We start from the raw sequence: 71,169 nt of genomic DNA, 5'->3' as shown, positions 1-71,169 counted from the left end.
TGACGCCACTAGGATTGTATGCTCCTGCCGGGGGTGTCAATTCTACGCGCGACAGACGCACCTGCCTGCTCAGGCACTATAGACGATACCTATCACTTGGTTGTTTGCTGTGTGGGGTCTGGACCTCGTCGGTCCCTTGCAGAAGGCACCCGGGGGCTTCACGCACCTGCTGGTCGCCATCGACAAATTCTCCAAGTGGATTGAGGTCCGACCCTTAACCAGCATCAGGTTTGAGCAGGCGGTGGCGTTCTTCACCAATATCATCCATCGCTTTGGAGTCCCAAATTCCATCATCACCGACAATGGCACGCAGTTCACCGGGAAAAAGTTTCTGGACTTTTGCGAGGGCCACCACATCCGTGTGGACTGGGCCGCCGTAGCCCACCCGATGACAAATGGGCAGGTGGAGCACGCCAACGGTATGATTTTGCAGGGACTAAAACCGAGGATCTACAATGACCTCAACAAGTTTGACAAGCGATGGATGAAGGAGCTACCCTCGGTGGTCTGGAGTCTGAGAACGACACCGAGCCGAGCCACGGGCTTCATGCCGTTTTTCTTAGTCTATGGGGCCGAAGCTATTTTACCCACGGACTTGGAATACGGTTCCCCGAGGACAAAGGCGTACGACGACCGAGGCAACCAGACTAGCCGAGAAGATTCCTTGGACCAGCTGGAAGAGGCTCGGGACGTGGCCTTACTACACTCGGCGCAGTATCAGCAGTCTCTACGACGCTACCACGCCCGAAGGGTTCGGCCCCGAGGCTTCCAAGTGGGAGACTTGGTGCTTCGGCTGCGACAAGACGCCCGAGGGCGCCACAAGCTTGATCCTCCCTGGGAGGGGCCGTTCATCATCGCCAAAGTTCTGAAGCCCGGGACATACAAGCTGGCCAATGATCAAGGCGAGGTCTACAGCAATGCTTGGAACATCTAACAGCTACGTCGCTTCTTCCCTTAAAATGTTTCAAGTCGTTCATGTTCCTCGTTTTTACATGCTTAAATAAAGTCTAACCTTCAAGGAAGGGTCAGCCTTGCCTCGGCCAAGCCCGACCCTCCCTCGGGGGCTAGAAGGGGGGAACCCCCTCTGCGTCAAAATTTTCTTCGGAAAAGTTTTCTACCGAAACAACTTTCGTGCTTTCAACTATATCGATAGCAGGGTCCTACGAACGGGTGAGAGAACACGTAAGCGGCAAGGCCGACCGAGCCGAGGGACTCCTACGCCTCTGGGATACGGATACCTCACTCATCACCTTCCACGAGAAGTAACTCTCGCTTGGATAAGCGATCCTGCTACCGAACAAGTCCTGACACTCGGGTAGAAAACGACTTTCGTGCCTTCTTGACTATATCGATAGCAGAATCCTACGAACGGGCGAGAGGGCATGTAAGCGGCAAGGCCGACCGAGCCGAGGGACTCCTACGCCTCCAGGATACGGATACCTCACTCGTCACCTTCCGCGAAAAGTAACTCTCGCTCGGATAATGCGATTCTGCTACCGACGAACAAGCCCTAACTGCTCGAAACAAGAGGAAAGAAAACACAGCTTTATAATCCGAACGCTAAATATGTTTAGGCCTCGGTGGCTGCAAAAAAACATACGCATACTTCAGACGAACTGTTCATGCAGGCTCAAACATCAGCAGGGGGAGGAGCGGCACCCTCGGTGTCGTTTCCACCCTCGGCGGAATCTGGCCCAGCCTCAGACGGCGATGCGAGCAGGCGCCTCGGCCAGCCGCTCCGAAGCCCCAGCCAGCTGTCCCCCGAGGATCTCAGCCCGGCTCATGGCTTCGACGGCTTGGCTCCGGGATTGGTCCTGCTCGCGAGTGATCTGGCCAAACCCCAGCTGCCGCTGCTGCACCTCCTCGGCCTGGGAAGCCACCTGCTCCCATGCCGAGAAAGCCTCTGTTCGAGCCGACATCGCCTCTGTCCACGCCACCGCTGCCTTCAGCTTCGGCTCATCGTAGAGCAGCCGAAGGTTCTAAAATCAAGCAAGAGAGGCTTTAAGTGGCAAGGCCGACCGAGCCGAGGGACTCCTACGCCTCCGGGATACGGATACCTCACTCGTCACCTTCCGCGCAAGGCAGCTCACGCTCGGTTAAGTGGTTTGGCCACCGATAGGCAAGTCCTAGTGCTCGAAATGAGGAAGAAACACATGTTCATACTCGAATACCCAAATGTTCAGGCCTCAACAGCCACAAAGAACAAATACATATGCTTGGGGTAACTATGCTACATAGACTTAGACGTCGGCAGGACCCTCGGCTGTTCTCCCGGCCTACGACAATTGTCTAAGTCCTTGAAGCAGCTACATTTTGCTCAGGCAAAGACCCAGTATATTCCCTTACAAACAGGACTCCGGTTCCATTCCCGCGGGTATGAACAACCTCCACACCAGGGGCCCGCGGGATAACAAACTCCAAGCAGCTCACCGACGACCTCTGCAGCAGCAGCGACAACGATCTCTGCCTCGGGCGGCTAAACAGCAGCAGCGATGACCTTAGGACAGACGCTGTTGTGAAAAGGCCCTCGCCCACATCCCCACACGAGGGGCGAGGACAAGCCGTTAAGGCCGAAGAGTCGGAGGTCCAGCCGCAGGTGGCACCGACGGTCTCGTCGGCAGACACAACCGCTGGTGCAAGAGGAAGCCTCACCTATGGCGATCACCACCTCAGCACCGATGACAGCGGCCACCTGCACGCCAACACCGCGCCAGCGAACGGCGGCCGCCCCAGCCTGCGCCGACAGATCCCCACTCAAGTCCTCGCAGATGGGCCGAGCGGTAGGAGGAAGCGTCGGAGGCGGCGCTCGAGCCAGCGAGCCGGGCACGCTGCAGATGACGACGCCTACGACCGACTGGACCCACGTTGTCGAAGTCCGCCCCTCCACAAGGGCGGTGATAGTAGCCACCAGCGCGCGGCACGACCGCCGCCTAGGAGGAGGACGGAAAGCTGCACCCTGGCCAGAGAACAGCAGTTTGCCTTCCCCGCATGGTTGGAGGATGCCTCCGTAGGGCTGGAGGATGCCCTTCTCCCCCGAACGCTGGGGGAAGAAAAGGGTCACCGACCCACGCGGAGGCGCCCCCCACTCGGTGCGCTCCTCCGCCTCAGCCCGGATGACGAAGATCTTTGAAGCTGAGGGTGGGGCGGAGGCCGTAGCCCGGCTTGCTTCTCACCACCAAACTGACCATTGGTGAGGGAATGCAGCCGGGCTGCATGACGAAAATCCTTGAAGCCGAGCGATGGCTGAAGAGCACCAATCTCCACGAGGCCACGCTCCTCTAACGATAGCAGGAGCAAGGCGACACCGGTGCGCCCCATTTTGAGGCTCGAAAGGTGGAAGGGCGCAATGCATGAGGGGAGAACGAAGGCATGGCCACTGCCCAGGGAATCGATCCCCTTTTTATAGGCAGATCTCCTCACTTGCGCCCTCAAGCATCACGGGCAAAGTCTCCACTGACGTGCTCCAGGGTTCCCCCCCTACGACACGGGGGTTGGGTCCCACACATCATCAGAACTGACCCAAGACGCGAAAGAGGCAAACCGCCGCACGCAAAGCATGAAACCGCCCTGCGGTTATAAGCGTTCCCTCATCCTCGCCGGAACCAGCGGACGAAAGAGCGAGCCGCCACGCAGGGAGCATGCAACCGCACTGCGGTTATACACCCTTTCAGCTTCGTCACTTCCGGTGGACCAGCATGAAGGCCCGGTCCCACATACCATGCAACCGGCGCGATGGTCACTACGTGCAGGGAAACCACACCGCCACCTGCGCCAATGTTGCATCTTCTCGACTGCGGAACCAGTGCCGCGACTCGAGGCAGCCCCAACAGTGCCAATTGAGTGCAGCGGTCACGGGTCAGCCACTCGCGGGGGTAGGCACGACAGTTGATGTGGCCAAAAGCGGACCGGCAATAACTGCTGCAATAGATGGGCGGAAGCAGTGGTCAAATCACCCCCAGGCTCGCGTCCTTTCCTGAAGCAGCAGGGGAGCCCTCTCCCACGGCGTGAGAACGACGCGCCCGTGCCTCGTTCCTCGAATGGCCCGCGCACGCGCAACAGACGCCCCGCGAATCGCCCGTCCCGTCGCATTAACTCCTTGGCAGAGCAAGCGACACCGTTGGCAGGCGAAGCAGGCGACGTTACACCTCTATCATGATGACCGCATCAAAAAAGGTGCGCCGCGCTATTTAAATTCATATCCTTTTCCGTTTCCTCTCTCTCTCTTGCCACAAGGACCGAGAAAGGGGATATTTTGAAAGGGATCCTTCTCCGCGAAGGGAATGGGCACCGAGCCCTCCTACTGATCAGGGGTTCGAATGCTGGCCCCTCGGAAGGGTTCGACAGCCGCCCCAGAGCACCCGGGCTCCACGCCCATTACTGATCAGGGGTTCGAAGGCTGGCCCCTCAGAAGGGTTCGACAGCCGCTCCAAAGCACTCGAGCTCCACGCCCATTACTGATCAGGGGTTCGAAGGCTGGCCCCTCGAAAGGGTTCGACAGCCGCCCCTGTTGGGGGCCTTCGTCCTCCGAAGGTCCTCAAAAACGTGATCTGACAATGTTTTCCAAGTGGATTATGTGAACAGGTACCTTCGGACTCAGAATTACGAACATGAAGTGCGGTCAGGACGAAGCCTGAACCAGACGAAGGACGGGCTGATTACCAAGCTCCACGAAGGATGGTGCACAGCCGAAGCTGTGCGCAGGGAAGCTTCGTCGCGATAGCAGAGAGGGGAACCGACTTAAAGATGAAAAGACTACGTGGGCCTTGTCAGATTTCCATAAGTCATTGACAAATGTAATGGACATAAATGTAATTTTACGTGGGCTGCGTCCCGCGTCTATAAATAGATGAACAGTACTCCCGTACTGTTCACGCTGACTTGGCATTTGCTTTTGCGTCACGCTTGTACTTTTTATCTTCTCTCAGGACCGAAGGTACATTTGTAATTTGAAATCATTTCTATTTTTCCATGTTAATAAAATAGAAATGATTCTATGATAATGCTTATATTATATTTCATGCTTTATATGAATCCTTCGTCATTACTTGTTATGTTCACGAAGGTATGTCTCTTATGACCTTCGTCCGAAGCTCATTATTTCCCGAAGGGACATAACACTTCGAAGGACGAAGGACTTTAACACTTAACACTTTTTATGTTGCCTTGTTCTTAACTCTTAGCATTTGAGAACAAGTCCCCAACATTGGCGCCCACCTCCGGTGAACTCACTTCCATTTCCTGAGCTTTTCGACACCTTCGGCAAGCATCAGCTTCGTCATGCCGCCGAAGAAGGCTTCAGCACCAGTGGCTGGCACGCTGCAGCCGCTGGACCCCAATCAAGACGTCCTTTCTCTCAGAGAGGCACGAAGCCAGAAGAGGAAGGCTACCAGTCCAACACATCCGGAGGATGATCTAGATCAGGAGATTCAGAATCTGGAAATCCTTCAGCAGCAGGTTCAACGCAGGAAGGAGAAGATGGCCAGGCTAGCTGAACTGCAGAGGCAGATAGATGAAGCCTCTGAAGAAGTTCGTCATCTTGCTCAGGATGAGCAACACCGAAGGCCTCAGCATCAAGACCTTCATCAGGAGGACTTTCACAACGAAGACGACTGGTATGACAATTTCCATCGTGGGAATTTTGTTTTTGATGATACTTCTCCCCTGTCCGCTGAGTTACAGGCTACACCTTGGCCTCCGTCCTACAAGCCGCCTCAGCTCCCCGTATTTGATGGCCATTTAGACCCGAAGCAGTTCTTGATGAGCTACGAAGCAACAGTGTCTTCGTACGGTGGCAATGCTTCAGTCATGGCCAAATCTTTCGTTATGGCTGTCAGAAGTGTTGCTCAAACCTGGTATTCCTCCCTTCGACCAGGAACGATCACTTCATGGCAGAAGCTGAAGGATTTGTTGTTAACCAGTTTTCAAGGATTTCAGACGAAGCCGGTCACTGCTCAGGCTCTGTTCCAGTGCACTCAGGACCACGAAGAATACCTTCAGGCATATGTCCGAAGGTTTCTGCGTCTAAGGGCACAGGCGCCGACAGTGCCCAATGAGATTGTCATTGAGGCCATGATCAAGGGGCTTCGGCCAGGGCCATCAGCGCAGTATTTTGCCAGGAAGCCACCACAAACGCTGGAGAAGCTGCTCCAGAAGATGGATGAATATATTCGAGCTGACAATGATTTTCGCCAAAGAAGGGAGGAGGCCTTCAGATTTTCTGAGATGACCAGGGGCTTCGGAGGAAGATTCTATACGAAGCATGTCAGATCAATTCATAATTCCAATCAAAATGATGATAAGGGGAGCCAGCAGCAAAGGCCACAGTACTCCCCACAGACTTCGGGGCAACAGCAAAGCTCCTTTCGACCACCAGCTCCAAGAGGCAGAGGCGCCAGGGGCTTCGGCGGAAGATTCGGGGATCAACCCAGAAGAATATTTTGCTTATTCTGTGGTGAAAACAAAGGTCATACTACCAGGATGTGTCATGTTACCATTCAGAAGCAAAAAGAGATAGCCGAAGCTGCCGCGCAACAGGCTCAGCCGAAGCAGGTCATGCACACTGCTTCGTATCATTCGCCCTACATCCCAGAATATGTGGGCAACCATCCTGTAGTCTCTGCTGCTTCGGCAAGTCAGCCTTCAGCCTCCTGGCAACAGCCCCCGCCTCCACCCCCGTTGCAACAAGGCCAGCAGCCAGAAGGGAGCCAATATGCTCCACATCAAAGGGACTTCAGAGAACAGTCCGAAGCTCGCACGGTCAACAGCACCGTGCCAGAGTCAAAACACATCTATTGACAAATATCCTACCTTAATAGCAATCTTTTTCATTCAGTTTTATTTTTTCTAATAAAGGACATTGTTTAGGTTTCATGTAATTAGTTTCGTTGATTCCTACAAGAAAAATATGTTTTCTTCACAGGTTTGTGATAATAAAAAGGACCTTCGGACTATCGAAAATCCTTCGAAGCAACAAAAAGTCGTTCTAAGGAACGCAGAGTAAGTCTGACGAAGTCACAAAAAGTCGTTCCGAAGGGAGCGCAGTGTAAGTTTTCTGCTCCAAAGTCGTTCCAAAAGGAATGCAGAGCATACAGCGAAAAGTCAACGCTGATACCGCCTAAGTAAAAGGCGAAGAAGCTCCAAAGACGTTCCTAAGGGAATGCAGAGCTTATACCGCCTAAGTAAAAGGCGAAGAAGTTCCAAAGACGTTCCTAAGGGGATGCAGAACTTACAGCGAAAAATAAACGCTGATTCCGCTGAAGTAAAAGGCGAAGAAGCTCCTAAGGGAGGCTTATAATGAAAAAGTTAGTATTGATACAAAAGATTGTGCCCCATTGCAGGAATGTGTGTATCTTCGGCACAAAATATCATTTTGCATAACATAACATCATCACATCATTTTGCATAGCATAATCATCATACATCATGCTGCATGTGGCACAAGAAGGGGGCATGTTATCGATCTTCGGAAAATGCTTTGAAAAGGGGCAAATCATGCCAAGTTACAGGGAGAAACAATATTGATTTTCGAGGTATAGCTTCGGAGATTATTTTTACGAAGCTTGGATATTTCTTATCAGAACACTATGGATATTGTCGTGATAAATGATAAATTCTTCTTCACGAAGCATGAAAAGAAGGGAAGGTGTTTTTTTTTCGTCGAAGACTCAAAAATGGTACGTGTTTAAAGTTTCATGCATCGTAAAGAATTGAATCATAAAACAAGTATATTACATACAGGATTACAGAATATTACACAAATCATATATCAAATGTTTTTTGCAATAGCACTTAGTCTTCCCTAAGTACTATCTCTGCAGCTTCGTTCAGCAGTCGATCGACAACCTGATCCATGATAGCTTCGGCCATCTTTTTAATTTCGTCGTCATCTTTAGCCTGAGGGCCCGAAGATGCTTGAGTAGGATCTGAGTGAGGACGGGACACGACTACATTACTATTACAAATCGCAAACAGGTCTTAAAAGCCTAAAGATTACAACACGGTAAAAACTATTATTTAGTACCTAATTGACCTTCGGGCTCTGTGCTCTTTTTAGCAGCCTTAGCCACTTCTCTAGCATCATGGATGCCCTTTTCACTTCTCTGAATAATTTCTCTTGCCATTTCTCGGCCACCGTTATCCCAGATATCAGTAAAAAACTTTCCACCAATTATGCTAGCTTCGGCCGAAGGATCTTTTGTATCTTCAAAGGACAAAGCAGCTTCGGACTGTGCTAAAATTTTCACATGCTCACAGCCCTTCTTCTCTAAAATGGTGGCAATCCCTCTGGCGCCAGAGAAGGCACATATATCTCCTCGGCTATTTAAAATTTCTTCGAAGGCTTCAGCTTCGTGGTCAATCCATTCAATGACACTTTCGGGATTGCCCCTCAAAAAATTTTCTTCACTTGAGAATGCGCCGACTTTGGCGAAGCTAGCCTTTAATTTTTTAACACAATCTACAGATTTATTGTAGCATTTCTTTTTGGACGAACGAAGCTCTTCAACAGTCACTTCTAGATGATCTGCCCATTGATCGCTGAGTTCACGCTTTGTTTCTTCAAGTATACGTTCTTCTTTGGCTCTGGCCAGTTGTTTCCGAAGGTCTTCAATTTCGCGTTTCTGAGCTTCAGCTTGACTTTTGAAAGCAGCTTCGTCCTCCTTTATTTTATCTATCAATGAGTATAATATTTTGTCTTTTTCGAGACCTTCGTTCCTCAGTTCAATTACTTCGGAACGAAGGTTGCTCAGGGCTATAGTACATCCTTCGTCCTCAGCATCTTTCTGTGCTCTGAGGGCATTGCTGAGTATCAGGCCCTGCAGACAGGAATATGTCTGTGTCAATAGTTTTAAACAAACGGAAAATTTTGAATTCAACAAAAATATAAGAATTCCATTTGTCGCACCTTTAAACTGTTGTAAGCTAGGCTGTCAGCCAGATCGTTCTTTGACAGCACCGAAAGTCCGTCTTCTAAAGTTGGAAATCCGAAGCTTCTGCTCATCTCCCGACAGACAGAAATTTCCTTGCTGTCGGGGAGGCAATACAAGAAATCTTCTTCTCCACTGCCATTAAATATCAACGCCCCCTTTGGATATTTCAACTTTTGGGCATAGTGTTGGGCCTCTTGTTCTTCTTTTTCTGTTAATTTTTTCCCCGAAGCATGACGAAAAATATAATCACGAATTTTGGATGCTTCGGGGGTAACAACACCAGTTCCTTCAGCAAAAGTTGGCTTTGTTATTTTTTCTGCCTCACTTTCCAAGGTTTTTGCCTTTGAGGGCCCTGAGGGCCCAGCTTCGGCTTCAGTATCTTGCTCTGGAGCTTTAGAACCCGAAGCTTCGACTGTTGTTTCAGGAGTGACGACAGCCTTCTTCGGAGGGGTGCTTGAAGATTTGATCGTTTCCAGCACATCTAGCACATTAGCCATTCTCCTTCTTTTCGGAGTCACTGCTGGCACTTTTTGATTACTTACTGTTTCAATGTTTGCCACAGGACTCAAAACTTCTGATGTTTTGGAGTCCTCGGTTGCTTCCTTTACCTCTTCCATTTTTTCTGTGAATGGCGCTTCGGCCTTCTCTTTCGTTTCTGGTAACAAAATTTTTGATTGCTCCAATTTTGTCTTCGTTGGTATTTCGGCTGTTTCTGTGACTTCTGGCAGCAAAGTTGGCTCGGCTGGTTTTTCAGCTTCGGTGGCCGAAGAAGTTTCTCCGGTAAACTCAGGCACCGAAGCTGGTTCAATATAACGCGGTCGATAAGTAAGAACCTTTATCTTCTTCCTTTTCAGTTCTGGCTCGCTAGGAGCAGCTGTAGTTTCTTCTTTTGCAGAGGTTGTATTTTTTCTCTTCTGCCTTCGAATGGGGTAGCAATAGTCAGGGTAGACAAACCCGATGGCATCAAATACCCGATTCAGCCTTTTCTTTTTTCGGCCTCCGAAGGCTGCTGACATTGCAGTATCTTCGGCCTTCGAGTATGTCCCAAGCAGCTCATCACTTAAATTGTCAATGCTTTTCAACCACTCATCGTCTGGCTCAATAAATTTATCTTCAAATTTAAAAGTGTACTTAAACCTGACAAGTCCACCTTCGTCGGCCTCTTTAACGGTTTCTTGTGGCATTTCCCATTTCTCCGCAAGCGGCCACACCCTGAAGGCAATATGCTCTTGTACTAAGTCCCTTGTTCCTATAAAAGAGCAGACAACGCCGAAGGCTCTTTGGCACTCTTCGGCGGCTTCGTTCATTTCAACCTTCGGCCTCCGAAGGCCGAAGCTTTGCCAAATAGGACGCATAATTATACCTTTGATGTCTTCTCGTGCTGATAAGTCATTCTTCACATAAAACCATTCTGTCATCCAATCCCCGGGCCATCTCTTCCGAAAGGTTGGTACGGGACAGCTTGCCCCGGACCGAGAGACGAAGCTGTAGCAGCCAAAGTTGTTATGGTACTGTTCTTTGCCCCAAGGCTTTGTTTCATATAATAATTCATGAACATTACAGAAGCTTCTTGCGTCAGGCTTCAGACCTTGGCTTCTCGCGGCCCACACGAAGATATTTAGCCTTATAATTGCCTCGGGAGTAAGTTGATGAAGATAGACTTCGAAGATTTTCAACACCTCCACGACGAAGCTGCTCAAGGGGAATCGCAATCCAGCTTTCAAAAAGCTTCGATACACCGCAACTTCATTTTCTTCAGGGTGTGGACAAGTTTTTTCCCCTTCGTCCGCCCTCACAATGGACAGATCCCGGAAATACCTTCCTCTCATATTAACAAGATGATTCTCTTTGATAGTTGATTTACCATAAACTGAATGGCTTGGTCGCCAGGGGCGATCTTCGGAGTCTTCGCCACCGCTGTCCACATCATAACTTTCACTGTCACCAGTATCTTCAGACAGCCCTTCCAGAATTTCCCTGGTGATCTTTTCTGTGTTGGTCTTCGACATTGATATAAGAAACCCTAAGTTCTTCTCTTCATCAAGACTCAGCTTCATCTCAGCAGCAGCCTTCTTAGCAGCTTCAGACATCTTCGGAAACACTAAAAAACTGTTTTTAAAAGCCGAAGCTTCAAAGCTAAAAACTTAGCAGATCACAGTGCACAAGAGCTAAAAATGAGTGAGCAGGAGTGGTTGGCCAGAAAGCGTGCAAAATAAGTTTGCGGTATGGCCGTATTTATACGCTTGATGCGTTGAAAATTGAAAGACCCCGCTTGTCAGTGAAAGTTGCTATTCTAGCAAAGGGAAGGTGTTTTTTCGGACCTTCGGCTCAAGGCCTTCGTCCATCTCGCAATCTGAATTTATCATTAACAAATTAATATTGCGAGGGGCTACTGTTGGGGGCCTTCGTCCTCCGAAGGTCCTCAAAAACGTGATCTGACAATGTTTTCCAAGTGGATTATGTGAACAGGTACCTTCGGACTCAGAATTACGAACATGAAGTGCGGTCAGGACGAAGCCTGAACCAGACGAAGGACGGGCTGATTACCAAGCTCCACGAAGGATGGTGCACAGCCGAAGCTGTGCGCAGGGAAGCTTCGTCGCGATAGCAGAGAGGGGAACCGACTTAAAGATGAAAAGACTATGTGGGCCTTGTCAGATTTCCATAAGTCATTGACAAATGTAATGGACATAAATGTAATTTTACGTGGGCTGCGTCCCGCGTCTATAAATAGATGAACAGTACTCCCGTACTGTTCACGCTGACTTGGCATTTGCTTTTGCGTCACGCTTGTACTTTTTATCTTCTCTCAGGACCGAAGGTACATTTGTAATTTGAAATCATTTCTATTTTTCCATGTTAATAAAATAGAAATGATTCTATGATAATGCTTATATTATATTTCATGCTTTATATGAATCCTTCGTCATTACTTGTTATGTTCACGAAGGTATGTCTCTTATGACCTTCATCCGAAGCTCATTATTTCCCGAAGGGACATAACACTTCGAAGGACGAAGGACTTTAACACTTAACACTTTTTATGTTGCCTTGTTCTTAACTCTTAGCATTTGAGAACAAGTCCCCAACAGCCCCAGAACACGCAGAGTGAGGGATGACCCTGGGTACGTCCGATACATGGCCGAGGCTCGGGCTACACTCCCAAGGTACCCTAGGACATTTCCGAGACCAGCGGGAACGACTCGTAATGGAATCCCACCGGAGGGAGGCATCGAGCCCTCGGACCCTGTCGAAAAGGGTCCGGGTCTAGCGAATCACCGGCATGTACTTTTGGAGCGCGCCTCAGGGTCACTAGCCGACCCCTAACGAACGGGGCACGGGCGTCCACTCGGATCACCCGTTAGCAACTCACTGGAAACACCATGATCAGTGCCCTCCGAGGGTAACGTGGAGCTTCCCCCTTCCTCCTTGCGAAAAGGTGACGAAGGGGCGTATAATAAAAGTCGAGACAGTCCTTGACCGTCCTCTCACTCCGTGTAGAGGCTCAGGGCTGCTCTCGCACCCGGCTACGGCCAAACTGTTGACAGCGTCAACAAACCAGCTTCAAAACTCGGAACCTGATCGTGCACCCGGGCTACGGCCAGGCCGCATGAGGGAACAATAGGACCGGCCAAGGCATCACGAAAAGCGTTAAGACCTCAGAGGAGTCAAACCAGTCCTCCGAGGCGTCGGGGGCTACACCCGGCAGGTGCGCTCGCGCGCACCCGTCAGAACAAAGTATAACCGAGAAAGGCTGGTCCCCTCACCAAAAATGCGGCAGAGCCTCGAAGTGAGTGCCTGCACTCCCTTCGAGGCTCGGGGGCTACTGTCGCGTACCGTAATTAGGGGTACCCCAACACTCATAATCACGGCTGGTAAACACCTTTAGAGCAAACCGTGAAGACTGACAGTTCGGGTCAAAGTCAAAGCTTCGTCTACCAAGGGACACGGTCTCACCTCACCCGAGCCCAGCCTCGGGCAGAACAGTGGTCCCAGACGAATTCACGTCTGAGAGCACCTAGAGGGGGGGGGTGAATAGGTGATCCTGTAAAAGTTCAAAACTTAAGCCACAAAAACTTGTTAAGGGTTAGCACAAGTATTGCCAAGTGGCTAGAGAGAACTCAAAACACGATAACCACAAGAAAGCAATCACAGAGTTGACACGGTGGTTATCCCGTGGTTCGGCCAAGTACAAAACTTGCCTACTCCACATTGTGGCGTCCCAACGGACGAGAGTTGCACTCAACTCCTCTCAAGTGATCCAATGATCAACTTGAATACCACGGTGTTTTTCTTTCCTTTGATCTTTTCCCGTTTGCGAGGAATCTCCACAACTTGGAGTCTCTCGCCCTTACAATTGAGTTCACAAAGAAATACGGAGTAAGGTGGGAATGAGCAACGCACACAAGACTCGAAAATCAGAGCAACAACACGCACACAAGTCGCAACAAGAGCTCGCAACGCAACACAAAGAGTTCACAACTCCACAAGAGCTCTATATGCTATCACAATGAAACGAATGCGTGAGATTGATGTCTTGGTGCTTAGAAGAGTTGTAGGAATGCTTGGTGTCCTCCTCCATGCGCCTAGGGGTCCCTTTTATAGCCCCAAGGCAGGTAGGAGCCGTTGGGAACAAATCTGGAAGGCCATCTTTGCCTTCTGTCTCGTGGCGCACCGGACAGTCCGGTGCACACCGGACACTGTCCGGTGCCCGATTTGTTTCCTTAAATGGCGAAGCCGACCGTTGCCGACCGTTGCAGATCTGGCGCACCGGACAGTCCGGTGCACACCGGACAGTCCGGTGCTTCCTTCCGACCGTTGGCTCGGCCACGTGTCGCGCGGCGATCGCGCGGCCGACCGTTGGCCCGGCCGACCGTTGGCTCACCGGACAGTCCGGTGCACACCGGACAGTCCGGTGAATTTTAGCCGAAGTCGCCGGAGAAAAACCCGAGAGCGGCCTCTTCGGCCGAGGCAGCCTGGCGCACCGGACACTGTCCGGTGCACCACCGGACAGTCCGGTGCCCCAGACCGAAGCAGCCCCTTGGCTGTACACAGCCAAGACTTCTCTTCTCTTCTTCTATCTGTTTCTAACACTTAGACAAATATATTAGTACACAAAACCAATGTACTAAGGCTTAGAAACATACCTTAACTTGTGATTTGCACTTTGATCATCCTTGGGCATATTTTCACATTTAAGCACTTGTGTTTGCACTCAATCACCAAAATACTTAGAAATGGCCCAAAGGCACATTTCCCTTTCAATCTCCCCCTTTTTGGTGATTTATGCCAACACAACATAAAGCAACTAGAACAAGTGCAAAATCACTTCAAATAAAAACTCAAATTGGTTTTATTCAATTTTGGCATATATGGATCATCCTTTGCCACCACTTGGTTTGTTTTTGCAAATCAAACTCAAATCTCTATCTCTAAGTCAAACACACATGTTGAAGCATAAAGAGAGTCATTTCAAAAGAGATTGATCAAAGATTTCAAAAACTCCCCCTATTTCCCATAATCAATACTTCTCCCCACAAGAAGCCAACTTTTGACAATTGAGACAATAAGAGACAATAAAAGCTTTTGACAAAACAAAAACTCTATCCTACTATTTTCAAAATCTCTCAAGTGGTAGCTGATCCATTTCTTGCTTTGGCCTTTATTTTCTCCCCCTTTGGCATCAAGCACCAAAACGGGATTAACCTTGGCCTTCTAACCCCATTGCCTCACCAAAGTCTTCAATTAAGAGCAAATGGCAATAAGATTTCATGAGATGAACTTGGAATTAGTTACCCTCTCATCGGAGTGCAGTGGAAGTCTTTCATGGTCCAAGTCCACCTTTTCCCTTTCAGTCCTCCTTCGAGACTCCTTTGTTGAGGTCGGTGTGTCCGTCGGTCCCCATCGGAGTCTTTGCGGGCTTGGCGTCCTTCATCCCAAACCGCTTTAGCAGATCTTGCGTGTACTTCGTTTGGGAGATGAAGGTGCCGTCCTTGAGTTGCTTCACTTGGAACCCAAGGAAGTAGTTCAACTCGCCCATCATCGACATCTCGAATTTCTGCGTCATCACCCTGCTAAACTCTTCACAAGACTTTTGGTTAGTAGAACCAAATATTATGTCATCGACATAAATTTGGCACACAAACAAATCACCATCACAAGTCTTAGTAAAAAGAGTTGGATCGGCTTTCCCAACCTTGAAAGCATTAGCAATTAAGAAATCTCTAAGGCATTCATACCATGCTCTTGGGGCTTGCTTAAGTCCATAGAGCGCCTTAGAGAGCTTACACACATGGTCGGGGTACCGTTCATCCTCAAAGCCCGGGGGTTGCTCCACGTACACCTCCTCCTTGATTGGCCCATTGAGGAAAGCGCTCTTCACATCCATTTGGTACAACCTGAAAGAATGGTGAGCGGCATATGCTAGCAAAATTCGAATTGACTCTAGCCTAGCCACAGGAGCAAAGGTCTCCTCGAAATCCAAACCTGCGACTTGGGCATAACCTTTTGCCACAAGTCGAGCCTTGTTCCTCGTCACCACCCCGTGCTCGTCCTGTTTGTTGCGGAACACCCACTTGGTTCCCACAACATTTTGCTTCGGATGAGGCACCAGTGTCCAAACTTCATTGCGCTTGAAGTTGTTTAACTCCTCTTGCATGGCCAACACCCAGTCCGGATCTAGCAAGGCCTCCTCTACCCTGAAAGGCTCAATAGAAGAGACAAAGGAGTAATGCTCACAAAAATTAACTAATCGAGATCGAGTAGTTACTCCCTTGCTAATGTCACCCAGAATTTGGTCGACGGGATGATCCCTTTGAATCATCGCTCGAACTTGGGTTGGAGGTGCCGGTTGCACTTCTTTCTCCATCACATGATTATCTTGTGCTCCCCCTTGATCAAGCGCCTCCACTTGAGGTACCTGTTCGTCATCTTCGGTTGGGGGATGCACCATAGTTGAGGAAGAAGGTTGATCTCGTTCATCTTGTTCCTGTGGCCGTACTTCTCCAATCGCCATGGTCCGTATAGCGGCCGTCGGAACATCTTCTTCATCTACATCATCACAATCAACAACTTGCTCTCTTGGAGAGCCATTAGTCTCATCAAATACAACGTCGCTAGAGACTTCAACCAAACCCGATGATTTGTTGAAGACTCTATACGCCTTTGTATTTGAGTCATAACCTAATAAAAACCCTTCTACAGCTTTGGGAGCAAACTTAGAATTTCTACCCTTCTTCACTAGAATGTAGCATTTACTCCCAAATACACGAAAGTACGATACATTGGGTTTGTTACCGGTTAGTAGCTCATACGACGTCTTCTTGAGGAGGCGATGAAGGTAGACCCTGTTGATGGCGTGGCAAGCAGTGTTAACGGCTTCCGTCCAAAAGCACTCGGGGGTCTTGAGCTCTCCTAGCATCGTCCTCGCCATGTCGATGAGTGTCCTGTTCTTCCTCTCTACCACACCATTTTGCTGTGGTGTGTAGGGAGCGGAGAACTCGTGCTTGATCCCTTCATCTTCAAGGAACTCCTCCACTTGAAGGTTCTTGAACTCGGACCCGTTGTCGCTCCTTATCTTCTTCACCTTGAGCTCAAACTCATTTTGAGCTCTCCTGAGAAAGCGCTTGAGGGTCCCTTGGGTTTCAGACTTATCCTGCAAAAAGAACACCCAAGTGAAGCGGGAAAAGTCATCAACAATAACTAAACCATACTTACTCCCTCCTATGCTCAGATAGGCGACAGGTCCGAAGAGGTCCATATGCAGCAGCTCCAGGGGTCTTGAAGTGGTCATCACATTCTTGCTGTGATGTGCTCCTCCCACTTGTTTACCTGCTTGACAAGCTGCACAAGGTCTATCTTTTTTGAAATGCACGTTAGTCAAACCTATCACGTGTTCTCCCTTTAGAAGCTTGTGAAGGTTCTTCATCCCCACATGTGCTAAGCGGCGATGCCACAGCCAGCCCATGCTAGTCTTAGCTATTAAGCATGCATCTAGACCGGCCTCTTCTTTTGCAAAATCAACTAAATAAAGTTTGCCGTCTAATACACCCTTAAAAGCTAATGAACCATCGCTTCTTCTAAAGACAGACACATCTATATTTGTAAATAGACAATTATACCCCATATGACATAATTGACTCACAGATAGCAGATTGTATCCAAGACTCTCTACTAAAAATACATTAGAGATAGAATGCTCATTAGAAATCACAATTTTACCTAAACCTTTTACCTTGCCTTGATTCCCATCACCGAATACAATTGAATCTTGGGAATCTTTATTCTTGACGTAGGAGGTGAACATCTTCTTCTCCCCCGTCATATGGTTTGTGCATCCGCTGTCGATAATCCAGCTTGAACCCCCGGATGCATAAACCTGCAAGGCAAATTTAGGCTTGGGACTTAGGTACCCAACTCTTGTTGGGTCCTACAAGGTTAGTACAAATTTCCTTAGGGACCCAAATGCAAGTTTTGTCTCCCTTGCATTTTGCCCCTAACTTCCTAGCAACAATTTTCTTATCCTTTCTACAGATAGCAAAGAAAGCATTTAAAGCATAATAAATTGTGGAAGGTTCATTCACTACTTTCCTAGGAGCATGAATAACATTCTTTCTAGGCACATGATGAATAGCATTTCTCCTAGACATATTCCTACCATGCATATAGGAAGAACTAGAAGCAAACATGACATGAGAGTCAAAATCATCAAAAGCATTATAACTCCTATAAGCATTTTTAGTTTGTCTCCTATCATGATACATAAAAGCATGGTTCTTTTGCACATTACTAGCCATAGGGGCCTTCCCTTTCTCCTTGGCGGGAATGGGAGCCTTATGGCTTGTTAAGTTCTTGGCTTCCCTCTTGAAGCCAAGCCCATCCTTAATTGAGGGATGTCTTCCTATTGTGTAGGCATCCCTTGCAAATTTTAACTTATCAAATTCACTTTTGCTAGTCTTAAGTTGGACATTAAGACTAGCCACTTCATTATTTAGCTTTGCAATAGAGGCTATGTGTTCACTACAAGCATCAATATCAAATTCTTTACATCTATTGCAAATAGCAACATTTTCTACACAAGTTGTTGATTTATTTGCTACTTCTAATTTAGCATTCAAATCATTGTTGACACCTTTCAAAGTAGAAATGGTTTCATGACAAGTAGATAGTTCAAAAGAAAGCATTTCATTTCTTTTAACTTCTAAAGCATAGGATTTTTGTGCCTCAACAAATTTATCATGCTCTTCATATAATAAATCCTCTTGCTTTTCTAAAAGTATATTCTTTTCATTCAAGGCATCAATTAATTCATTAATTTTGTCTATCTTAGATCTATCTAAGCCCTTGAACAAACATGAATAATCTACTTCATCCTCATCACTAGATTCGTCCTCACTTGAAGAAGCATAGGTAGAGTTGCGAGTACATACCTTCTTCTCCCTTGCCATAAGGCATGTGTGGCGCTCGTTGGGGAAGAGGGTTGATTTGTTGAAGGCGGTGGCGGCGAGTCCTTCATTGTCGGAGTCGGAAGAGGAGCAATCCGAGTCCCATTCCTTGCCTAGATGCGCTTCGCCCTTTGCCTTCTTGTAGTGCTTCTTTTTCTCCCTTTTGTTCCCCTTTTCCTGGTCACTTTCATTATCAGGACAGTTAGCAATAAAATGACCAAGCTTACCGCATTTGAAGCATGATCGCTTCCCCTTGGTCTTAGTCTTGCTCGGCTGTCCATTGCGACCCTTTAGCACCGTCTTGAAGCGCTTAATGATGAGAGCCATTTCTTCATCATTAAGCCCGGCCGCCTCAATTTGCGCCACCTTGCTTGGTAGTGCCTCCTTGCTCCTCGATGCCTTGAGAGCAATGGGTTGAGGCTCGTGGATTGGACCGTTCAACGCGTCATCGACGTACCTTGCCTCCTTGATCATCATCCGCCCGCTTACAAATTTTCCAAGAATTTCTTCGGGCGACATTTTGGTGTACCTGGGATTCTCACGAATATTATTCACCAAATGAGGATCAAGAACAGTAAAGGACCTTAGCATTAGGCGGACGACGTCGTGGTCTGTCCATCGCGTGCTTCCATAGCTCCTTATCTTGTTGACAAGGGTCTTGAGCCGGTTGTAAGTTTGAGTTGGCTCTTCTCCCCTTATCATGGCGAATCGTCCAAGCTCGCCCTCCACCAACTCCATCTTGGTGAGCATGGTGATGTCGTTCCCCTCGTGAGAGATCTTGAGGGTGTCCCATATCTGCTTGGCATTGTCCAAGCCGCTCACCTTATTGTACTCTTCCCTGCACAAAGATGCTAAGAGAACAGTAGTAGCTTGTGCATTTTTATGAATTTGTTCATTGATAAACATAGGGCTATCCGAGCTATCAAATTTCATTCCATTCTCTACAATCTCCCATATGCTTGGATGGAGAGAGAATAAATGACTACGCATTTTGTGACTCCAAAATCCGTAGTCCTCCCCATCAAAATGTGGAGGTTTACCAAGAGGAATGGAAAGTAAATGCGAATTCGAACTATGTGGAATACGAGAATAATCAAATGAGAAGTTCGAATTAACCGTCTTCCTGTAGTCGTTGTCGTCGTCCTTTTGGGAAGAAGAGGACTCATCGCTGTCGTAGTAGACGATCTCCTTGATGCGTCTTGTCTTCTTCTTCTTCCCATCTTTTCGCTTGTGGCCCGAGCCCGAGTTGTTGGACTTGTCATCCCTTGGCTCGTTGACGAAGGACTCCTTCTCCTTGTCGTTGATCACAATTCCCTTCCCCTTAGGATCCATCTCTTCGGGCGGTAAGTCCCTTTGTGAAGAGAACGGCTCCGATACCAATTGAGAGCACCTAGAGGGGGGGGTGAATAGGTGATCCTGTAAAAGTTCAAAACTTAAGCCACAAAAACTTGTTAAGGGTTAGCACAAGTATTGCCAAGTGGCTAGAGAGAACTCAAAACACGATAACCACAAGAAAGCAATCACAGAGTTGACACGGTGGTTATCCCGTGGTTCGGCCAAGTACAAAACTTGCCTACTCCACGTTGTGGCGTCCCAACGGACGAGAGTTGCACTCAACTCCTCTCAAGTGATCCAATGATCAACTTGAATACCACGGTGTTTTTCTTTCCTTTGATCTTTTCCCGTTTGCGAGGAATCTCCACAACTTGGAGTCTCTCGCCCTTACAATTGAGTTCACAAAGAAATACGGAGTAAGGTGGGAATGAGCAACGCACACAAGACTCGAAAATCAGAGCAACAACACGCACACAAGTCGCAACAAGAGCTCGCAACGCAACACAAAGAGTTCACAACTCCACAAGAGCTCTATATGCTATCACAATGAAACGAATGCGTGAGATTGATGTCTTGGTGCTTAGAAGAGTTGTAGGAATGCTTGGTGTCCTCCTCCATGCGCCTAGGGGTCCCTTTTATAGCCCCAAGGCAGCTAGGAGCCGTTGGGAACAAATCTGGAAGGCCATCTTTGCCTTCTGTCTCGTGGCGCACCGGACAGTCCGGTGCACACCGGACACTGTCCGGTGCCCGATTTGTTTCCTTAAATGGCGAAGCCGACCGTTGCCGACCGTTGCAGATCTGGCGCACCGGACAGTCCGGTGCACACCGGACAGTCCGGTGCTTCCTTCCGACCGTTGGCTCGGCCACGTGTCGCGCGGCGATCGCGCGGCCGACCGTTGGCCCGGCCGACCGTTGGCTCACCGGACAGTCCGGTGCACACCGGACAGTCCGGTGAATTTTAGCCGAAGTCGCCGGAGAAAAACCCGAGAGCGGCCTCTTCGGCCGAGGCAGCCTGGCGCACCGGACACTGTCCGGTGCACCACCGGACAGTCCGGTGCCCCAGACCGAAGCAGCCCCTTGGCTGTACACAGCCAAGACTTCTCTTCTCTTCTTCTATCTGTTTCTAACACTTAGACAAATATATTAGTACACAAAACCAATGTACTAAGGCTTAGAAACATACCTTAACTTGTGATTTGCACTTTGATCATCCTTGGGCATATTTTCACATTTAAGCACTTGTGTTTGCACTCAATCACCAAAATACTTAGAAATGGCCCAAAGGCACATTTCCCTTTCAACGTCTCGCCCGAGGGTCTCCTCAGGCAGTGAGCGCACCCTCGGGTCAGCCGAAGGCAAGCCTTGTTGTGCAAGCGACCTTGGCCAAATCGCCTTACCAGTCGACCGTATTGCATGCACATTTAATGCTAGGATCGCCTGACACCTTATCCTGACACGCGCGCCTCACTGACCGATCTGACAGGAAAACAACGCCGCCCGCCCCGCTCCGGTTGCTGTGCCAACCACCCGGACGAAACTGACGACGGTCAAGTTCAGCCTCGGGCGAGACGGGAAGCTCCGCCTCGCCCGACCCTAGGGCTCGGCCTCGGCCTTGGCCTCGGGAAGAGTCGCATCCTTGCCCGACCCTGGGCCTCGGCCCCAGCCTCGGCCTCGGAGGAGTCGCCGCCTCGCCCGACCTCAGGCTCGGATCAACCGCGTCACAAGGGATGCATCATTACCCTACTCCTAGCTAGCTCAAGCTACGAAGGAACAAGACCGGCGTCCCATCCAGCTCACCCCGGTAACAGGCGATGGTGGTTTCCCGCATGCAACCATGACGTCGGTGGTTCTCAAGCCCCCTATGAAAGCAAGCAGACGTCAGCAGGATCCATGCAGCGCCAACAGCTGTACTGCTACAGGGCTCAAGACACTTCTCCGACGGCCATGATGCTACCTCTACAGGGCTCGAAACGCCCCCCGACGGCCACGTTGTTATCTGTACGGGGCTCAGGGCACTTCCCTGCCAGCCACGTTAGCTTACAGCTACACCCCATTGTATAGCTGGGCATCTCCTTACGTCTATAAAAGGGGGTGTCCAGGGCCCCGCGAAGGGGGAGAAAGAGGAAAAAAGGAACAAACGTACGAGCATACGAACACACGAATGCACAGCAGGAGAGACGAGTAGACGCACGACAAAGGGACGGGAGAAGGCGAGCGAGGGCCGGACCCTCTCTCTCTCTCTCTTGCTCTCTCCTACTCGCTGTCTTTCGCCCTCGCTCTCTTGCAATGCTTGTAACCCCTACTACGAGCACCCTGGTGCAGGATAATACAAGGCTCATTCCCCCACTTGTGTTCCATCTCGCACCAACCCATCTGGGCAGGGGCACGCAGCGACAAATTTACTCGTCGGTCCAGGGACCCCCCGGGTCCGAAACCCCGACAGTTGTCTTCCCTCTTCCCCAACAAGCATCATACTTGCCTCATGGCAAAAGAGAAGAAGGTACATACACGTGATACTCCTAAGTATACTTCTTCTAATGATGAGGAATGTGATGATGATGTAGACTATAGCAATCTTTTTAAGGGTTTGGATAGATCTAGGTAGATAAAATTAATGAATTAATTGATGCTCTTAATGAAAAAGGATAGATTGCTAGAAAAGCAAGAGGATTTGCTTTATGAGGAACATGATAAAGTAGTAGAAGTAGAAAAATCTCTTGCTTTAGAAATAAAGAAGAATGGAATGCTTGCATTTGAATTGTCTTCTTATCATTCCTCTATCACTAGCCTTAAGAGTTTAAATGCTAATTTAAATGCTAGAATAGAAAAAATAAGTGTTGCTAGTTCATCCATGGAGCATGTTTCAATTTGTGCTAAATGTAAAGACCATGATTTTGATGCTTGTAGTAATCATGATTTTGATGCTTGTAATAATCATGCCTCTACTATTGCGAAGTTGAATGATGAAATTGTTCAATTAAATGTTCAGCTTAGAACTTGCAAAAATGAAGTAGAGAAAGTTAAATTTGCTAGGGATGCCTTCACCATTGGTAGACATCCCTCCATTAAGGATGGACTTGGTTTCCAAAAGGAAACCAAGGACACTAAAAGCCAAAAGGCCCTCAACTTCACAAAGGAGAAGGGGAAGGCACCTATGGCTAGTAGCTCGCATTCTTTTCATGAAAATAAGAACCATGCTTATTTGTATTCTCATGTTAAAAATGTGTCTCATACTACTCATCATAATATTTGTAATGATAGTTAGTTTTACTTTTCTAAAGTGTCATGATGGTGTCTTTACTCCTCGCACTATATTTGCTTCATTTGGTGATTCTAGTAGGAGTACAACTAGGCGCCATGCATCTCATGATGTCTCTCATGTGCCTAAGGATAGGAATGCATCTCATGGACCTTCTATTCTATTCCGTACTTTTGATGCATCCTATGTAATTTATTGCAATAATGATAGAATTGTTGCTACAAATGTGGGACCAAAATGCAAGAAAGGTACTACTTGCAATTGGGTTCCAAAATCTTATGTAACTAACTAGACAGGACCCAACACAAGTTGGGGACCTAAACCCCAATCTTAAATTCCTTGCGGGTTTATGCATCTGAGGGCTTAATTTGGATCATTGATAACAGATGCACAAACTGTCGGGGACCATAATTAGGGGTACCCTCAAGACGCCTAATTCTCAGCTGGTAACCCCCATCAGCATAAAGCTGCAAAGGCCTGATGGGCATGATTAAGTCAGGGATCAGTCCACACGAGTGACTCGATCACGCTTCACCCGAGCCTAGCCTCGGCCGAAGGCAGCCGACCTCGAGAGACTTCCGTCTCGCCCGAGGCCCCCCTTTTTATGGCGGACACATCACCGGCTCGCCCAAGGCCTTGGTTTCGCTCAGAAGCAACCTTGACTAAATCACCACACCGACTGACCAAATTGCAGGGGCATTTAACGCACAGGAGGCCTGACACCTCTATCCTGACACGCGCCTCCGGCAGAGCCGAGGTGACCGCCGTCACTCCACCGCTCCACTGGCCAGTCTGACAGAAGGACAGCGCCGCCTGCACCACTCCGACTGCAGCGCCACTCGACAGAGTAAGTCTGACAGGCAGTCAGGCCTCGCCAAAGGCGCCACGGCGAACTCCGCCCCGCCCGACCCCAGGGCTCGGACTCGGGCTAAGACCCGGAAGACGGTGAACTCCGCTCCGCCCGACCCCAGGGCTCGGACTCGGGCTAAGACCCGGAAGACGGCGAACTCCGCTCCGCCCGACCCCAGGGCTCGGACTCAGGCTAGGACCCGGAAGACGGCGAACTCCGCTCCGCCCGACCCCAGGGCTCGGACTCAGGCTAAGACCCGGAAGACGGCGAACTCCGCTCCGCCCGACCCTAGGGCTTGGACTCGGGCTAGGACCCGGAAGACGGCGAACTCCGCTCCGCCCGACCCCAGGGCTCGGACTCGGGCTAAGACCCGGAAGACGGCGAACTCCGCTCCGCCCGACCCCAGGGCTCGGACTCGGGCTAAGACCCGGAAGACGACGAAACCCCGCTTCGCCCGACCCCAGGGCTCGGACTCCGCCCTGGCCTCGGCCGAACGACTTCCGCCTCGACCGACCCCTTGGCTCGGGCTCGGCCACGGCAATAGAAGGCAGACTCAACCTCGGCTTCGGAGGAAACCCCACGTCGCCCTGCCTAGGGCACAGACCGCCACGTCAACAGGAGGCGCCATCATCATCCCACCCCGAATCGACTCGGGTCACGGAGAACAAGACCGGCGTCTCATCCGGCCAGCTCCGCCAGAGAGGCAATGATGGCGCTCCACAAGCTCTATGACGACGGCGGCCCCTAGCTCTCTTACGGAAGCAGGACAACGTCAGCAGGGACTCGACCGCTCCAACAGCTGTCCCTCCATCAGGCTCCGCCGCACCTCCAACAGCCACGACATCACGCCAGCAGGGTGCCCAGATCTCTCCGGCTGCCACATTGGCATGTACCTAGGGCGCTAGCTCTCCCTCCGCTATACACGTAGCACTCTGCTACATCCCCATTGTACACCTGGATCCTCTCCTTACGACTATAAAAGGAAGGACCAGGGCCTTCTCAGAGGAGGTTGGCCGCGCGGGACCGAGGACGGGACAGGCGCTCTCTTGGGGCCGCTCGCTTCCCTCACCCGCGTGGACGCTTGTAACCCCCCTACTGCAAGCGCACCTGACCTGGGCGCGGGACGAACACGAAGGCCGCGGGACTTCCACCTCTCTCACGCTCGGCTCCGGCCGCCTCGCCTCTCCCCCCTTCGCGCTCGCCCACGCGCTCGACCCATCTGGGCTGGGGCACGCAGCACACTCACTCGTCGGCTTAGGGACCCCCCTGTCTCGAAACGCCGACAGTTGGCGCGCCAGGTAGGGGCCTGCTGCGTGCTGACGAACAGCTCCCCGTCAAGCTCCAGATGGGCAGTCTCCAGCAACCTCTCCGGCCCGGGACGGTGCTTCGTTTCGGGACTCTTGAGTTCATGTCCTTCGACGGCAGCTACGACATGACACTTCTTCCACCGCCGCGCGACTACGACAATGGCGGCCGACAACCCGCCCGCCGGCGGCGGAATCGACGACGTCTACCCCGCGTGGTGGAAGAGCAACATTCGGGCTCGCTCCGTTCTCTCCCCCGCCAACGGAGGAGGAGGCGGGGCCGTCAAGGCCAGACGGGAGGCCACGCTTCGCCGGCCGTCGAGCGAATCGACGCCCCCGACGCCCCGACGGAAGGCACGCCGGACGTCGACCTCGCGTTCGAGACGGAGGCAAGCGCCGTCCCCCCGCAGCACGCTGACCCCGAGCAAGAAGATGACGCCGGCGCGCTCGCGGAAAGCCTGCAGGACGTCACCCTCGAACCAGAGACGACGGCGCAACCAGTCCCCGATGTGACTACGTCGCTCCACGTCGACCAAAAGGTAACGACTAACTCCCATCTTGCGTCATTTCGACTCGGCCTCAACCCGCCAAACGACCTCGTTTTGGCGGGCGCTCTCATTGAGGCGAGTGCAACCCCACTGAGGTTCTGTATGCGGTCGCCTTGGGACCGACTGACGGACGTCTCGACCTACGGGCCCTCCGGGTCCGAGGAAGATGACGATCCCAGCATCGGTTGGGATTTCTCCGGACATGGCAACCCCAGTGCCATGCGGGACTTCATGACCGCATGTGACTACTGTCTATCCGACCGTTCTGACGGAAGCCGCAGCCTCGGTGACGAGAGCTGCGGCCCAAGCCGCGAATGTTTCCACATCGAGCTAGGGGATCCCACCGAGGGCAACCATCTTGGCATGCCGGAGGATGGTGATCTCCCTAGGCCGGTGCCTCGCGCCGACATCCCACGGGAGCTAGCTGTGGTCCCCGCTCCGGCGGGGGGTTACGACCCACAACTCGAGCAAGTCCGCGAGGCGCAGGCCAGGCTCAACGAGGGAATAGGGGCGCTTGAGCCGATCCGTCGGGACGCCGGACAGGCATGGGTGGGCCAACCCCTGGCCGGAGAAATACGTCATCTGCCCCAAGGTCTCCAGCACCGCGTCGCCAACGACGTCAGGATCAGGCCGCCGCCCGCATCCAGCGGGGTCGGTCAGAACCTGGCGACCGCAGCGATGCTCATCCGCGCGATGCCGGAGCCGTCAACCACCGAGGGGCGGCGAATCCAGGGAGAACTCAAGAATCTCCTGGAAGGCGCTGCGGCCCGGCGGGCCGAGAGCACTGCATCCCGGAGGCAAGGATATCCCTCGGAACCTCATGCCGCGACTTCCCGATTCATGCGGGAGACCTCGGTCTACACCGGGCGCACGCGCAACACCGCGCCTGCGGCCCCGGGCCACCTCGGCAACGAGCACCATCGACGCGACCGTCGGGCTCACCTCGACGAAAGGGTGCGCCGAGGCTACCACCCCAGGCGTGGGGGGCGCTACGACAGCGGGGAGGATCGGAGTCCTTCGCCCGAACCACCCGGTCCGCAGGCCTTCAGTCGGGCCATCCGACGGGCGCCATTCCCGACCCGGTTCCGACCCCCGACTACTATCACAAAGTACTCGGGGGAAACGAGACCGGAACTGTGGCTCGCGGACTACCGCCTTGCCTGCCAACTGGGCGGAACGGACGACGACAACCTCGTCATCCGCAACCTCCCCCTGTTCCTCTCCGACACTGCTCGCGCCTGGTTGGAGCACCTGCCTCCGGGGCAGATTTCCAACTGGGACGACTTGGTCCAAGCCTTCGCTGGCAATTTCCAGGGCACATACGTGCGCCCCGGGAACTCCTGGGACCTTCGAAGCTGCCGGCAACAGCCGGGGGAGTCGCTCCGGGACTACATCCGGCGATTCTCGAAGCAGCGCACCGAGCTGCCCAACATCACCGACTCGGATGTCATCGGCGCGTTCCTCGCCGGCACCACTCGCCGCGACCTGGTGAGCAAGCTGGGTCGCAAAACCCCCACCAGGGCGAGCGAGCTGATGGACATCGCCACCAAGTTCGCCTCCAGCCAGGAGGCGGTCGAGGCTATCTTCCGAAAGGACAAGCAGCCCCAGGGCCGCCCGTTGGAAGAAGCTCCCGAGGCGTCTGCTCCGCGCGGCGCCAAGAAGAAAGGCAAGAAGAAGTCGCAATCGAAACGCGACGCCGCAGACGCGGACCTTGTCGCCGCCGCCGAGTATAAGAACCCTCGGAAGCCCCCCGGAGGTGCAAACCTCTTCGACAAGATGCTCAAGGAGCCGTGCCCCTACCATCAGGGGCCCGTCAAGCACACCCTCGAGGAGTGCGTTATGCTTCGGCGTCATTTCCACAGGGCCGGGCCACCCGCCGAGGGTGGCAGGGCCCACGACGACGACAAGAACGAAGAACACCCAGCAGGGGGGTTCCCCGAGGTCCGCGACTGCTTCATGATCTATGGAGGGCATGCGGCGAATACCTCGGCTCGGCACCGCAAGCAAGAGCGCCGGGAAGTCTGCTCGGTGAAGGTGGCGGCGCCAGTCTACCTAGACTGGTCCGACAAGCCCATCACTTTCGACCGGGCCGACCACCCCGACCATGTGCCGAGCCCGGGGAAATACCCGCTCGTCGTCGACCCCGTTGTCGGCGATGTCAGGCTCACCAAGGTCCTGATGGACGGGGGCAGCTGCCTCAACATCATCTACGCCGAGACCCTCAAGCTTCTGCGCGTCGATCCGTCCTCCGTCCGAGCAGGCGCTGCGCCCTTCCACGGGATCATCCCTGGGAAGCGCGTCCAGCCCCTCGGGCGACTCGATCTCCCAGTCTGCTTTGGGACACCCTCCAACTTCCGAAGGGAGACCCTGACGTTCGAAGTGGTCGGGTTCCGAGGAACCTACCACGCCGTGTTAGGGAGGCCATGCTACGCGAAGTTCATGGCCGTCCCCAACTACACCTACCTGAAGCTCAAGATGCCGGGCCCCAACGGGGTCATCACCGTCGGCCCCACGTACAAACACGTGTTCGAATGCGACGTGGAGTGCGTGGAGTACGCCGAGGCCCTCGCCGAGTCCGAGGCCCTCATCGCCGACCTGGAGAACCTCTCCAAGGAGGTCCCAGACGTGAAGCGCCATGCCGGCAACTTCGAGCCAGCGGAGACGGTCAAGGCCGTCCCCCTCGACCCCAGCGGCGACACCACCAAGCAGATCCGGATCGGTTCCGGGCTCGACCCCAAATAGGAAGCAGTGCTCGTCGACTTTCTCTGTGCAAACGCCGACGTCTTTGCGTGGAGTCCCTCGGACATGCCCGGCATACCGAGGGATGTCGCCGAGCACTCGCTGGATATTCGGGCCGGAGCCCGACCCGTCAGGCAGCCTCTGTGCCGATTCGACGAGGAGAAGCGCAGAGCGATTGGCGAAGAGATCCACAAGCTAATGGCGGCAGGGTTCATCAAAGAGGTATTCCATCCCGAATGGCTTGCCAACCCTGTGCTTGTGAGGAAGAAAGGGGGGAAATGGCGGATGTGTGTAGACTACACTGGTCTCAACAAAGCATGTCCGAAGGTTCCCTACCCTCTGCCTCGCATCGACCAAATCGTGGATTCCACTGCTGGGTGCGAAACCCTGTCCTTCCTCGATGCCTACTCGGGGTATCACCAGATCCGGATGAAAGAGTCCGACCAGCTCGCGACTTCTTTCATCACGCCGTTCGGCATGTACTGCTACGTCACCATGTCGTTCGGCCTGAGGAATGCAGGCGCGACGTACCAGCGGTGCATGAACCATGTGTTCGGCGAACACATCGGTCGCACAGTCGAGGCCTACGTCGATGACATCGTGGTCAAGACACGGAAGGCTCCCAACCTCCTCTCCGACCTTGAAGTGACATTCCGGTGTCTCAAGGCGAAAGGAGTCAAGCTTAATCCTGAGAAGTGTGTCTTCGGGGTGCCCCGAGGCATGCTCCTAGGGTTCATCGTCTCTGAGCGAGGCATCGAGGCCAACCCGGAGAAGATTGCGGCCATCACCAGCATGGGACCCATCAAGGACTTAAAAGGGGTACAGAGGGTCATGGGATGCCTCGCGGCCCTGAGCCGCTTCATCTCACGCCTCGGCGAAAGAGGTCTGCCTCTGTACCGCCTCTTAAGGAAGGCCGAGTGTTTCGTTTGGACCCCTGAGGCCGAGGAAGCCCTCGGCAACCTGAAGGCGCTCCTTACAAAGGCGCCAGTCTTGGTGCCGCCGGCGGACGGAGAAACCCTCTTGGTCTACGTCGCCGCGACCACTCAGGTGGTTAGCGCCGCGATTGCGGTCGAAAGGCAGGAGGAAGGGCATACATTGCCCGTTCAGAGGCCGGTCTACTTCATCAGCGAAGTGCTGTCCGAGACTAAGATCCGCTACCCACAAGTTCAAAAGCTGCTGTATGCTGTGATCCTGACGAGGCGGAAGCTACGACACTACTTCGAGTCCCATCCGGTAACTGTGGTGTCATCCTTCCCCCTGGGGGAGATCATCCAGTGCCGAGAGGCCTCGAGCAGGATCGCAAAGTGGGCAGTGGAGATCATGGGCGAAACGATCTCGTTCGCCCCTCGGAAGGCCATCAAGTCTCAAGTGTTGGCGGATTTCGTGGCTGAATGGGTCGACACCCAACTACCAACGACTCCGATCCAACCGGAGCTCTGGACCATGTTTTTCGACGGGTCGCTGATGAAGACGGGGGCCGGTGCGGGCCTTCTCTTCATCTCGCCCCTCGGAAAGCACTTGCGCTACGTGCTGCGCCTCCACTTCCCGGCGTCCAACAATGTGGCCGAGTACGAAGCTCTGGTCAACGGACTGCGGATCGCCATCGAGCTAGGGGTCAGACGCCTCGACGCCCGCGGTGATTCGCGGCTCATCATCGACCAAGTCATGAAGAACTCCCACTGCCGCGACCCGAAGATGGAGGCCTACTGCGACGAGGTTCGGCGCCTGGAAGACAAGTTCTTCGGGCTCGAGCTCAACCACATCGCTCGACGCTACAACGAAACCGCAGACGAGCTGGCCAAGATAGGCTCGGGGCGAACGACAGTCCCCCCGGACGTCTTCTCCCGGGATCTGCATCAACCCTCCGTCAAGCTCGACGACGCGCCCGAGCCTGAGGTACCCTCGGCTCAGCCCGAGGTACCCTCGGCTCAGCCCGAGGTATCCTCGGCTCAGCCCAAGGTACCCTCGGCTCAGCCCGAGGTACCCTCGGCCCCCAAAGGCGGGGCGTTGAACGTCGAGGAAGGGCAGAGCGGGGCCACGCCAGACCAAGATTGGCAGGCCCCATACCTGCAATATCTCCGTCGAGGAGAGCTACCCCTCGACCAAGTCGAGGCTCGGCGGGTAGCGCGACGCGCCAAGTCATTCGTCTTGCTGGGCGACGAAGAGGAACTCTACCATCGCAGCCCCTCGGGCATCCTCCAGCGATGCATCCCCATCGCCGAAGGTCGGGAACTGCTGCGAGAAGTACACTCGGGGGCTTGCGGCCACCACGCAGCACCCCGAGCCCTTGTTGGAAATGCCTTCCGGCAAGGCTTCTACTGGCCAACGGCGGTGGCTGACGCCACTAGAATTGTCCGCACCTGCGAAGGGTGCCAATTCTATGCGAAGCGGACACACCTGCCCGCTCAGGCTCTGCAGACAATACCCATCACCTGGCCCTTCGCTGTATGGGGTCTGGACCTCGTCGGTCCCTTGCAGAAGGCGCCCGGGGGCTACACGCACCTGCTGGTCGCCATCGACAAATTCTCCAAGTGGATCGAGGTCCGACCCCTGAACAGCATCAGGTCCGAGCAGGCGGTGGCATTCTTCACCAACATCATCCATCGCTTCGGGGTCCCGAACTCCATCATCACCGACAACGGCACCCAGTTCACCGGCAAAAAATTCTTGGATTTTTGCGAAGATCACCATATCCGGGTGGACTGGGCCGCCGTGGCTCATCCCATGTCGAATGGGCAGGTAGAGCGTGCCAACGGCATGATTCTACAAGGGCTCAAGCCTCGGATCTACAACGACCTCAACAAGTTCGGCAGGCGATGGATGAAGGAACTCCCCTCGGTGGTCTGGAGCCTAAGGACGACGCCGAGTCGTGCCACGGGCTTCACGCCGTTTTTCCTGGTCTACGGGGCTGAAGCTATCTTGCCCACTGACCTGGAATACGGCTCCCCAAGGGTGAGGGCCTACACCGAACAAAGCAACCAAGCCAGCGGAGAGGAATCGCTGGACCAGTTGGAGGAAGCTCGGGACAGGGCCTTACTACACTCGGCGCGGTACCAACAGTCCCTGCGACGCTACCACGCCCGAGGGGTCCGGTCCCGAGAACTCCAGGTGGGCGACCTGGTGCTTCGGCTGCGACAAGACGCCCGAGGGAGGCACAAGCTCACGCCCCCCTGGGAAGGGCCATTCGTCATCGCCAAAGTTCTGAAGCCCGGAACATACAAGCTGGCCAGCAATCAAGGCGAGATCTACGGCAACGCTTGGAACATCAAACAGCTACGTCGCTTCTATCCTTAAGATGTTTTCAAGTTGTTCATATACCTCGCACCTACGCAAAGTTTAGTTGTCAAGGAAGGGTCGGCCTAGCCTCGGCAAAACCCGACCCTCCCTCGGGGGCTAAAAGGGGGGAGACCCCCTCTGCGTCGAATTTTTCCTCGAAAAAGGATCTCTTTTTAGCAGGATTTCTTTCGTGCTTCTTGACTACTTCGGAAAGCGGATCCTGGAAACGACGAGGTACACGTAAGCAGCCAAGGCTGACCGAGCCGAGGGACTCCTACGCCTCCGGGATACGGATACCTCACTCGTCCCCTTCTGCGATAAGTAACTTGCGCTCGGATAAAACGACTCCGTGGACCGAACGAGTCATCACGTTCGGAAGCTCTCCTGCCGAAGCAGTCCTTCAAGCTTTCTCGACTAAGTCGGGGACAGGGCCTCATGGACGGGTGAAAGTACGCGTAAGCGGCAAGGCCGACCGAGCCGAGGGATTCCCACGCCTCTGGGATACGGATACCTCACTCGTCCCTTCCACGAAAAGCAGCTCTTGCTCACACAAACATCCCTGTTACCGACGAAGTCCAGATGCTCGAAACAGGAGGAAAAAAGGCGCAGCTTCGCAAGTGCAGCGAGGGTGTTTTCTTCTGGCCTCGGCGGCCGCAGGAAGCACACGCTACAAGATGATCGGATCCTGCAGGCTCGGGTCTTCACGCCGAAGGGAGCTGTAGCACCCTCGGCATCGACGACGTCTTCAGCAAAGCCCGACCCAGCCTCGGGCGGCGCCGCGGTCCAGGGGCTCCTCCGGGAATCCGGCCCGAGCAGGCGGCTCAACCGGTTACCCTTGGGGCCTCGGTCAACCGGCTCCCAAGGGCGCCAGCCCGATCCGAGGCCTCGACTGATCGACTTTGGCGTCGGCCCCGCTGACGGACAACACGGCTAGGCTCTGGCCAACCAGGTTCCCATTCTCGAGCCAACTCCGCCTCTGTTCATACTGATATCGCTACCCCCGGCCTCGATCCACCAAAGGGCGACCGAGGGGTCTCTTCAACTAAGCTAGAGGAGGCTCACATAACAAGGCCGAACGGGCCGAGGGATTCCTACGCCTCCGGGATACGGATACCTCACCCGTCACCTTGACACGGGGCAACTCATGCTTGGTAAAGCGGTTCAGATAATCAAACAGGCGAGACCTAGTGCTCGAAAATGAGGAAAAAACACGGCTCCGTGCCAAAATTACATACACGTTCAGGCCTCGACAGCCACAATGAACGAACTCACTGGCATTCGAAGTGCCATTACAAACGGAACTCCGGTTCCCCCTCCGCAGGTACGAACAACCCCACTCCGAGGGGGAAGGCCTGCGGAGCAACGGAAGGCCAACGAACGGCGCGCCGTCACCTACTCCAGCAGTGGCGACGACGGCGACTTCTGCTCCGGGGGGCCGAACAGCGGCAACGCTGACCTCAGGGTGGATGCCGCTGCCAGGAGGCCCCCGCCCGTGCCAAAACTCGTGAGGCAAGGACGGGCAGAAGGCCGTAGAAGTTGGAGGTCAGCCCGTGGCCGGTCCCGGCCGCCGCGCCGGCGGAAGAACCTCTTCCGGCTGCCGTGGCAGACGCCGACGCCGCAAGTGGCCCCGAAGCCACTCGCGGCTGAAGACCAGGCACGCTGCAGCTGCCGGACGCCACGGGCGATGCCCGCTTCTCCCCCCATCACTGAGTGAAGGAGCGGGCCACCGCCCACGCAGGGGCCGACCCCAACTCGGCACTCTCCCCTCCCCGGCCTTGGTGATGAAAATCCTTGAGGCTGAGGAAGGGGCAGAGGCCGCAGCCCGGCTCGCTTTCCCCCACCATCAAGCTGGAGGTCGCCATCTCGGGTGACCGCCGGTGAAGGGGTGCGACCGGGCTGCGTGATGAAAATCCTTGAAGCCGAACGATGGCTGAGAGGTACCAGCTCCCATGGAGTTGCGTTCCTCCAACGAGGAGGCGGAAAGGCGGCGGATACCCCCCATCCGGGGGCTTGGAAGACGGGAAGACCCGACACTTAAGGGAGGAAGAAGACATGGTTGCCTTACGAAGGGAGCCTCCCTCCTTTTAAAGGCAGCTCCCCCTACGTGCGCCCCCAAGCGCCGCGGGCCGAGTCTTCTCCAACACGCTCCAAGGCCCTCCCCTGCGACTCGGGGGCTGGGTCCCGCATGTCATGCAAGCCGGCTCAGGGCAGAAGAAGCCAAACCGCCGCGCATGGTGCGCACGACCGTCCGGCGGTTACATGCGACCCCCCCTTTTCGCCCAGACCAACGGGCGGAAGGGGCGGGCAGCCATGCAGGCGGCATGCGACCGCGCCAGATGGACGCGCTTCTCCGACTTCTGACATGCCAGCCTGGAACCCAGGCCCACGCGTCGAGCAACCGGCACGCCAGTTGCTGCATGCAAGCAACCGCACCGCCACTTGTGCCACCATCGCGCCTCTTCGGTTGCGAAGCCTGTGCCACGACTCGAGGCGACCCAACAGCGCCAGACTGGCGCGTCGGTCAAAGCGACCGAAAGTGGGCCGGCAGTAATAGCGGTGGCAGGCGGGCGGGCACAGCAGTCACGTCGTCAGCCAGGCTCACGTCCCATCCTGAGACAGCAAGGGAGCCTCCTCTCACGGCGTGAAGACGGTGCACCCGTGACCCATTCCTCGAACGGATCGCACGCGCGCAACGGCCGCCCCGCCAACCACTCACCCCGTCGCATTAACTCCGCGGCAAGACACGCGGCGCTTCTGGCAGGAGGAGCGCGCGACGCTTCACCTTCGCCGTAATAACCGCGTCAGAAAAGGTACGCCACGTCGTCCGATTTCGTATCCTTTTCCGTTTTCCTCTTTCTCTATCTCTTGCAACAGGGACCGGGAAAGGGGGATACCCCGAAAGGGATCCTTCTCCGCGAAGGAACCGGGCTCCGAGCCCCCCATTACTGATCAGGGGTTCGAAGGCTGGCCCCCCGAGGGTTCAACAGTCGCCTCAGATCGCGTGGGCCCGACACCCACTACTGGTCAGGGGTTCGAAGGCCAGCCCCCCGAAGGGCTTCATGGCCGCCTCAGGCTACTCGGGCTCCGCGCCCATTACTGATCAGGGGTTCGAAGGCTGGCCCCCGAAGGGTTCACAGTCGCCTCAGACACCGAGCGAGGGATGACCAGGGGTACGTTCGATACATAACCGAGGCTCGGGCTGTGCTCCCGAGGTACCCTAGGACATTTCCGAGACCAGTGGGAACGAACTTGTAACGGAATCCCATCGGAGGGAGGCATCGAGCCCTCGGACCCCGTCGCCAGGGGACCGGGTCCGGCAAATCACCCGCAGGTACTTTTGGGCGTGCCTCTGGGCCCCTAGCCGACCCCCAACGAACGGGGCACGGACGTCCACTCGGATTACCCGCTTGTAGCTCACCGGAGACACCATGTTCGGTGCCCATCGAGGGTAACATGGCGCACTCCCCCCCTCCTCCTTGCGGAAAGGCGACGTAGGGGCGTATGTAAAAAGCCGAGTCTGTCCCTGATCGTCCTCTCGCCCTGTGCGGAGGCTCGGGGGCTGCTCTCGCAAAAACCGGCTCCGGCCAAATCGTTGACAGCGTCAACATACCAGCCCGAGAGCTTGGGCCCCGACCGTGCACCCGGGCTACGGCCAGTTCGCATGAGGGAACGACCAGACCAGCCAAAGTATTAAGACCTCGAAGGAGTGTAACCACTCCTCCGAGGCCTCGGGGGCTACACCCGGCGGGTGCGCTCGCGCGCACCCACCGGAACGAAATGCAACCGAGAAAGGCCGGTCCCCTTGCGAAAAAGTGCGACAAAAGCCTCCAAGCGAGTGCTAACACTCCCTTCGAGGCTCGGGGGCTACTGTCGGGGACCATAATTAGGGGTACCCTCAAGACGCCTAATTCTCAGCTGGTAACCCCCATCAGCATAAAGCTGCAAAGGCCTGATGGGCATGATTAAGTCAGGGATCAGTCCACACGAGTGACTCGATCACGCTTCACCCGAGCCTAGCCTCGGCCGAAGGCAGCCGGCCTCGAGAGACTTCCGTCTCGCCCGAGGCCCCCCTTTTTATGGCGGACACATCACCGGCTCGCCTAAGGCCTTGGCTTCGCTCAGAAGCAACCTTGACTAAATCACCACACCGACTAACCAAATTGCAGGGGCATTTAACGCACAGGAGGCCTGACACCTCTATCCTGACACGCGCCTCCGGTAGAGCCGAGGTGACCGCCGTCACTCCACCGCTCCACTGGCCAGTCTGACAGAAGGACAGCGCCGCCTGCGCCACTCCGACTGCAGCGCCACTCGACAGAGTAAGTCTGACAGGCAGTCAGGCCTCGCCAAAGGCGCCACGGCGAACTCCGCCCCGCCCGACCCCAGGGCTCGGACTCGGGCTAAGACCTGGAAGACGGCGAACTCCGCTCCGCCCGACCCCAGGGCTCGGACTCGGGCTAAGACCCGGAAGACGGCGAACTCCGCTCCGCCCGACCCCAGGGCTCGGACTCGGGCTAGGACCCGGAAGACGGCGAACTCCGCTCCGCCCGACCCCAGGGCTCGGACTCGGGCTAGGACCCGGAAGACGGCGAACTCCGCTCCGCCCGACCCCAGGGCTCGGACTCGGGCTAAGACCCGGAAGACGGCGAACTCCGCTCCGCCCGACCCCAGGGCTCGGACTCGGGCTAGGACCCGGAAGACGGCGAACTCCGCTCCGCCCGACCCCAGGGCTCGGACTCGGGCTAAGACCCGGAAGACGGCGAACTCCGCTCCGCCCGACCCCAGGGCTCGGACTCGGGCTAAGACCCGGAAGACGACGAAACCCCGCTTCGCCCGACCCCAGGGCTCGGACTCCGCCCTGGCCTCGGCCGAACGACTTCCGCCTCAACCGACCCCTTGGCTCGGGCTCGGCCACGGCAACAGAAGGCAGACTCAACCTCGGCTTCGGAGGAAACCCCACGTCGCCCTGCCTAGGGCACAGACCGCCACGTCAACAGGAGGCGCCATCATCATCCCACCCCGAATCGACTCGGGTCACGGAGAACAAGACCGGCGTCTCATCCGGCCAGCTCCGCCAGAGAGGCAATGATGGCGCTCCACAAGCTCTATGACGACGGCGGCCCCTAGCTCTCTTACGGAAGCAGGACAACGTCAGCAGGGACTCGACCGCTCCAACAGCTGTCCCTCCATCAGGCTCCGCCGCACCTCCAACAGCCACGACATCACGCCAGCAGGGTGCCCAGATCTCTCCGGCTGCCACATTGGCATGTACCTAGGGCGCTAGCTCTCCCTCCGCTATACACGTAGCACTCTGCTACATCCCCATTGTACACCTGGATCCTCTCCTTACGACTATAAAAGGAAGGACCAGGGCCTTCTCAGAGGAGGTTGGCCGCGCGGGACCAAGGACGGGACAGGCGCTCTCTTGGGGCCGCTCGCTTCCCTCACCCGCGTGGACGCTTGTAACCCCCCTACTGCAAGCGCACCTGACCTGGGCGCGGGACGAACACGAAGGCCGCGGGACTTCCACCTCTCTCACGCTCGGCTCCGGCCGCCTCGCCTCTCCCCCCTTCGCGCTCGCCCACGCGCTCGACCCATCTGGGCTGGGGCACGCAGCACACTCACTCGTCGGCTTAGGGACCCCCCTGTCTCGAAACGCCGACACAAACCATATGATATGGGAGAAGAAGATGTTCGTCTCCTACGTCAAGAATCAGGATTCCCATGACATAATTACCTTTGGAGTTGGGAATCAAGGCAAGGTAAAATGGGATAGGTAAAATAGCAATTACTACCGAGCATTCTATTTCTAATGTCTTTTTGGTAGAATTGCTTGGATATAATTTGCTTTCTGTCAGTCACTTAAGTCACATGGGATATAATTGTTTATTTACAAATGTTGATGTAATTGTCTTCAGAAGAAGTGATGGATGGTTAGCATTTAAAGGTGTATCTGACTACAAGCTTTATTTAGTAGATTTTACTTAAGAAAATGACGATCTAGATGCATGTTTACTTGTTAAGACTAACATGGGCTGGTTTTGGCATCATCATCTAGCACATGCTGTGATGAAAGATCTTCTTAAGATTCTAAAGTGAGAATATGTGTTAGGACTAACTGATGTCTGTTTTGAGAAAGATAGACCTTGTGCAGCGTGTTAAGTAGAGAAACAGGTGGGAACAAGTCATCCAAGCAAGAACGTGATGACGACATTAAATAAAACTAGACTTCATTCCACACTTTCATGTACTTGATAAAGAAAACAAAGCTAGAGATGATGCTACTTAGATGTTTTTTGTAGCTTTGAATTAGAGTGTGTGATGTAATTTTACTTTTATTACGAACATTAGATAATGAACTGAACTTATAAACTCTGTATAGAGCTGATTATACTCCTTTTCCTTCTAACAAAATAATTTTTAAACGAGGTAGTCATTGCATAGCTCTGATAACTTAATACAAATATTAAGTTTGCTTTTGATCAAATTTATTTGTCTTATCTTTTATTTGTTTTGAATTTAGGGCTCTGATGAGAATTTTGTACCCATATGTGAATTTTGGGCCAAAAATTGAACTTCGGGCTTTTTATAATTTCGTGCCGCTCAAAATAAGTCCGACACATCTAAGCAATTATGTATCAGGTCGTGGGTAGGGTCGACCCAAAATTCAAACGGTCGGGTCGACCCGAAATTTAAACGGGTCGGGCCTTTTCGGGCTTGGGCCGGGCGGCCCGAATGTACACATATAATCTATACCACTACATAATTCACTAGTTTAAACTTTGCAAAAACCACACAACCAAATCACCACACCCATATCCTCATTAAATCCACCAAATAAATTACACCCAGACTTAACACACCATCAAAACCAACAGTTCAGATAGCTGGATAACCCTATCCCCTTACTCAAAACCAACGGTTCAGATCATCCCTCACCCCTCCCCCTAACCCCATCGCTCATAGCCTCATCTCCCTCTCCTTGACACCGTTGCTCCCAGCCTCCCCCTCGCTTGTGCCCCCTGCCTCCCCCCTCACTGCCGTTGTTGACCTCTCTCCTCCCTTTTCACGGGATTGTAGTATTAGCATGAGCTATATACTAGTCTATACCACTATATAATCCAACAATTTTTTTTATAAAATCCACCTAACCAAATCACCCCACACCTATAACCTTAACTAAATCCACCAAACAAATTGCCCATAGACTTAACACACTATCAAAGTCAAAAGTTTAGATCGCTAGATAACTTGATCTCTTACTCACTCAAATTTAATGGACAATATTATTTGGATAATCCCTAATCTCTCCTCCTCCCTCGCATCTCTGCCTCCCTCTCCCCTCACTTGCGCCCCGCCGTCGCTGTCAACCTCTCCCCTCATGTCACCGCCGACACTGTTGACCCCTCTCCTTTTTGAGTTTGTAGCATTAACACGCGACATATGCTAGTATATATTGTTATACACTTAGATATAAATTATATCTTGGTACTTAAAAAACTAGAGGATGTTTGGTTCCACCCAACTAAAGTTTAGTCCATGTCACATCGAATGTTTTAATGATATTTATGAGTATAAATATAATCTAATTATGAAACTAATTACACCTATGAAGACTAAAATACGAGACTAGTTAAGTATATATTTAATAGTTATAATTGATATTCAAATATGTAATATAGTTAGGGGCCCTTAAACGACTCGTAATTTAAAATAAACAGGTTATTAAAAAGCAAATATTTATTATATTAAAGTACCAGTTTCAATGATCGCCCCGTGTCAATATTTTTTTAAAAAAACCTCTACATTTCTTTAGAATCAACTCGCACTCCTATAATCTCTTCTCTACTACTATAATAAGAGAGTTTATGTAAAAAATAAGTTAAAATTATGTATAAGTGAGTGTTTGAATCTTAATTGTTGGCTCTACATTCACACCCACCTAATCAATAGAAAACATATATTACTAGGTGTAACACCATAAAAGCCATCAATTAAAATAATAAATTTAGACATTATATTAATTAGGGTAATGAATTTTTTCTTAGTGTTTAACTATTTATTTGCATCGTTTTCTTTGCATGCGCGTGATTTCTTATCGGATGTTTAAATATCAATCCATTTTAAAAAGAGGTACTAGTAATTAAATAATAATTAAGAAATATAGTAATTATTAGTCTAAAAATAAGTATTTTATTTATAAATATTTTTGATGAATTTTTATTAATTTTTGAGCTCTTTAAATAATCGTTTCGGAATTAAAAAGAAAAAAACCTACACTACATAGCCGGCCCACTTAGGGGCCCAAAACCCCCCATACCCTAACCCCTGAGCACGCGCGCGCACTGGTCTATCCCAGCCGCCGCCTCCCTCTGCTACTCCCACTCTCTCTCCCTCACTTCTCTCTCTCTCACTTCTCTCTCCCACTCACTCTCTCCTCCCACCGTTCTCTCTGCACCGCGCCACCCAGCAGCCAGCCGAGCGCGCCCTGCTCCGGCCGCTCGCGCGCACGCCGAGCGAGCCACACACCGCGCGCGCAGGAGCCGCGTTGCTCTGCCCGACGCGCCGCGCCCGCCCAGGACACGCTGCCGACCGGCGCGATGCTGCGCAGGCGAGGCCGGTCTGGAGCGCCGCGCCTGTAGGTCCAGCCGCGCTGCCTCCCGCGCACGCCGACGCCCGAGCCACGCGACGCCGCGATGCCGCACGCGCCGACCGAGCCCGACCACGACTCCCGTCGTCCGTTCGTTGCCTGCGATTAATTGAAAATCACTGCGACCGTTTTATTCTTCTCCATTATTCTCTCCCTCGTTATTCTCTGGAAACTGACACAGTGGTGGCCATTGAAGACCACGTTACTCCCTCTATCAGACCTTTCTTCTCCCTCTTGCTCTCTATAAAAGGGAACAGCAGAGCCTCCCCATTCCTGCCTACTCGAGTTTGCCTTTCTCTCTAGCACTCCTCGCTCATCGCCAGTGCACTGTTCGACGCCATCGTTAGTGTGCCGTTCGTCGCCGGAGTGTGTCGTTCGTCGCCGGAGCCACGTACTCGCTGTCCGTAGTCGAGCCCCGCTCTCCGTCCGGCCGAAACCCGTCGATCCATCCCCGTCACACGCACGAACCCGAGGTTGATGACGACCCAAATTTATTTTATGTATTTTATAAAGTGCTTTTGATTCGATTCATGTGTTGTATAGTTTGTTTGTCGTAATATGAACACATGTGATTCCGATTTGTGTATTTGTGTGCGCTATGGAATTTGTTAGAAATATGCGATTAGTAGTGCACCGTGTTATTTCATGTTAATCGACGCGTTGATGTTGGTTTAGATAAATATGACGTAGATTTAATAGTCACACGTTGGTGGTAAAAATACTAGATAAGAATTTATAGTCAAAATTGGTCACGATAAATTTTGGAAACTAATTGGAGAATTATAGGTGCATTTTTTATGGATTAGAAAATGGTATAGAACTCATGTCATTTGAATAATATAGGATTTTAGATGATTTATCTAATTATTTTATTAGCATTTTTTTAAAGAAAGGAGAAAATATCATTAGTAGATGGCAAAATAGGTTTTTGCTAGTCAAATAAACATGTTCACAGATTTAGAACTTAAAATTGTTAGAGTACTAGTTTATGTCAAATAACCTCGCTTGTGTTAGAAAATGTTCAATTAGTAGTTTATGTAGATTTTTAGAATATTAATATTATTAAATTCATTTTTGCTATACTAACTAATTTGAGTTAGAAGGAATAAAAGGTATTAATTTATTTATTAGTATTAAAAGATAATAAGTGTTATTTAATTTCATTGATGGTGTTAAAATAAATATTAGTTAAAATTATATTTATTGCACCCACTCCTAAATTCACCATTAGGATTCACATTAATAGCTATAATTTAATTAATAAGTATTTACGCGATTAGTACGTAATTAAAATGTGATTAGTGCGACATGTTAATGTGCATGTAATGGTGTATGATTATGTAATGGTGCATGTTTATTTATGGGTGTATACTTTATTTTTGTATGTGCGATGTGCGACTATAATAGAAGCGGACTGTGTGGTAGAGAATCCGAACTCGTTCGACGACGACCCGCAAGACGCTTTTGAGCAAGGCAAGTGGATTCTCCCTCTGCATATTCTGTTTGTACCTATTCATTGCATATAATAATGTTTACTCTTTGATATATTGCATAATTTGATGGGTTTTACCTAACTAAGGATTTCCTAGATTTACTACCTGTATTCCTTGTTTAACCTGGGAAATAATTAAGCTGTGCAAGATTTATGCTACCGCTAAACTTAATGATTTCTTAATGTCACTCATTAATTGGTTTAATGTTCCAAAAATGTTAATTTGCAATTATGACATTAACCCGATGGTTAAGATAACTTTATTATAAATTTAATTGGAACATGGAGTGACCACCCAGGATAACAGTGCAACCACGAGTGCTATCATGGCTCTGGCTTTGGTAATTAGCTCTATATGCTTAGTGCCTAGCAACCTTACCTGAAAAATGGGCAAGAGGGGGAGCGGTAGGTGCTGGCAGCCCACGTTAACATGGGGTCGTATTCTTGGCTAAGGTACTTCACCCAGGGGGCCACCACCATCGTCTTAGAAACCTTAGCGGGTTGCTTCGTATTAAGTGTATTTTGTGAAAACCTCATAATGGATCCTTAGCCATTCACCTCGGCAGTGTCTAAGGGTCCGATCAACCTGGGCTAGGTGGGATACATGGCTTGTGGGTAAAGTTGTACCACCTCTGCAGAGTGTAAAACTGATATATCAGCCGTGCTCCCGGTTATGAGCGACCTGGACTCCTCACATGATAATTGAACTTAAAGATGGACATAAATTGAGATCCGATGATCTGCAAATAATTTACTTAAGTGGTTTCACTTAAGTGTTTTTGTTATATTCATAATCCTTCGTTTAATTGGGATATTTGGGATTCACTCTTATTAGTAAGACATGTGTTGATAATAAAATGTTGACCAACTAAAATGCTTACTGCTCAACCTTAGCCTCACCTTGTTATACCTGCATTAATTTTTCCCCCACTTGCTGAGCCCCGACCATAAGTGAGCTCACCCTTGCTAATATTTTGATCAGAGGGTGATGCTGGAGACTTTGATGGGGAATTTATCGACGAGGAATTCTAAGTCTAACGATGCGCCGGTCAACTTCCTGTGGAAGATTGCCCAGTTGTTTATTTCCGCTTAACTTTGATGTGATACTTGTTTAAGACACAATGTTTCAGATGATGTAATAAAGTTTTATACTCTCTTTACGCCTTTATTGCATTGTCTTTTGATATATTACACTTGTGACGTCAACATATGTGTGGAAATGGATCCTGGCACACATATGGTATACGCTCGGTTCTACCTCCTAGAACCGGGTGTGACAGAAGTGGTATCAAAGCTATGCTGACCCTAGGTCGTTAGATTAGTTAGAAATGGAAAGCCTAGTTGTTCAAAACTTGCTAATTTCAGTCCTATAAATTCCTTTATCAGTCTTACCTCTTTGAAATTCAATTGAGTTGACACTTCTCTTGTAGATGGTTCGCACTCTCCAAACCACTCGCGTCAACACCAGCTACGCCCCTCAGCCCCGGCAGATCCCGGTCTACCCAGTGGTAGTCGAGGAAGCTCCAGCGAATCTCCCTCCCGTCCGAGTGGAGAACGTAATCAACCTAGAGGACAGCTCGGAGGAGCAGCTGCCGACCCCCACCCCGTTGGCTGAGTCTCTGGCCTTCGCAGCTGGGTCATCGACGTCAGCATCGTCGTCACCAGCCTTCCAAGCACCTGCACCTAGAGGCGACGACCCCGACGACTCCGGAGACGGCGATGACGAGGATGACGACAACGAAGACGATGGAGAAGACGGACACATCAATGAGGAAGATGACTACGCCCAGCAGGACAACTTCATGGGGTTTGGTCCTGTTGTCGAACATTATACATCAATGTTCAAGACGGGCACTTCCCCAACCTGCTGCAGGAGGTGCTGCATGCGCTAGGCACCTACGTCCGCCCCCTGTATGAGACGAGGCGAGTGAGCGAGCCTCCCCGGGCTTGCTATTACATCACTCGCATCCATGTCAGGGTAATGGATGCAGGTGACAGGGGATTCAGGACTCTGTCTGCTCACGAGTCCCTGATACCGCTGTCCACCTACGCTGCCTCTGTCAGCGATGCTGCCCGTCGGACCCTGTGGTCGCTCAGCCACACCTACCGGCAGCAGCTGCAGAACACGAGGTTCAGGCATCTTCCTCAGCGCCTGCGTGGAGAAAGCCAGACCAACATTGTCCCAGGTGAACCTGGTGAGGATCGCCTCAACACCCTAGCTGGTGTAGTGGCCGGTCTCAACACCGACCTGGACAGTGCCACTCTGGACCTCTACAGTGTGCACTTGGAGCTAGAGAATGCCCACGCCAGGATTGCAGCCCTAGAAGCCCAACTGCAAGGACTGGATCCGCCAGAAGCTCAGGTCCCCGCCGTGGCGCTGTCTCCTCCCCGCAAGAGGCTGCGCTATGGAGAGCCCGGATCCGTCACTAGGCTGCTTTAGGAGTGTTGATCATGATGTAATAAGTTACGCTTCGCGTTAGACGATGAAACTCTCTTTTAGTTTTTATATTAATAAATAACAACCATGTGATGGTGATTGGTTGAAATGTTTGATTTGGATCTTTGTTTGAGTGCTATGGTCTTATGGAATGATGGTCATAAGAACATATAAAATTTGTAAAACTTAAGCTATTTTTCCCTCTGGAATCTTTTCTACTCCTCACTTTTCTACGGACTTCATTTCCTAACAAATCAGATGGTGAACCAACGTCAAGGACCTAACAACCGGAACCAGCGTGGACAACAAGCACCACCACCACCGCCACCACCTAATCCCAACATGGAGCAGTTCATCGCCGCCCAAATGCAGATTCTGCAAGGACTCACTGCTGCGGTTCAACAATTACAACAGAACCAACAGAATCAGCAACCCCAGCAGCAGCAATATGCACCCCCGGCTAGAGATAAGCACCGGGACTTCATGAGTCATCACCCGCCGACATTCTCTCATGCGGTTGATCCCCTGGATGCCGATGACTGGCTCAAAGTCATTGGAAAGAAGCTGGACATAACTCGGTGCAATGACCGGGAGAAGGTCTTGTATGCCTCGGGAAGACTCAAGGGAGCTGCGTCCGATTGGTGGGATGCCTTCACAGCGGCACATCCCAATGCAGATACCATAACTTGGCAGGAGTTCCAAGAGAACTTCCACGCTCATCACATTCCTTCAGGAATTATGAAGCTGAAGAAGAAGGAGTTCCTTTCTCTTACTCAAGGGAATATGTCTGTCAGTGAGTATCGTGATCGCTTCACTCAGCTTTCACGCTACGCACCAGAGGAAGTGGACACTGATGAGAAGCGCCAAGAGCGTTTCCTAGAAGGGTTGATTGGACCTCTGAACTACCAACTCCAGAGCCATACATTCCCCAACTTCCAGACACTCCTGAACAAGGCAATTGGCCTTGAGAGCAAAAGGAAGGAGCTATCTGACCACAAGAGAAAATTCCAAGGTCAGTCCAGCAGGAACACCCGGCCAAACAATGCTCAAGGTTCGCAGTTCCGCTCTAGAAATCAGGGTGGAAATAATTATCAAGTGCAACGCTCTGGACAACAAAGCCAGAGAAATAATCAGAATCAGAATCAACAAAGGAGCAACCCCCAGACCAACCAGAGGTCTGGTGGAAATTCACAGAACCGTCAAGGTGGCACCAACAACACGCAGGCCAGAAACAACGCACCTGTCCAACCCAACGGCTGTTTCAAGTGCGTTGAGCTAGGCCACTATGCCAACAATTGCCCAAGGCGTAACCAGCAAACACCCTAAAGGAGTAATACTCAGAGGAATGACCAGAACACCCCCGCTCGTGGATCGGCTCGAAACAAGACACCACAGAACCAGAGCAGAGGAAGGGTCAATCATGTCACTGCAGAATCAGTGCCTGAGGATGCCGACATAGTGTATGGTATGTTCCTTGTTAACTCCATACCTGCATCAGTTTTATTTGACTCTGGAGCATCACATTCATTTATAACTGAGTCATTTGTGGAAAAACATAACATACCTAAGTACCCTCTGAAGAGGATATTACACATTAGTTCACCAGGAGGTGACATGAAGGCCACACACTCATGCCCTCATGTTAATATCAAGATTCAAGGAATAGATTTTACAGTCGACCCAGTGGTCCTAGGATCCAACGGTATTGATGTGATTCTTGGATGCAACTGGTTGAAAAGTTGTGACGGAGTGATACGGTGTGCCAACGGAACAATTATGTTGACAAGTCCTCAAGGTGAAAGAATCCAAGTTAACATAGACAAGTCAACAGATGAAAAAGGGAAGACAGTGATCAATCACTTGGAAGAAAAGCCCTTGGAAAATATCAAAGTAGTGTGCGAATACCCAGACGTATTTCCGGAGGAATTACCAGGTATGCCACCTGACCGTGATATAGAGTTTTCTATTGAATTAGTACCCGGAACCGCACCTATCTCGAAAAGACCATATAGAATGGATGTTAAAGATTTAGTAGAACTGAAGAAACAAATAGAAGAATTACTAGAACAAAGTTTTATTCGCCCAAGTTCATCCCCTTGGGGAGCCCCAGTGCTATTTGTGAACAAAAAGGATGGTTCGAGGAGAATGTGCGTTGATTATAGAAGTTTGAATGAAGTAACCATCAAGAATAAATACCCGTTACCTCGGATTGAAGATTTATTCGATCAAATGAAGGGAGCTAAGATATTCTCGAAGATAGATCTGAGATCAGGATATCATCAGTTAAAGATTCGAGCAGAAGATGTACCGAAGACAGCCTTCACGACGAGATATGGATTATATGAGTTTTTGGTCATGTCGTTTGGACTAACTAATGCACCAGCATACTTTATGAACTTGATGAATAAAGTATTCATGGAATATTTGGATCAGTTTGTGATCATATTCATTGACAACATACTGATATATTCTCCGAATGAAGAAGCACACGAAGATCATCTAAGGCTAGCCCTACAAAAACTTTGTGACAACCAACTATACGCAAAATTCTCGAAGTGTGATTTTTGGTTGAAAGAAGTTGCTTTCTTAGGGCATATTGTTACCGATGGTGGGATTAAAGTGGACCCAGGAAAGATAAGTGAGATACTAAATTGGAAGCAACCCAAGGATGCGTCCAAGATCAGAAGTTTTCTTGGATTAGCAGGGTACTATAGAAGATTTATTGAAGGTTTTTCCAAGTTACTGAAGCCACTTACCTCTCTACTAGAGAAAGGCAAAGAGTTCAAATGGGATGAAGCTTGCCAGAATTGTTTTGAAGAACTCAAGAAGAGGTTAACCACTGCACCAATACTGGTAATGCCAGACATCCACAAGGGATTTGATGTGTATTGTGATGCATCACACCTTGGACTTGGATGTGTGCTAATGCAAGAAGGAAAGGTGATTGCTTATGCTTCAAGACAGTTAAGGAAACATGAGAAGAATTATCCTACGCATGATTTGGAACTAGCTGCCGTAGTGCATGCTTTGAAGATTTGGAGGCACTATATGATTGGAAACAAGTGCAAAATCTTCACGGATCACAAAAGCTTGAAATATATATTCACTCAAAAGGAACTCAACCTCAGACAGAGAAGATGGCTTGAGTTGATTAAAGATTATGATTTGGAAATACAATATCACCCCGAAAAAGCAAATGTAGTAGCTGATGCTTTGAGCCGTAAGGGTCAAGTGAACAACATCACTACTCGTTTGATGTCACAAGAATTGTGCTGGGAAATGGAACGACTCAACCTTGGATTTCTCAATAATGTAGAAGCAACAGTGATGGAAGTCGAATCTACTTTGGAAGAAGAGATTCGTAAAGGACAAGAGTCCGATGAGAAAATTAAGGAAATTAAAGCTTTGATTGGTTTGGGTAAAGCCCCGGATTTCATGGAAGATGAACAAGGCACAGTATGGTTTAAAAAGAGAATCTGTGTACCCGAAATTGAGCACTTGCGCCAACTTATTTTGAGAGAAGCTCATGATTCAGCTTACTCTATTCACCCTGGAAGTACAAAGATGTACCAGGATCTTAAGGAAAAGTATTGGTGGTACGGTTTGAAAAGAGATGTTGCTACTCATGTTGCATTATGTGACATGTGTTAGCGAGTTAAAGCTGAACACCAAAGACCAGCAGGATTGTTACAACCTCTCAAGGTACCTGAATGGAAATGGGAAGAAATCAGTATGGATTTCATAGTTGGACTACCCCGTACTCGAGATGGCTATGATTCAATATGGGTCATAGTGGACAGGTTAACTAAAGTAGCACACTTTATACCTGTGAAGACAACCTACTCAGGAGCCCAGTTAGCAGAGTTGTACATGTCGAGGATTGTTTGTCTGCATGGAGTACCGAAGAAGATCGTATCAGATCGAGGAACCCAGTTTACCTCGCGCTTTTGGAAAAGACTTCATGAGTCCATGGATACCAAGCTAAACTTTAGTTCAGCTTATCATCCTCAAACGGATGGGCAAACGGAAAGAACGAACCAAGTGTTGGAAGATATGCTAAGAGCTTGCGCTTTAAAGCATGGTAGAAGCTGGGATAAAAGTTTGCCTTATGCAGAATTTTCGTATAACAACAGTTATTAAGCAAGTCTCAAAATGGCACCGTTTGAAGCACTATATGGACGAAAGTGTAGAACACCGCTTTATTGGAATCAGACTGGAGAAAGTCAAGTATTTGGTCCAGAAATTCTCCAAGAGGCGGAAAAGCAAGTGCAAATTATCAGAGAAAATTTGAAGACAGCACAGTCAAGACAGAAGAGCTATGCTGATAACAGAAGAAGAGAATTGATGTTTGAAGTATGAGACTTTGTCTACCTTAAAGTTTCACCGATGAGAGGAATGAAAAGGTTTAAGGTTAAAGGAAAATTATCACCTCGCTATATTGGCCCATTCAAGATTTTGGAAAGAAAAGGCGAAGTAGCCTATCAGTTAGAGCTACCCGATAGGTTATCAGATGTGCATGACGTATTTCACGTATCACAACTCAAGAAGTGCTTGAGAGTACCAGAGGAACAGCTACCCATGGAAGAACTGAATGTTAATGAGGATTTGACTTATTCGGAGTATCCAGTCAGAATTTTGGAAGCATCTCGCAGAATTACACGGAGTAAAGTCATTAACATGTGCAAAGTTCAGTGGAGTCGTCATTCGGAAGATGAGGCCACTTGGGAAAGAGAAGATGAACTCAGAGCAGAATTCCCCCAGTTATTCTCGGAAGTTTCTTAACCTCGAGGACGAGATTCTTTTAAGAGGGGTAGGTTTGTAACACCATAAAAGCCATCAATTAAAATAATAAATTTAGACATTATATTAATTAGGGTAATAAATTTTTTCTTAGTGTTTAACTATTTATTTGCATCGTTTTCTTTGCATGCGCGTGATTTCTTATCGGATGTTTAAATATCAATCCATTTTAAAAAGAGGTACTCGTAATTAAATAATAATTAAGAAATATAGTAATTATTAGTCTAAAAATAAGTATTTTATTTATAAATATTTTTGATGAATTTTTATGAATTTTTGAGCTCTTTAAATAATCATTTCGGAATTAAAAAGAAAAAAAACCCTACACTACACAGTCGGCCCACTTAGGGGCCCAAAACCCCCCCATACCCTAACCCCTGAGCACGCGCGTGCACTGATCTATCCCAGCCGCCGCCTCCCTCTGCTACTCCCACTCTCTCTCTCCCTCACTTCTCTCTCTCTCACTTCTCTCTCTCCCACTCACTCTCTCCTCCCACCGTTCTCTCTACACCGTGCCACCCAGCAGCCAGCCGAGCGCGCCCTGCTCCGGCCGCTCGCGCGCACGCCGAGCGAGCCACACACCGCGCGCGCAGGAGCCGCGTTGCTATGCCCAACGCGCCGCGCCCGCCCAGGACACGCTGCCGACCGGCGCGATGCTGCGCAGGCGAGGCCGGTCTGGAGCGCCGTGCCTGTAGGTCCAGCCGCGCTGCCTCCCGCGCACGCCGACACCCGAGCCACGCGACACCGCGATGCCGCATGCACCGACCGAGCCCGACCACGACTCCCGTCGTCCGTTCGTTGCCTGGGATTAATTGAAAATCACTGCGACTGTTTCTTCTTCTCCATTATTCTCTCCCTCGTTATTCTCTAGAAACTGACACAGTGGTGGCCATTGAAGACCACGTTACTCCCTCTATCAGACCTTTCTTCTCCCTCCTGCTCCCTATAAAAGGGAACAACAGAGCCTCCCCATTCCTACCTACTCGAGTTTGTCTTTCTCTCTAGCACTCCTCGCTCATCGCCAGTGCGTTCGACGCCATCGTTAGTGTGTCGTTCGTCGCCGGAGTGTGCCGTTCGTCGCCGGAGTTCGCCGGAGCCACGTACTCGCTGTCCGTAGTCGAGCCCCGCTCTCCGTCCGGCCGAAACCCGTCGATCCATCCCCGTCACACGCACGAACCCGAAGTTGATGACGACCCAAATTTATTTTATGTATTTTATAAAGTGCTTTTGATTCGATTCATGTGTTGTATAGTTTGTTTGTCGTAATATGAACACATGTGATTCCGATTTGTGTATTTGTGTGCGCTATGGAATTTGTTAGAAATATGCGATTAGTAGTGCACCATGTTATTTCATGTTAATCGACGCGTTGATGTTGGTTTAGAGAAATATGACGTAGATTTAATAGTCACACGTTGGTGGTAAAAATACTAGATAAGAATTTATAGTCAAAATTGGTCACGATAAATTTTAGAAACTAATTGGAGAATTATAGGTGCATTTTTGATGGATTAGAAAATGATATAGAACTCATGTCATTTGAATAATATAGGATTTTAGATGATTTATCTAATTATTTTATTAGCATTTTTTTAAAGAAAGGAGAAAATATCATTAGTAGATGGCAAAATAGGTTTTTGCTAGTCAAATAAACATGTTCACAGATTTAGAACTTAAAATTGTTAGAGTACTAGTTTATGTCAAATAACCTCGCTTGTGTTAGAAAATGTTCAATTAGTAGTTTATGTAGATTTTTAGAATATTAATATTATTCAATTCATTTTTGCTATACTAACTAATTTGAGTTAGAAGGAATAAAATATATTAATTTATTTATTAGTATTAAAAGATAACAAGTGTTATTTAATTTCATTGATGGTGTTAAAATAAATATTAGTTAAAATTATATTTATTGCACCCACTCCTAAATTCACCATTAGGATTCACATTAATAGCTATAATTGAATTAATAAGTATTTACGCGATTAGTACGTAATTAAAATGTGATTAGTGCGACGTGTTAATGTGCATGTAATGGTGTATGATTATGTAATGGTGCATGTTTATTTATGGGTGTATACTTTATTTTTGTATGTGCGATGTGCGACTATAATAGAAGCGGACTCTGTGGTAGAGAATCCGAACTCGTTCGAGGACGACCCGCAAGACGCTTTTGAGCAAGGCAAGTGGATTCTCCCTCTGCATATTCTATTTGTACCTATTCATTGCATATAATAATGTTTACTCTTTGATATATTGCATAATTTGATGGGTTTTACCTAACTAAGGATTTCCTAGATTTACTACCTGTATTCCTTGTTTAACCTGGGAAATAATTAAGCTGTGCAAGATTTATGCTACCGCTAAACTTAATGATTTCTTAATGTCACTCATTAATTGGTTTAATGTTCCAAAAATGTTAATTTGCAATTATGACATTAACCCGATGGTTAAGATAACTTTATTATAAATTTAATTGGAACATGGAGTGACCACCCAGGATAACAGTGCAACCACGAGTGCTATCATGACTCTGGCTTTGGTAATCAGCTCTATATGCTTAGTGCCTAGCAACCTTACCTGAAAAATGGGCAAGAGGGGGAGCGGTAGGTGCTGGCAGCCCACGTTAACATGAGGTCGTATTCTTGGCTAAGGTACTTCACCCAGGGGGCCACCACCATCGTCTTAGAAACCTTAGCGGGTTGCTTCGTATTAAGTGTATTTTGTGAAAACCTCATAATGGATCCTTAGCCATTCACCTCGGCAGTGTCTAAGGGTCCGATCAACCCGGGCTAGATGGGATACATGGCTTGTGGGTAAAGTTGTACCACCTCTGCAGAGTGTAAAACTGATATATCAGTCGTGCTCCCGGTTATGAGCGACCTGGACTCCTCACATGATAATTGAACTTAAAGATGGACATAAATTGAGATCCGATGATCTGCAAATAATTTACTTAAGTGGTTTCACTTAAGTGTTTTTGTTATATTCATAATCCTTCGTTTAATTGGGATATTTGGGATTCACTCTTATTAGTAAGACATGTGTTGATAATAAAATGTTGACCAACTAAAATGCTTACTGCTCAACCTTAGCCTCACCTTGTTATACCTGCATTAATTTTTCCCCCACTTGCTGAGCCCCGACCATAAGTGAGCTCACCCTTGCTAATATTTTGATCAGAGGGTGATGCTAGAGACTTTGATGGGGAATTTATCGACGAGGAATTCTAAGTCTAACGATGCGCCGGTCAACTTCCTGTGGAAGATTGCCCAGTTGTTTATTTCCGCTTAACTTTGATGTGATACTTGTTTAAGACACAATGTTTCAGATGATGTAATAAAGTTTTATACTCTCTTTACGCCTTTATTGCATTGTCTTTTGATATATTACACTTGTGACGTCAACATATGCGTGGAAATGGATCCTGGCACACATATGGTATACGCTCGGTTCTACCCCCTAGAACCGGGTGTGACACTAGGTGAGTGTCCGTGCGTTGCAACGGGGACATATAATACCACGGTAACTTATATACAAAATGTGTATTATATTAAAAGCGAGTGCACAATAATGACAAACAAGAAAAACACAAACAATGAATCAACAACATGCATATTTCATGAGGCTATGGTTCACAGCTTCCCAGAGGCTTGGGGTCAAAAAGATAAACACAGGTAAATCCACCCTCGATATACAGCTTCAACTTTCTATAAGGAAATTTTGCTATACGAACCCTGTACATCCACTAGATGAAAATTCTTGAGATAACTGCCACATAAGTTACTCTATGCAAAAGCTCCATGTACATCACCAAAAGACTGCTTTTGGAACAAGGCTGCCTTCATATCCTGTTCATCTGCAGTTTGAAAGCATTCCCAGCTTTAGTTCAGACATACTTCAGGACGTGGTTGGTGACCGGGTTCCCCAGGAACTGCAGCTCGGAGTAGTAGGACGCCATGGCGATCTCGGTGCCCTTAAAGCTGTAGTCCAGGCTGGGGTTACGCCCACCAGACAGGTTGGAGGGCAAGCCGTTGTTGTAGTAGTCGTTGACGAGCTCAGAGAACTGCACAAACATGAGCTTGCTGAAGGCTGCGATGGCGAGACGGGTGTTGTCCATGGACACCCCAATAAGCGTGCCCTAGAAGTTGCCACCGTGAAGAGCCTTGCTTCGGGCGACATCGATGAGCGGGTTGTCGTTGACGGAGTTGATCTCGTGCTCAATGGACTTGGTGGCGGCGCAGATAACCTCAATCTGTGGGCCAAGCCACTGCGACGACGTGCGGAGCGCGTACCGGTCCTGCTTGGGCTTCATCAAGGGGCCGAGCTCGCCGAGCTTCTTGGCAAGCTTCATGAAGGAGCTGTCCTCCAAGATGTGCTCCATGATGGCAGCAGCCTCGATCTGTCTCGGGTGGTGCTTGAGCTTGTGGGTCAGGTGGCCGGTGTACTCCGGCTTGCCGTTCATGACCTCGCAGAACACGGTGGACAGGACCTCGGCGAGTAGGTATGTAATATGGTTCGGAAAATATCCGTCCGAATCCGGATTCGAAGATGGTGAACGCTGGTTCGGATGGAATTTTCGGATATCCGGACTTTTTTCGGATAACGGATACGAATACGGATATTCTGTTCGGATATCGGATTCAAATACAATATGTCTGATATCCATCGGATATCGAATATCCGGATATTTTCTCGAATAAATCTTTTCGGATATCCGGATAGCTGTGTGTATTTTGTTAATTTTTTAGAAAAAAATAATAATACACAAATAGCCTTAGAAATTCATGAAATTTTATAGAGGCACAACATATGTCTAAATATAACCCTATAAAATACTTGGACCATAAAATCCACAATATGATAGTGTTTCTTTTATTTCAATTTCACTTGTTGCGTGAATTACACGTGAAATCACTCTAAGTATCCAAGTTTCAACATAATCAATACTTCACTTTATCATTTTCATGTGGAGACTTGAGGTTATATTTTTATAGAATGTTTATTAGTCTTGGTAACTTATTTGTATTTTGATGATTTTATGCAAAATAAATTAATAATGCGCACATAGCCTAAAAATTCATGATTTTTTAAAAACGCGACATATGTACACATATAATGCTAAAAAATGTTTGGACTCAAGGAGTGGATACATGATTACAATCATGATATATGTGGAATGATGTCTTACATGGTATCCGACAAAAATTTCGTTACCGACAATATCCGTGTCCGACTAGTTCCGTATTCGACACACATCTATCCGTATTTGTATCCGAGAACATTCGTATTCGTATTCGTATCCAAAGTTATCCGTATTCGAATTCGAATCCGAATAAAAATATAAAAACAAATATGGTTTCGATGATATCCATCCGTATCCGATCCGATTACATCCCTATCGGCGAGGATGGCAAGGATGTTAGCCTCGAAGAGCACAGTGGAGGCAAGGCTAGAGCCCACGGCCGTGCCGTTCACCATCGCAAGACCCTCCTTGGGCTGCAGCTCGAAGAAGCCGCCCTGGATTCCGGCAATTTTGAATGCCTCGGCAGCGTTGACCTTGTTGCCGTCTGGGGCGAGCGCAACAGAGTTCTCACACCCAGTGACGAGGCCGACAATGTAGGAGAGCGGCACGAGGTCTCCAGACGCGGTGACCGTGCCGCGCAGCGGTAGGCACGGCGTGACGTTGGCGTTGAGCAGCTTGACGATCACCTCAAGGATCTCGAAGCGGATCCCGGAGTACCCCTGGAGGAGGGTGTTGATGCACACGAGCATGGCCGCACGTGTCGCCTCGGTCGGGAGGACGTGGTCGTCCGTGCTGGTGCAAAAGGCGCCGGCGTTGAGGAACTTGATGAGCTTCCTCTGGAGAGCGCCGCCCTCCTTGGTCCTCCTGTGCGACGTGGCACCGAAGCCGGTGGTGACGCCGTAGCTGTCGGTGCCGTTCATCATGCTGTTCATGACCCAGTCGATGCTTGCCTTGACCCGGCTACGGGCGGACTCGTCCAGCTCGACCCGGGCCTCGCCAGCGCCGGTGGCCACGACGGCCACCTGCGCGATGCTGAGGCTGGCGCCCTCGATCTTCACCAAGGGTTGGCGGTACTCGGCCACCATCCGGAGGATGCAGCGGAGGTGGACGGTGAGGTGTCGGGGTCGGGGGAGCCGAGGAGGACAGCGAAGAGGAGGGCGCATGCGAGGGCGAGGAGGGAGAACAAGAGGCGCACCCACCACGGCCGCTGCTGCCACCAGCGCTTGAACGATGGTCGTCGCTGGTCCAGGAACGGTCGTCGCCTCATCGGACCGCGCTCTCGCCGGCAGGGCCGGGAGGAAGGCGCCGCGCCACGCCGAGATCTAGGACGAGTTAACCGCCACGCGCACGGGGTGCTGCTGGATCCTTTCGCCCATTTCCTTCCTCCCGCGCCTTTAGATCTCGGACTCAGAGGAGGAGCAGCGTGGTGTGCTCGTGCCCTTGGATTTCGTGGCGGGAGGGGGCGGTCGTGCACGTGATCCGCGGGCGTGAGGGAAATCGCGGCGGGAGGGGGGGGGGGGGCGTGCGCGTTATCCGCGGGCGGGAGGGGATGCGGCGGGGGTAGTCTACACTGTGCTCTTAATAGTTAGTGGAGAGGTGCTTTATTAAAATAAAATTTATTTTATATATATATATATATATATATATATATATATAGTTGTTACGTATCAGATTTTTTGTCTTATTTCTTTATATTATATTTAAATATGTAATACCTTGATGTCACAAACGATTGATTAAAATTTCGTTTTTTTAAAAAAAGGACGTTTGGAGAGAGGGTTTTGCAGGATCGTTTCAATTCAACTGAGATGGCAAAACTTCTGCTCGGGGAAAAACAGCTAAGAACAGTCGGGCGGTCGGGCCAGGCGGCGTGTGAGCGTGTCCGAGATCCACAGGACGCAGGACGCTGCCGATGGCGAAGCCGAGGAAAACCCGCACCTCGGCTCCAGATCCGCCCGTAGCCGCCGTTCGGCTTCCGTGGCACACACCGGCGCCGGCGGTCCCCACGGCCGTTCTGATCTCGCTCGCTGCCCTCCTCATCCGCGTGCTGGTTTCCGTGGGCCCCTACTCCGGTCAGGGTGCGGCGCCTAAGTTCGGCGACTATGAGGCGCAGCGGCACTGGATGGAGCTCACACTCCATCTCACGCCCGCCGACTGGTACCGCAACACCTCCGACAATGACCTTGCCTACTGGGGCCTGGACTACCCGCCCCTCTCCGCCTACCAGAGCCTCCTCCACGGCCGCATCATCAACACCTCACTCCCCGAGGCCGTCGCTCTCCGCTCCTCCCGTGGCTACGAATCTATGGAATCGTACGCGCCCTCTCCAGTAGATTTCTTCCTGCTCGTTGCGTGGAAAATCGAGTGTTGTTAAGATTTGCTGTTGATTTGGTCCACTAGGAAGTTGCTGATGCGGTGGACGGTGCTGTCATCGGATCTGTTGGTGTTCTTCCCATCTGCTTTGTGGTTTGTGTGGGCGTACATGAAACTTGGAGTCGGTATTAGTGGAGAGGAGAGACGGGAGGGGTGGATGTGGCTGCTAGCCTTGGTCCTGATCAGTCCTTGCTTGGTATTGATCGATCATGGCCATTTTCAGGTGAGTTTTACTGCACTAATAATGTGTGTGATTTAGGTGGGGCAAGTGCGCGGACCAGCAGAGTGCTTTATGTTGCATTTTGTTTGTAGGCTGACAACTAGGTGTTGTATTGCAGTATAATTGCATTAGCCTTGGACTTACGCTCGGAGCAATTGCTGGTGTTTTGTCGAAGAATGAGCTTGTTGGTGCATCTCTCTTCACTCTCGCAATCAATCACAAACAGGTTTGCCTCATGTCTAGAAAATTGTGTTCATTCGGTCATTCATAAACTTTGTTACCATACATGCACAATCAATCATCCTGGAGAATTCTATGTTTTTATAAGGCCACGTGTTTCCAATTACACAATGTTGTGAAATAGTAGTTCCTATGGTGGATACTTCCTTACTTAGATCAGGAGGTTGTCACTGTTAATACAAAGCAGACCATATGATCCAACTGAAAACCGTGTCAACAACCAGCCAAATTGTTAATTTTATTCTTTACCTTTTATGTTTGAGTCCTAGTAAACAGTGATTGACAATAGACTGTTAAGATGTGATGCTGGCCTGTGGACTACCTAGTACCTACTATTTTTTTATACATTTTATCCTGAAATAATAGTTAATACAATATGCTATCGTAAGGCATGCATATGTATTGGTGCAGTATTAGTTCTCAAATGTTGATTCATACATCGTACTTACTGGATTTTCAGCTCACTCAAATTGGCAATAGCAATTGAGTTGGGAAGTGGGCATCATTACATCCTGCCAATTGTTTTGATGAAATCATGGGAAAGCTACAATGAGACACACGCACAGTTGCACACATACCCAATCTATACATGAACTTTAGTTTATTATAATGTTTACGACCCTTCCAAGTGACTAATCTAGGACACTTTATGCCCATTAATACAAAGAGTTTGTTGGATATGGTTTCGAGTTCTAATATCCAATGACCACAGTCAGTCAGTCACAAAGTTTATGGGAAGACATGGTTGAGATACGTGGTCGCCGAACATGGCAGGCTACTTGTGAGAGATTTTTACACTTCAAGTTCAAAATGAACCCGCGAACCTGGTTAGGATCAACTAACCTGGGTCGAGGGTCGATGCCTTCGAACCCATTTTATGTGACTATGCCCATGACCTCCCTATAGATCTTACAACTTTATGATGTACTGCAGATGAGCCTGTACTTTGCACCAGCTTTTTTTAGCCATCTTCTGGGGAAGTGCCTCAAACAGAAATATCCTATTGTCGAAGTAACAAAACTTGCTTTCGTGGTCTTGGGAACTTTTGCTCTTGTCTGGTGGCCATTTTTGCATTCTTATGAGGCTGTCCAACAGGTAATGATCAATTATACCCTCCTTTTATGCTCAAGGAAACCAATTTATATTGCTGAATTACATAAATACAACAAGTAGAGTTTTGCTTTCAACTATCTGGTGCTATTCCTCAACATGAAACTTGTTTTATATTTTTTATAGACTTGTGAAACCTGCTTCTCAGTTGGTACTGAACTTATGAAGTCTGTAATATCAGGTTCTCTCTCGATTAGCTCCATTTGAGAGAGGCATATATGAGGATTATGTTGCAAACTTCTGGTGTAGTACTTCAGTTATTATCAAGTGGAAGAAATTGTTCGCGATAAAGCCATTGAAACTTATGAGTCTATCTGCTACCATACTGGCTTTCTTGCCTTCATTCGTTCAGCAAGTCAAGTCTCCAAGTAATCTTGGCTTCCTTTATTCTCTGATGAACAACTCTTTCTCTTTCTACCTATTCTCATACCAAGGTATGCTTTACTGTAAATTGGCTGGTTCTTTTTTTTTTGAGCTGCAAGTATATTGATTTCATTTTCTCCTTTGTTTTCTATATGCAGTTCATGAGAAATCAATTTTGCTTCCTCTTTTACCTGCAAGTCTTTTAGCACTGGAAGAACCTCGGATGTACGGATGGTTCGTGTACTTTGCCCTTTTCTCAATGTACCCACTTATCTGCCGTGATCAGCTTCTTCTACAATACATAGCTGTTCTTAGCCTATTCTTTCTGATATACTACTCACCTGGCGGAAGCTACGGAAAGAGATCAAACATTTCATGCAAGGCAAAGTTAGTTCTTAGCTTGCCATTTTTATGCTCACTTCTACTTCACATTACCTACCTGCAAATAGAGCCTCCCAAGAGGTATCCCTTCCTCTTTGATGCACTGATAATGTTCGTCTGTTTTTCACAATTTGTCATCTTAGCTGTGTACACCAACTATAAGCAATGGATGTTGGACTCAAATTCTAGATCCATAGGTGTGAAGAAGGATCTGTGATTGAAAATTTTGACTGCTAATTTTACAGAGAAATCCACTGTCCCTTTGTAACCTTGTGTGTATTCCCTTTTAACATTATTTATTGAATGAAATGCGGTGCAAATTCAGACATTTGTATACATTCAGAACTGGAAACTACTAGAATTTAGGTGATGTAGACTCAACACTGCTTTTGTGGCACATGTTAGGATTTGTGACTTACTGTCATCTTTCGAAGTGTTTGTGCCCTTGAATATGGCAACGCTGGTGTCCTGCCTGGTGTAGGTGGCTCGGTGCATGTGTGGAAATTGTAGCCTCTACTGATCTCTCCCAGTTTGAGGCAACTTTCCCTAAACCCTAGTGGCCTAGTCTGTTTGCTTCCCATGTGCTCTGAATTCTCCCTTTTGGATAGAGACCTGTTCAATTTCAGACAGCGAGTCGCGCTGTTTGATTTGGCCGAATCTAAGGAGCCTGAATTGATCGGTGACGGTTGGTAGCTCGATTTTCGGGCGGCACGCTGTCAAACTGGCAGTTGTCATTAGGTGTCTGGCTATGGTCAGCAAACCGCGCATACAACAACAACAACAAAACCTTTTTGTCCCAAGCACGTTGGGGTAGGCTAAAGATGAAACCTCATATGAAAACCTTATAGCTCAACCTCCAAAGAAGAGAAAAAGAGAGACAAAGGCAAAGGAGAACCGAAAAACGACGAAACGGGGAAACACATAAAAAGAGATAAAACCTACAAGAACCAGCAAGATCTAAAGGAGCACAAGAGAAGGTCAAACGATTAAGGAGGAAAAGCGAAACTACAAATCAGGATTCTGGCACGTGAATTACACACTTCCACCCCTTCCTATCCACGGCGAGCTCTTTATCAATATTCCACTCCTTCAGGTCCCTCTTTACAGCCTTTGTCCACGTCAAGGTTGGTCGACCTCTACCTCTCTTCACATTCTCGGGACGCCTAATTATTCCGATATGCACTGGTGCCTTTTCAGATCTTCGTTGGATATGTCCAAACCATCTCAAACGATGTTGCATAAGCTTCTCCTCAATTGGCGTCACTCCTACTCTCGTATATCATCATTCCGGACTCGATCTCTTCTTGTGTGGCCACATATCCAGCGCAACATACGCATCTCTGCCACACTTAGTTGTTGGACATATCGTCTTTTAGTGGGCCAACATTCTGCTCCATACAACATAGCCGGCCGGATTGTTGTTCTGTAGAATTTGTCTTTTAGTTTGTGTGGCACCCGGGGGTCGCATAAGACACCCGCAGCTTGCCGCCACTTCAACCATCCAGCTTTAATTCTATGACTGACATCCTCATCAATGTCTCCCTCCTTCTGAAGCATTGATCCTAAGTAACGAAAAGTGTCTTTCTTGGGTACCACTTGCTCATCAAGACTAACATCGCCATCCTCATACCCCATGGCACTGAAATCACACTTCATATACTTTGTTTTAGACCTACTAAGCCTAAAATCTTTTGCTTCCAGCATCTGCCTCCACAATTCCAACTTTTGCGAAACATTACTCCTACTCTCCTCAATAAGTACCACATCATCGGCAAAAAGTATACACCACGGTATATCTCCTTGTATCTCCCTTGTGACCTCATCTATCACCAAAGCGAAAAGATAAGGGTTCAAAGCCGACCCTTGATGTAGTCCTATGTTAATTGGAAAGTCATCGGTGTCTCCATCACTTGTTCGAACACTTGTCACAACATTAGTGTACATATCTTTAATAAGATTAATGTACTTTATTGATACTTTGTGTTTTTCCAAGGCCACCACATTATACTCTTAGGTACTTTGTCATAAGCCTTCTCCAAATCTATGAAGACCATATGCAGGTCTTTCTTTTGTTCTCTGAATCTCTCCATAAGTTGTCTTAGTAAGAAAATGGCCTCCATAGTTGATCTCCCAGGCATAAAACCAAACTGATTTTGGGTCACGCTCGTCATCTTCCGCAGGCGGTGTTCAATGACTCTCCCATAGCTTCATTGTATGGCTCATGAGCTTAATTCCACGGTAATTAGTACAACTTTGAACATCTCCTTTGTTCTTGAAGATTGGTACTAACGTACTCCACCGCCACTCGTCGGGCATTCTGTTTGTCCGAAAGTTGGTGTTGAAAAGCTTAGTCAGCCATACTATCGCTATGTCTCCAAGGCATCTCCATACCTCGATAGGGATACCATCAGGGCCCATCGCCTTTCCTACCTTCATCCTTTTTAGCGCCTTCTTAACTTCATACCATTATGCAAAATAATGGTTTACACTGTTTTACACTATAGACTACACTGTTTATAGAGTAGAGCTTGAAATAGAAGATGTGATGAATAAAATTGTTGGAGATAGTCTTAGGCCGTGCTCAACAACGCGTACATATGATAGTGTAAAATACTATCTTGTACTGTAGACTTTACTATTTATAAAAGTGAAGTTTGAAATAAGGAGTGAGATAAGTGATAGGATAGGAAGACTGTTGTAGATAGTCTTAGGCCAACAAATCTTACATATAACCATACAAAACATTGTTTTGTATTATATATTGTATTATTTACAGAGTAAAATTAAAATAGGAGATGAAATGAGTAAAGATGCAGAAGATAGCCTTAGCCTCAAATCAGGCTGAGAATGTATCCTAAATTAAATCTGGACTTTTCGCCCAACCAATGATTGACATATTTTAGAAAAAAAACTTCGACTAAAGGTCTAAATCTCTACCGTATAAAGCACCAGTTTTTCCGGTTTTCACGGTTTTGCAGTCGTCCTGTGTCACTTAGGGGTGATAATGGATTACGATCCAAATATTTCTTCATAATTTGTTTGAGACCTTAACTAATTTTAATTAAAAAATAAATAGAAATAGAGTCTGATTTTAATCTGGTTCGATCATTAAATTTTATAGTATTTGGACCTTGATTGTTGGCTGCATCCACATAACCAATAGAACATATATATTTATATGTTTTATTAAAATAAAGTCTATCCATATAATTTTATAGTATTTGGACCTTGATTGTTGCCTGCGTCCACATAAACATATATATTTATATGTTTTATTAAAATAAAGTCTATCCATATAATATATAGAAATTGTAGCAATGTACAAGTAAGTGACTAGTTTAATTTATGGGTTATGCACGGGTGATGTTCCTGATGAGACTAAGGACCTTCAAGCAGAGGGTTGCTCCTAGATAGGAGGGTCTATAAGCCTGTTCGTTTTCATCTTAATTCATATGGATTGAATTGATTGGGTGAATTTAAATCTATAGCAACTCAAAATCTCTACTAATCTTTTTCAATCCTATTCAATCTATGTGGTACCTACAAGGCCTAATTCTTTTGTCTACTATTGGTGTGAGGGCTCTCCTTATTTTTTATGGTTTAATTTATTTATTTGCTCCACCAATTTTCAAATCCATCCTGACAAAACATTACATATGGTCCATATGGAACCCACCACCCGTCTTGCTCCACTAGGAGTCCTCAAATTACTTTGAGGGCCGTAATAGGGGGTCCTGCTCGACTTCTGCTTTTGTCTCAAGACCTCAAAGTAGAGACCCTGCTTTGTCTTACAAAACATTAGAAATCTTAGTGAAAGCAGTGAGAGCGAAGCAACTAGCCACACGGGAGAGTTAAATAGGCCTAATGTTTAAGAGCAAGGGAATTGGAGGAGATTGAAAGATTAAAATCTCTTTCCATTCAATCTCCTTACTCTTAAACAAGCCCTTAGAGTGGCAAGGAAACCGCTTTACTCGTGCTGATGGAATTGCTTAGACCGTTTTCAGCAAACCGTTCATATGGTCATACAAACACTATTAGAGTGTAATGTTTCTAAAGTAGATTTTGAAATAGGAGATGTGATAGAAAAGCTGTTAGAGACAAACTTAGCAATGTGGACTTAAGTGACTATTTGCCCATAGACCAAACACCCCTGTTGCCACCTTTGTTCTATGATACGGTTGGTATTCCTCTAGTCCGTAAACAACAGTTAGCAGCACTTTAGAGGCAGACGAGTTTGATCTTGATGCGTCTCCTATTAACCATACAAATTCACTAGTCTCCCACAAGTATTAAGCTCAATGCAATAAAAAGGTTACCCATATCTCTCTTCATTTCGTCAAGCCAATTGTTGGGAAAGGAAAAGGCCGAACGAAGAAGATAGCCTCAATCCAGAAATCAGCTACTTCGGTTCGACCTTTGATTGGAAAGAATATCCTCCGCTGTACTCGAAGGAGTCGGTGCTCACGTCCTTGTCCTTTTTAGGGAGGGGAGGATCGTTGTACGGGTGGCGAGGAGCCCCCTTCGTAACGTCGAACTCGGTCGCGGACGTCGAGGCAGACGTGGAGGCGCTGCTGAGCCCCTCGCTCTGCAGCATCATCTCGATCTCCTTGACGACCTCGCTCATGGACGGCCGGGCTGTGGCCACCTCGTCGACGCACCTGAGGGCCAGCTGGACGAACTTGCCGAACGCCGCGAGGTGGTTATTGGTGCTCATGATCCTTGCGTCTACCATGTCCTTGAGCCCGCAGAACTCGGCGTCGTCGGCGTCGAACACCCTCTTCGCCTCGCGGACGATGTACTTGCCCTTCTCGATCGGCTGCTTCGCGACGATCAGCTCCAGCATGACCACGCCGAAGCTGTAGACGTCGCTCTTCTCGGTCAGCTGCTGGGACATGTAGTACTCAGGGTCCAGATAGCCCTGCACGTTTCCGGATGAAGCAACGCAAGGTCAGATCACCGGAAGCGGGAATCGTTCGTTGGCTGCAGCGGATCGGATGACGGATGCAGTGACAGCGCTGCTGATCGATGAAAACTAGTCGGCGGCGTACCAGTGTTCCTTTCACTTGCGTGCTGACGTGGCCCCTCTCGCTGTCGGACACTAGCTTGGAGAGGCCGAAGTCGGCGACCTTGGCCGTGAGGTGCTCGTCCATGAGGATGTTGCTGGACTTGACGTCCCGGTGGATGATTGGCGGGTCGGCGAGCTCGTGGAGGTAGGCCAGCCCGCGCGCCGCGCCAAGCGCCACCCGGAGCCGCTTCTTCCAGTCGAGATGTAGCCCGCTCTTGCCTGCATGCAGTTTCCAGTTTCATCCCACCCAGCTGACAGCTTCAGCGCCGGCATGCAGTTTCCAATTCTAATCTGAAACAGTCGTCCGTCGTCCTTACCGGCGAGGCTGTCGCGCAGCGTGCCGCCTGACATGAACTCGTAGACGAGCATCTGCTCCCCCTGCTCGAAGCAGAAGCCGAGGAGGCCGACGAGGTTCTTGTGGTGCACGCGCGAGAGCAGCTCGATCTCCGTCTTGAACTCGTGCCCGCCCTGCATGGACCCCTGCTGCGCCCTCTTGATGGCGATGAACTGCCCCGTCGGCAGCATGCCCCTGTAAACCTTGCCGTACCCTCCGTAGCCGAGCTCGTTCGCCTCGGCGAAGTTGTTGGTGCTCCTCTTCAGCTCCTCGTAGGAGAACCACCTCGCCCCTTTCAGCCGCGGCGCGCCGCCACGCTCTTCGCTCCGAGCCCACGACGCTGCCGCAGTTGACACGTACAGCGTCGTCAGTCTCCGCACTGTACTGTCAGATGAACATGGCATGACACAAAACGTACCAAAAGGACCGCCAAGCTCCTCCTTCGCCTTCTCCGCCCGCCGCCTCTGAATGAAAGCGTAGGCGGCTGCTCCGGCGAGCGCAACGAACAGGACGCCGCATCCCACCGCTATGCCGACGATGACGCCCTTGCTCTTCGACGATTGCTCGCTTCCTGCGACCATCGAACATTGAATCCGGCATGTCAACCTGTCTGTTTGCAAACGTCCACTTGTTCAGAAATGTTCTTGCTCTTGACCTGGGAACGGGTACGGCGATGCGATGAAGTAGTAGGGGCCGAACTCCTTGGGCGGCTTGAACGTCTGGTTGCTGAGGTCGAAGCCGATGCGCATGACCTCGGAGCGGTTGAAGTAGGCGCCGCTGCCGGCGGGGAAGAGCTTGACCTGCACCTGCATGTAGGCGTCGCTGTTGAAGAAGGGGTCCTGCAGGTAGACGGAGCCCGGGGTGAGGGCCAGCTTGGTCCACAGCATGCTCTCCAGCTCCTGGAACGCCGTGTCGTTGGCCACGTCGTGGAAGAAGGGCGCGCGGAAGTACATGACGCCCTGGTACGGGTACGCGCACAGGCAGCTCTGCGGGCTCAGGCTCTGCCCCGCCGGGCAGGACCCCGAGTAGCACTTCACCAGGCTCGTCGAGTAGGGCGCCGACAGCGGCCGCTGCGTCGCGCTGCAGTAGGGCGTGTTGGGCAGGCGCTCGCACACCGGGTTCCCGGCCAGCCTGAATAATCCAGAGAGGGATCAGATGGAGATGCCACAGAATGTAATCCAGCAGAAGCAGCAGGAGTGGGGGCGGAGGCGGGCGCTCACGCAAGTGTGCCGTTGTAGCTGGAGGTCACCGTGAGGGAGGCGAACTCGTTGTCCTTGAAGCTCACCAGGCTCAGCTCGCTGCTGATGCTCCTGCCCATGTCCAGGGTGCCGTTGAAGGCGTTGCCGTCGAGGATCCTGCACAAAGTTACCAGTTGGTCACGTCATCTGATCATTTCACGACCCAAGGTTGGTGAGTACTGAGTGAGCACTTACACTTGATTCAACTGCGGGCTGCTGAAAAGCCTTGTCGGCACGGTGCCGTAGAGCCTCCCAGACTGTATGATCCTTGATGATGAACACACAAACATCATGTCACTTTTGTTTTACACACGCGTGCACGCGCGCGCACACACACATACGTGAATCTGCAAAGGTTTAAGGAAGAAACTTACAAAGCTGAGAGCTGTGGCAGCCTCCAAAACCACGCCGGGCATGGTGAAGGATCAAATGTGTTGTTGCTCAGGTCGCTGAGGTGTAATTGGACCAGAAGAGTTTCAGATTAACCTTATCCAGTGATGGGTTTTAAATAACACAAGTAGATCTTCATGGTGCTCGTTGCTTACACGTAATTGAGAAGATCCATCCTAGTTAGATCTGGCAATGTTCCGGTGAGCTGGTTGTTGGCCAAGTTGCTGAAAAGCATAAGCATGCCGTGTTGAGTGTAACTGTACCCTCTCGTACACTAAAATGCACAGCGGCTAAGTACAGTATTGTGCAACTCTTGAACTGACTTACAGTTCAATGACTTTGGTGAGGTTATTCAGATTTAAAGGTACTTGGCCAGAAAGGGAATTCCTGTCCAGCCGTCTGCTCAAACGACATGCAGAGAAGGGGGAATGTTCGTCAGTTTCATATTTGGTACTAGTAAGATGTACAGTTCCTTCCAACAAAAGGAAACTTACACAACTTCGAGTGTACTAACAAACCCAAGAGAGTCCGGGATATTCCCGGTGAATCTGTTTCCATCGAAGAGCCTGCGTCAAGTATCTTAGGGGTGTCAGTAAACATCGGTGGATTGCAAAAGCAGCCTTCAAACAGGGGGGGTTTCACGAGCTCACAAGTGGATCAAGGCCATCTCCGGGCTGAAGAGAGCGTCGGGGATCGGACCAGACAACTGGTTCTTGTTGAAGTGACTGCAGAGAAACATTCAGAAGAACAAATAAAACCAGGGCGCTTCGGTTAGCCATTCGTCCGTTTCAGGTCAGTGACTGATAGATGAACAGCAGTCAGCAAAAACCTACAAGTGTCTGGTTTTGATGAGCTTGTCTAGACCCATTCCGCCGTCTGTCGAGACCGGCAGGGGACCGCTCAACTGATTGTCGGCGATGTCAAACCAGTAGAGGCTCGAGAGGTTTCCCAGCGAAGCTGGTATTTTCCCAGAGAACTGGTTCGAATTCAGTGCCCTGGAAGGGGATGATCGATGTCAAACTTTATATAAAAAAAAAATAGCGGGCTTCAGAAGCGCGAGAAGGACGGACACTACAGCTAGAACGAGGAGTTCTTACATGTAGGACAGCTTTGGCAGGCTTCCTAGCTCATCGGGGATGGTGCCATGGAAACTGCAACCGGACAGAATCCTGCACAAAAAAAGAGAAACCGTTACTGTTTACCTTCTCAAAACAAAACAAGGCAGCAGAGAAACTAAGAAGGAGAAGAAACACACAGGAGTGACGCGTCATCAAGAACTTACAAGGTGGTGAGCTGCTTCAGGTTCCCGATGGTCGGAGTGAGCACGCCGCCGAGTTCGTTGTTGAATGACAGGTCCCTGCACACGCACGATTAGCCAAGCCAATGGTTCACACTTCACCGTGGCAAACTGCAAGAGCAGTAATTATTAGCTGGGTGAGTGATTCCACATACATGGATTGCAGGTCACTGAGCTGGCCTATGTCAGCAGCTAGACTTCCTTGGATGCCCATGGTGGAAAGTTTTCTGAAAGAGTCCCATGCATGCAAGTCAAGCTCAAGCAGACTGAGTATAGTGGAATGAGTGTGCAGTGGAGTTTTTTTTTTTTTTGTGTCAGAGCTGTGCGCGCGGACGGACACCTACATGGAGATCACTTTGTCGCCGCCGCACGTCACGCCCTCCCACGGCGACTCTCCGCAGGGATCGTCGGACTGGCCCCAGGACGGCGGCGCGTTCTGCCACTGATCCATCAACGCCCGGAGCACGGAAGCTGCAACGGAACTCCTCGTTTCAATTGATTCTTTTTTTTCCTACTCTACTACGTACTTGAGTAGATCTTTCACTTTTTACTAAGGGAACTACTAGTATCACAGTTCCCTGATCATGGGCAGAGAGAAGCCAGAGCAATCGAGCAGAGAAGAGAAGAGAACGGTATCGATCTGAGAGCAAGTGAAAAATGCATGGTACTGAATGCATGGTACTCACTGTCCTGGCTGTCTGTCGTGCCCGAGCACTGTTGCGCGCACGCGGAGAGCAGGACGGCCACGGCGAGAAGGAACCCCATCGTCGTCCTCCGGCTGCACCCAGCTGCTGGCTGCTCCGTGCGCGCGGAACCCTGCATGCCGAGGTCGCGGCCCCGAGGTGCGGTTTTAGGTCGCCCAGCCCAGCGGACACTGCCACTCAGCAAAAAGCTCGTGGGGGGCGCAGCAGAACAGCAACCACCTGCACCACAACCGAACTCCATGATGCGCCTCATGATGAGGTGTGCAGTCAGTGCACCCAACGGAGCCAATAGACAGGACGGGCCGGGGGAAATGGTGGCGTCGACTTGACTTGAAAGCGAAGCCAGGCTCCGATGGAATGGAGCACTAGCTAGCTAGCTAGTCCAAGCACGCCCAGCCCACTCCTACCGCTGCCTGAGCAAGAAAGAGCTAGCAGTCATCCGCACGCGGCATAACCCTCGTTCTACGGCAAGTCCTGAGCATGCCCGTACCGTACTGCGCCTGCGCTAGTGTTTGTTCGTGGTGACGGTGCCGATTCAGAGATTAGTGATGATGACGGTTGTTCTAAAGAGGAGAGGCAATTAGGTGGGGGATTAAACAAACACTATCGCCCATCATTTGGCGTGCTTCTCTGTAGAATCTTTTGGTTGGTGGAAAATGCAGAGAGACATACAAAGGTGTTTCAGAAGAAGAAGAAAAACTGTAGAGATCGCTGAACCGGAACGCGCCGAGAGTTGCTCCGGCGACAGGGAGCCTCGATTTGCGAAGATAAGCCACGGCCGTTGGGACGTGACGTCGGTTGGGACTGATAGTCCTCGTGCCCACAGTGAAGTCAATTTGATGCTGCGGGCCGGGATGGTGTTGCAAAATTCCAGATAAAACGACACCTAGATGGAACCTGGTAAAGGTTTTCTCTGATTTTTCTCCGACGGAGAAGACCCGCCTGTCTGACTCTGACCTCAGTTCTGCTGTTTCTCATCTATATATGATATATCTCTCATCTTTCATAGTTTCATCACTGTTCACTGTGGCATCTTGCCTTTTTTTTTAGAACCGGAACACACACACGCATCTTCTACGAACTGCATTTTTGTCCCCTTTTTTTTTGACCGCAGCATGGTTAAGGTTATCTAACAGTTTACTCATCTTCATACTCATATTAAAACATACTCTATAAAAAATGCAGTTTATAGTATAAAATAGTGTTTTGTTCACAATTTTCAAGCATCGGTTTCAGCTCGTGTGTTCTACTGGATTTGAGGATTGTAATGCTAAACACAGAGGTCCTTTCTTCACAACTGTTTTTTTCAAGCTTTGAAGGCCGTGATGGGGATTTGTGATGATTGATTGAAGCCTGTATAATTGCGGTGGCACAGAATAGTAGTCTCAAAGAGTGACTTCGTGGCACATACTTACTCCCTGGATGGGTACACGTACATTTAACCTCCCTAACTTTGCAAGGGTAGATATTTAATTCTACGGGCTAGTTTGAAAACTCAAATTCTGTTAGGTTATCTCTAGCAGGCTATGTAAACGACCATAGAAATTATTGTTTTGCTCTATAGGTTATACTGTTTGTAGAGTGAAATTTAAAATAGAGAGGGAGATAGTGAGTGGATAATGAGTCTGCTTGAGGTAGTTTTAGGGTGTATGTTATTTTCTAGGTAGCAATCTTCCAGAGATGACATTCAAATAAGATATTTAGTTATCTATATAAAATTTCTTATCCCTTGGGTTGTCTCCCCTTCCTTCTAAACTAGCCCCTACAGTGTCCTAACGGACCCACACACACACAATCCCTACACAAAACCATAGAAACAGTCACCAATTCATAGCACAGCAAGTCTCGTGCGTTTAATGGCATGATGCCGGTGTTGAAAACAACCTTAGAGCAGAGCAATAGCCATAGCCTTCCTTCTTGGAACCTTTCATTCGAGAAGGGAGAAGGAAACACAATAAGTAAGTTGTGCAAGTGTTACGTGTAAAGAGCCTCGACATAAGGAGTAGAAACACGCTGTAATTGGGACCTTAGAGCATTATTGCTTTCCTTAATTTTCATCATTCCTGCTATGTTGGAAGTTTCTTTTCTATGAGCTCAGCTGCATAGCTAATTTCTTTTTTAAATGAAACCAGGCTGCGTGCGTATAGGGACCGAAGCCAGGATTTGTGGCAGGTGTCATCATCCCTTCCATTTCTCTTTCCTCCCCCTCTTCATCATCTATATCATAGCTAGAAAATTCGAAGGGGATTCAAGAGCGAGCCTCTCCCTCCCCCAGCAGCCCAGCCTCACTTTATAGACTTGCCCCCAACGACCTACGTACATATGCAGCGACTTGAGTTGTTTCTGTTTTCTAAACAAGATCACACAACGCTGCAAAAATTCTTTGCTCAGCAATCTGTTCCCAACTGGTAGCGGTTAGTTATGAATATGTCACGTATATATAGCTGGAGATTTACCGACCTCGGCCCAAATCGTTCGATGGCCCACTAGGCCTGAATTCAAAGAGATGCCAGCGGGCGGGCGGGCATCTTGCTATCTTCGGATTGGACCGGCTAGATTAAAGTTTGGGCTCTTGCCATGTCATCGCCTGGTCCATAACCATAGCAGCCCACCAAATTCGAAGCCCAGCACAGCAGCAGTGTGGTGGCCACTGGCCACGCCACGGCTTCTATATTCATGCTCTGGCTGTGGACTGTCTGTCTTTTGAAAAATGAGTGGTGGCTTAATTATGGCCATGACGATGGTGACGAGCTGGAGAAAACAAGGAAGAATATGCAGAGAAGGCAGGCGACCCGTGAACAGGATGAAGGCGGAAGACGAATAGATGGCAGTATAGCGGCGAGACGCGACAAAGAACCCCTATCACCAGGCAGGCCGCGGCGGCCGGTAAACCTTCGACTCGAGTCCATCCATCACGGCATCATCACGTGAAGACAGTAGTAGTGTAGACAGCAGCAATAGGCTCGGGGCTAGTGTGCACGCGTTGAAATGAAACCCGTGTCGTGGACTCGTGGCCCGCACACCAAGTGAGTGCCACTGGACGCGTTGAAATGATACGGGCTGGACTATGGCAGGGTACATCGTTGAGTTTGAAAGAGCGACGGAAAGCTATCACGAATAAAATCGAAGTGGCGGGTATCGCCAACTCGAGCGAGCCGCTCAAAATTCGCCAGGATGGCTTTGCACGCACGCACGCACACCAAGTGAGTGCATCAGAAAGTGGAAACGGCAAAGTGCCGCAAAGCCGCGTATAGAGATACATAGGGTGTTTGGTTTGAAGAATGAGCTAGTCCATCATCTTCTCACTCCTCACTATTTTTGTTTGGTTTGTGGAATGGAATGAGTTGATCCATCACCACTCCATTCCT

At 49.9% G+C, this 71,169-nt stretch overlaps 2 protein-coding genes and 1 pseudogene across 5 annotated transcripts; 1 reads left to right on the top strand and 2 right to left on the bottom strand.

The window, feature by feature from the left end:
• Positions 1–52,680: 52,680 nt before the first annotated feature.
• LOC103634609 (phenylalanine ammonia-lyase-like) lies at positions 52,681–57,444 on the bottom strand (annotated as a pseudogene).
• Positions 55,870–59,143, top strand: LOC100278369 (putative dolichyl pyrophosphate Man9GlcNAc2 alpha-13-glucosyltransferase). Of its 2 annotated transcripts, XM_008673782.1 has the most exons (7): positions 55,875–56,399; positions 56,487–56,682; positions 56,798–56,905; positions 57,853–58,014; positions 58,211–58,463; positions 58,551–58,779; positions 58,917–59,109. In XM_008673782.1, exons 1-7 carry the CDS (start codon positions 55,999–56,001, stop codon positions 58,933–58,935), a joined length of 1,368 nt encoding a protein of 455 aa, XP_008672004.1. In that variant the 5' UTR covers positions 55,875–55,998; the 3' UTR covers positions 58,936–59,109. The 2 variants fall into 2 exon arrangements, with proteins under 2 accessions (NP_001145139.2, XP_008672004.1); NM_001151667.2 differs by having other exon boundaries at positions 55,870–56,399; positions 58,551–59,143.
• Positions 59,144–62,864: 3,721 nt separating this feature from the next.
• Positions 62,865–68,535, bottom strand: LOC100382229 (uncharacterized). 3 transcript variants are annotated; one of them, XM_035959204.1, is made up of 19 exons: positions 68,292–68,535; positions 67,784–68,214; positions 67,442–67,568; positions 67,253–67,324; positions 67,083–67,157; positions 66,898–66,969; positions 66,634–66,795; positions 66,451–66,525; positions 66,295–66,366; positions 66,128–66,199; positions 65,956–66,024; positions 65,785–65,859; positions 65,606–65,677; positions 65,393–65,527; positions 64,828–65,303; positions 64,591–64,743; positions 64,156–64,512; positions 63,822–64,057; positions 62,865–63,691 (listed from the first exon to the last, which is right to left on the bottom strand). In XM_035959204.1, exons 2-19 carry the CDS (start codon positions 68,052–68,054, stop codon positions 63,173–63,175), a joined length of 3,090 nt encoding a protein of 1,029 aa, XP_035815097.1. In that variant the 5' UTR covers positions 68,055–68,214; positions 68,292–68,535; the 3' UTR covers positions 62,865–63,172. The 3 variants fall into 3 exon arrangements, with proteins under 3 accessions (XP_035815097.1, XP_008643850.1, NP_001350232.1); XM_008645628.3 differs by having other exon boundaries at positions 67,784–68,020; positions 68,292–68,479; NM_001363303.1 differs by having other exon boundaries at positions 62,971–63,691; positions 67,784–68,320.
• Between the last annotated feature and the right edge of the window lie 2,634 nt (positions 68,536–71,169).

The sequence above is a fragment of the Zea mays genome, chromosome 1 (assembly GCF_902167145.1).
Source record: "Zea mays cultivar B73 chromosome 1, Zm-B73-REFERENCE-NAM-5.0, whole genome shotgun sequence".
Taxonomy (NCBI): Eukaryota; Viridiplantae; Streptophyta; class Magnoliopsida; order Poales; family Poaceae; genus Zea; species Zea mays.
The sequence above is the reverse complement of the archived record's forward strand: the minus strand, read 5'-3'. Positions and strand labels throughout refer to the sequence as shown.

Excerpts from the sequence above, each read along its gene's own strand:
- LOC100278369 (NM_001151667.2), top strand. The coding sequence starts at position 55,999 with ATGGCGAAGCCGAGGAAAACCCGCACCTCGGCTCCAGATCCGCCCGTA. Across the intron at positions 56,683-56,797 it reads TCGATCATGGCCATTTTCAG|TATAATTGCATTAGCCTTGG; the intron begins GTGAGTTTTACT and ends GTTGTATTGCAG. Across the intron at positions 58,015-58,210 it reads CTTATGAGGCTGTCCAACAG|GTTCTCTCTCGATTAGCTCC; the intron begins GTAATGATCAAT and ends CTGTAATATCAG.
- LOC100382229 (XM_035959204.1), bottom strand. The coding sequence starts at position 68,054 with ATGAGGCGCATCATGGAGTTCGGTTGTGGTGCAGGTGGTTGCTGTTCT. Across the intron at positions 67,569-67,783 it reads CACGACAGACAGCCAGGACA|CTTCCGTGCTCCGGGCGTTG; the intron begins GTGAGTACCATG and ends GTTCCGTTGCAG. Across the intron at positions 63,692-63,821 it reads CGCAAGTGAAAGGAACACTG|GGCTATCTGGACCCTGAGTA; the intron begins GTACGCCGCCGA and ends GGAAACGTGCAG.